The following is a 66,395-nucleotide window of genomic DNA, read 5'->3' as shown; positions in this document are numbered from 1 at the left end:
CAAAAAAAAAAAAAAAAAGATCTTATAATAAACAACAATATATTTATTAGAAAAATTACTTGCATTCACGCTGTGGTTGATACTTCTGGAAAATACATCTTTGTCCATTTCTTAGACCGTCTCTTTAGGTAAGAGAATATTGCTCTTCATACCACTTTCATAACGACTCAGGCTCATTGTGTGACCTTCCACGGCCCATGCTTCTTATAGACAAAGAGATTCTCATGTCGCTTGTGTCCAGGAAGTCTCCCAATGTCCTTTGAGACTCTTCCCACTGACCCATCAACATACATAGCATTTAACCCAATAACTGCCAGACACTCCACCACACTGATACCTGCTCTCTAGTTAGGACAGTGGTTCTCAGCCTGTGGGTCGGGACCCCATTTGGGGTCGAACGACCATTTCACGGGGGTCGCCAAACAACGCAGTCCGCCATTTTTTCCCCCTTTTCCTTAGCTGTGCTACTCCCTTTTATTCTATTGGCTTTTGAAAGCCAATAGAATAGACTCTCTTGAATAGAGTCTAATTCTATTGGCTTTCAAAAGCCAATAGGAATTGTCCAGGCTGTCTCTGCCCTGCTGAGCCCACCAAAAGTCCCAGTCTGCAAATGGTGGTGCACCAGTTGAGTAGTCCTCGACTTACAACTGGCTGAGTAGTCCTCGACTTACGACCGGTTGGGGGTCACGGCATTAAAAAGGTTGAGAACCACTGAATTAGGATTACATAGAGCTATATGGTCCATAGAGCTATATGGTCCATAGAGCTATATGGTTCAGAATACCAACCATGCCCCACCACCACTAAAATGAAGCCCATCCCCTTATTGCTAGTCATCCTCTTCTTCTCTTTTCTTCTTCTTTTCCCATCATTATATCCTTCTCCAGAGAACTTGTGTTCACATAATGAATTTGAAGTAGGGTATTTTGAGCCTGTTCGTGTTGATCAGGGGTCCCCAACCCCATGAGCTGTGGCCCACTTCCAGGCCTTGACCTTTCAGAACCGGCCCCTGGAGGTGGTAGGTGAGCACGTGCGCACATCTCCACTTATGTGTGCAGCTGGCAAGTGATGTGCTGCTCACTACACTTGCCCACTGCTTGCATGGAACCACTGCGAGCATGTGCACACATCCCCACTTATGTCAGAAGTGGGTGAGCATGTACACTCTGAGCAAGCGGTGGGTGCGCATGCCCTCCACTCATGCACAGAGAGCTGTGCATGCACACTTGCCTGCCATTCACGCAGAACCATCCCTTCTCCTCTCCCCCCCCCCCTTGCTGGTCTGCAAAGCTGAAAAGTTTGGCAAACTCTTTTGTAGAAAGTATTGGAAACCTGTATTTGGGTGGGTGGAGGAATTCCTTTAGCTCTGAGTGATGGCTCTGATCACTGACATTTCTCTCTTCCTCCAGTAATGAAAATCTTAAGCATCCTGAAAACTTGTAGTCGGGAAGATGAGTGCAAGCAACTACAGGGACAGAAAGGAAACATTTTACCCGGCCCGTTACCCAATATATCAGATATTATTCCTAATATTCAATTTGGGGCTGTCATTAAAGATGTTGTCTGCAGCAAAGCCCCTCCCTCCTTTGCATGTTTCTTCCCAGCATTCCTTGGGCTCATCTTGACAAAGCTTTTCTTCTAAAGCTTTTCCTTCCACTCAAGAAGTTGTCCCCTTTTCTGGGCCTCTTCTCAAGCTAATCAGGTGGGCTCTTTGATGTTATGCATAGGTCTCCGTACTTGCAAAAACGGAAGCCATTTCAGCAGACAAATATTTAATCAGCCAAATGGAACCCAGTTAAGCAGACAAATATATAATCAGCAGCCTTGAATGTGTGTTTGAAGAAAAAAAAAATGGTGTAATTCAAATAAAGAAAACAATAAATAATTGAATTACAGTCATTGCCTGGGTTTTTTTTTTTTTTAATTTATAGTAGGAAAACAAAATCCACATTCTCTTTTCTACAGGGCTAGTTTGCCAGCCTCTTCATCCAGATTTGATGTGACTTATATTTATATGGATGTCAAAAGTAGAAATGGCCCATCTCACAGAGTTTTGACTTTTCAACTATTATATATTATTTTATTGATCAACTGTTTATTTTATTCTGTTTGTGCGATCTGAATCCCCAAGGCATGCGTTACTTCTTTCCTGTGGAGTCTACACAGCCCTTATGTTTCTCCAGTGGGTCTCTGATACAAGAACGTTTCCTGAAGCCATTTAGTTAAGCTGACACCTGCTAGCTGACTTCAACCAACTCGTCCGGCCGTTCATGTGAGATGAACAAAGCTTCAAGACTGGAAGGCCAGGGAACTTGTATGGGGTCACTGGCGGTTATCCTGGTTGGATTGTCTATGAAACTGAGACATGAAAGCTGACTGAGTGACTTTGGCCCATCACCAAAGAAGCAGTGAATTCTAGTCCCACCTTAGGCAAAAGAGTCAGTTGGATTATGTTGGGGCAGTTGCTCTCTCTCTGTCCAACTGATCACACAGGTCACAGGGGGAAATAGGAGGAAAAAGGAATAGTAAGTATGCTCCCTGCCTTGAGTTATTTATAGAAGTAGCAAAGATGAGAGGTAAACCATAAAAAAGAACACAAATAAATAAATAAATATTGTCTTGAGAGGTGACCTCATTGCCCCTCTGGAAGGTGAATTGCCTTCTCCAGGTAGGTCCTCCACAGTCCATGCAGAAGGTGATACTGCAGTCATAATCAGAGACAACTTTGAATTTTTACAAGTAATAAAGCAGCAGTTTTACCAGTGTTTCATGTCCCTTTTATTGGTCTACGGATGCCTTGCGTGTTGTTTTGCAGAACCTCCCGGCCACACAACTGCGTTCCTTCAAGAAAAGATGAGGTTTTTTTTTTTAAACCTCTGTGTCTCACGACCTTCATGAAGCTTCTTCAGGAGCTCTTCTTCTTCTCCGTCCTCCTAACTCCAGGTATGGTCAAGATTGTCCTCCTGGGGGTCAGTGAAGCTAATAAGGAGCGTCCTCCACACTGACCACTTGTAGAGGGTTGCTTAAGGCTGTGAAAAACCTTGGGAAATGCTGTCCCCAAAGATGGAGTGGCTGGCTGGAAAAAGAAGTGGGTGTAGAGTTGGAATAGATTCAGGTTTATCAAAAGTACTTACATCAAGGGAGAATTTACCGCATTGATGGTCCTTTCTTATGACCAGGTTAGCCTTGGAATAACCATTAAGCAAAATAAGCCTGTGCCTAGGGTCATAAGGAAAAGATGGCACCACAGATCTTCCTCCTAGTTGCATGCCCTTAATTATTTCACTGCCAAACTTCATTTAAGTCAGGTTCCCCCCCCCCATTGTCTTTATTCGCTATGTTCAACTGTAACCTGCATTGTTAAAAAAAAATCACTTCCATTGAGGGCTACCATTGTTGGGGCATCGGTTGGCCTTAATCTGACCCTGGCCCAGATAATTTAAAGAGGGTCCTCAGGTGGGCTTTTTGAGCTCCAAGATAACACAACCTGGCAGAACGTCTCCTCTTTAAGTGAAACCGAACTTCTGCACAGGTAGTCCTCGTCTTACAACAGTTCATTTAGTGACCGCTCAAAGTTATGCCCCTGAAAAACAGTGACTTATGACCGTTTCCCCCACTTACAGCCACTTCAGCATCCCCATGGTCACGTGATCAAAATTCAGACACTTGGCAATGGACTCGTATTTAGGACGGTTGCAGTACCCCTGGGTCACACGGTTAACTTTTGTGACCTTCTGACAGGCAAGCTCCATGGGGAAGGCAGAAGCCAGATTAACAACTGTGTTACTAATATAACAACTGCAGGTATTCCCTGAAAAACTGTGAAAAGAAAGGTTATAAAACGGGGTAAAAATTCCCTTAACAACTGTCTCACTTAGAAACAGAAATTTTGGGTTACCTGAATTGAAAATCTCTTCTGCGTTACTTGCCTCCTCCCAAAATTCCTCTTCAAATTGATGGGGGGGAAAGGCTTAAGATGTTTTATTTCACTTACGAAATTTGGGTACCACCCATCTCACTCTCAGAATGACTCTGAGTAGTTTGCAACTATAGAATTTTTATTAAAGAAACAAATCACAGTTAACATAGGAAAGCAACAGGCTTCCTTCCTTCCTATTTCTAACCTATTTCCTGGGGAACGTAGCCAGTTAGACATTGAACAAATTGCCTTTGCCTTTGTTCAAATGGAACAAAGGCAATTTGTTTTTGATTTCCATCTCACCTGTGCTCCTTTTCTCTTATTCCTACCCCTCCCTGTCAAAAATAAGGATTGTGGACCTCCTCTACCTCATCATGGCTTCTGCTAAACTTTGTCTCTGGAACATATTTTACCTTCGTATGGCTCTGATTGAGTCTCACCGTGTCTCCACTGGCCAGCCTAGCTAAGGCTGCTGAGCATCCGGATTCCCTAATATTGAAAGCATCTCTGATTCCCCATCCCTATCCTATATCCTTAGCTCCTCCCACTTTCTCTCCCTTCTCCAGGTAACTCCTTGACGTGTGAGCATTGTGTATCGCCTACTTCAGAAACATGCTCTGGTTTAAAGAAAAAATGTCCTTTTAAGAATTCTGTCTGCATGACTTTGAAGACTGAAGCTAAAATACGTGAGTAAGACATGCCACTAAATCTCATTGATTTGTGCTATCAGGCTGGTGATGGTCCTTCAGATTTCCCAACAGTGCCCCCATCACCACTGAAGTGAAGTCTGTCTCCTTATTGCTAGTCATCCTCTTCTTCTCTTTTCTTCCTCTTTTCCCACCATTACATCTTCCTCCACAGAACTTGTGTTCACATATTGCATTTAAAGTAGGGTATTTTGAGCCTGGTCGTGTAGATCAGGGGTCCCCAACCTCATTGGCTGCAGCCCACTATTGGGCTTTGACCCTTTCAGAACTGGCCCCTGGAGGTGGTAGATGAGCACCTGCGCACATCCCCACTTATGTGAGTAGCAGGTGAGTGATGTGCTGTGCACTACAGTTGCTCACTGCTTGCATGGAACCATCCCCTCTCCTCCCGCTCCGGCTGGTCCGCAAACCCAGAATGGTTGTCGAATTCTGGGGTAGATAATATTGGAAATCTGAACTCGGTTAGCTCTGAGTGATGGCTTTAATCCCTGACATTTCTCTATTCTTCCAGTGCTGAAAATTATAACCGTCATGAAAACTTGCAATCTGAAAGATAACTGCAAGCAACTACAAGAACAGAAAGGAAACATTTTACCCAGCTCGTTATTCAATATGACGGACAGTATTCCTAGTTTTCAAGCTGGGGCTGTTATGAAAGAAGTTATCTGCAGCAAAGCCCCTCCCTCCTTTCCATCATTCTTCCCAGCATTCCTTGGGCTCCTCCTGATGAAGCTTCTCTTCCAAAGGTCTTCCTTCCACTCAAGAAGTTGTCCTCTTTCTTGGCCTGTACATCTTCTCAGACTGATCAGGTGGGCTCTTTGATGTTATGAATAAGTCTCTATATTTTCCCAAATGGAACCCAGTTAAGCAGACAAATACCTAATCAACTAAATGGAACCCAGTTAAGCAAATATATAATCAGCTAAATGGAACCCAGTTAAGCAGACAAATATATAATCAGCAACCTTGAATGTGTATTTGAAGAACAAAAAACGGCGTAATTCAAATAAAGAAAACAAATAATTGGATTCTGGTCATTGCCTGTTTTTTTTTTTTTTTAAAAAAAAAAATTGGAGTAGAAAGAAAAAAAATGCACGTTCTCCATTCTGCGGGGCTAGTTTGCCACCTTCTTCATCCAGATTTGATGTGATTTATATTTATTTATTTCTATATCAAAAGTAGAAATAGCCCATCTCACAGAGATTTGATTTTTCAACTTTTAAATATTATTTTATTGATCAATTTTATTTTATTTTTTTCTGTTCATGCCGCCTGAATCCTGAAGACATGTGTTACTTTTCTTCTTTCCAGTGTAGTCTACAGCCCTGGAGTTTCTCTTGTGGGTCTCTGATACAAGAACGTTTCCTGAACCCATTTAGTTAAGTTGACACCTGCTAACTGACTTCAGCCAACTACTCCAGCCATTTGTGCGTCATGCAGAAAGCTTCAGGAATGGAAGGCCAGGCTTGTTCGTGAAACTGACACATGAAAGCTGACTGGGTGACTTTGGGCAAATCACCAAAGAGGCAGTGAATTCTAGTCCCGCCTTAGGTAAAAAAGTCAGTTGGTTTATGTTGGGGCGGTTACTCTCTCTCTGTCCAACTGACCTCATAGGTGAGTGGGGAAAATAGGACGAAAAAAGAGTAATAAGTATGCTCACTGCCTTGAGTTATTTATACAAGGTGAGATGTAAGGCATAAAAAAAAAATACACAAATAAATATTGTCTTGAGAGGTGACCTCATTGCCACTCTGGAAGGTGAATTGCCTTCTCCAGGTAGGTCCTCCACAGTCCGTGCAGAAGGTGATACTGCAGTCATAATCAGAGATAACTTTGAATTTTTACAGGTAATAAAGCAGCAGTTTTACAAGTGTTTCATGTTGTTTTCATTTTTGGTCTATGGATGCCTTGCGTGTTGTTTTGCAGAACTTCCTAGCCACACAACTGTGTCCCTTCAAGAAGAGATTCTTTTGGTTTAACCTCTGTGGCTCATCATCATTATGTGTCTCGTCATCATTATGCGGCTTCTGCTGGGCCTCTTCTTCTTCTCCGTCCTCTTGACTACAGGTATGGTCAGGGTTGTCCTCCTGGGGGTCAGTGAAGCTAAGGAGGGTCCTCCACAGCCTAAGGCTGTGAAAAACCTTGAGAACTGCTCAAAGATGGAGTGGTTGACTGGGGGGAAAAAGTGGGTGTAGAGTCGGAATAGATTAAAGTTTATTGAACGTACTTAAGTCAAGGGAGAATTTACTGCATTCAAGGTCCTTTTTTATGACCCGGTTAGCCCTGGAATATATACTTAGCTCCTCCCACTTTCCATCCCTCTCCAGGTAGGTCCTTGAAGTGTGAACATTGTCTGTCACCTACTTCAGAAATATGCTTTGGTTCAAAGAAAAAATGTCCTTATAAGAATTCTGTCTGCATGACTTTGACGACTGAAGCTACAATATGTGAGTAAGACCTGCGACGTAAATCTGATTCATCCTCGGCCTGTCGGACCCTATGAGGCCTAGCCAACCGGACGGGTGGAGTCACTGCCTGCTTACCACTCCACAGTCCGGTGAGGTCCCGTCATCCGTGGGCTACTGGCAAGTGGTCTTGCATGGCTAATGGCGTATTGGCAGCGGAAGAGGAGGCACAAGGGTGCTGTGGTAGGCAGGGGGGGGGACGAGGGACTCAACGGATGCTTCCTTATAACATCACCCTAATCGTGGCTTGTTGAGTGGGGGCTGGGCCAGGTAAGGATGGGGTCTCGTGTGGGTGGGGTGTGCTTGTTGTAGATAAGGCACCGGGAATAAGCCAATCCCAGTGCTAACTTTGTTTCCATATAGCGAATAAAGCTGTTGGTTGTTTAGTGTTCCTGGTTTCTGGCTTTCAATGGAGCTCAAGCAGGACAGCTTAACAGTTCTACAGGGCTGGTGATGTTCCTTCACATTTTTCAACAGTGCCCCCACCACCATTGAATTGAAGCCCGTCCCCTTATTGCTAGTCATCCTCTTATCTTTTCTTCCTCTTTTCCACCATTACATCCTTCTCCAGAGAGTTTGGTCTTAACATAATACATTTGATCTAGGGTAATTTGAGCCTGGTCATGTAGATCTTCTTCTTGTGCCATATCCGTTATCGGATGTTGGCGATCCTGTTTTTATCAGCAGCCGCACGAAAAAGTGCTGCTGAGTTTTGTCCAAACCAGTCCCATGTAGATCAGGGGTCCCCAACCCAATGGGCTGCAGCCCACTAGCAGACCATAAGCCTTTCAGAACCAGGCTATAGAGGTGGCAGGCAAGTATGCACGCACATCCCTGCTTGTGTCAGCAGTGGGCAATCATGTACACTTTAATTGGGTGGTGGGCCTGTGCCTGCCGCTCATGCAAATGGAGCTACGCTTGCCTGCCACTCATGCAGAACCAGCCCCTCCCCCCACTAGTCCGCAAAGCCGGAAAGTTGGGGAACTCTTGTGTAGATAGTATTGGAAACCTGTATTTGGGTGGGTGGAGGAATTCCTTTGGCTCTGAATGATGGCTCTGATCATTGGCATTTCTCTCTTCCTCCAGTGGTGAAAATCGTAAGCATCATGAAAAGTTGTAGTGCAGAAGATGACTGTAGGCAACTACAAAGGCATAAAGGACACAGTTTACCCAGCCCATTACCCAATATATCAGATATTATTCCTAATATTCAAGCTGGGGCTGTCATTAAAGACATTGTCTGCAGCAAAGCCCCTCCCTCCTTTGCATGTTTCTTCCCAGCATTCCTTGGGCTCCTCTTGACAAAGCTTCTTTTCTAAAGTTTTTCCTTCCATTCAAAAAGTTGTCCCCTCTTCCAGGCCTGTATATCTTCTCAAGCTTATCAGGCATGCTCTTTGATGTTATGCATAGGTCTCTATATTTGCCTAAATAGAAACCAGTTCAGCCCTTGAATGTATGCTTGAAAAAAAAAGAGGGTGTAAAGAGAAAACAATAAATAATTGGATTCCAGCCATTGCCTCTTTCGATTTGGGATAGAAAAAAAAAATGCACCTTTTTCTACGGGGATAGATATAGTTTGGCATTGCCTTCCTCCTGATTTGATTTGATATATTGATTTATGTTTACTTTTATTTATTGGTATTTCACTCAGAAATTTGATTTCTGATGCTGTTTGTCCTGTCTCTTTGAGGCCTCTTCCTAGCCAGCTCAGGAACGGATGGTTACAAAAGCTGAGCAAAGAAGCAGAGTAGACTGGTAGGAGATGTTTGTGTATGTAAAGGGAATGGCTGCAATGCTGGGAAGAAAAATTACGATCCCAGCAAAACGGGATGACCGTGAGAGGCTTGGTAGATACTAGGAATAGAGGAACATTGGTAGATCCTCATTTAGTGACAAAGGAAGCATCCATGGGTAAAGAGCCTCTTACAAACGTGTTTGGGCAGACTTAGATGGCCACGTTGGTTAAAGTCAGAATACAAGAGAGCCTTAGCTGGAAATGTAGGCTGTTGGATTGTGGTTGTTCCCACCCAAATAAAGACAGTGCTTTCATGCAGTAACACTACTGCAGTCCGGAAAATGCTTGCCAGCAATTTGAAGGGCAGATAGGAAAGCACTTATCGACAGGTCTATGAAATGTTGGAAATGTCATCAGATACCAGGTTCCTTCTACCATATGTGGTGGACGTGTGTAGAAGCTAAAACTTATTGGAATATAATTAGAACATGGATAGAAAAGATGATACAACAACGTATAGAACTAAGACCAGAAATATTCCTGTTGGGTATTCTACCAGAGAAATACAATAAAGAAAAAACATGTTTAATTATTCATGTAATTACGGCAGCCAGGATTGTGTTTGCACAAAATTGGAAAGCACTGAAAGCCACCCCCCCCCCGAGGGAGAGGTGATTGGGAAAATACTGGAATGTGCAGAAAGGAATAGACTAACAATGACAATTAAAGATAAGACAGAGTCAGGCTACTATGAAATCTGGGGAACTTTTTATGATTGGCTGAAAAGAGAATACGGTTAAAAAATAGTTAACATCAATTTAGATGGAAGAAGAAGGAGCAGATAAGGAGGGAGACCCAGGTGACACAGTATTGAATAACTGGAGGTTGTATAAATGTTTATAGAAGTATATACCGAGAAGGTTAGATAAATAGAAGTATTAATCTTATTGTATATAATACAGATAGGGAAATTTGGAGAGAGGAGTTGCTCAGACATTACCCCTGAATTGTATCTGAAGAGGGTTGAGAGGGAAGAAAGGAGAGGAGAGAGAAAAGAGTAAAGGAGGGGAGAAGGAAGTAGGAAGGTTGGAGGAGAAGAGGAGAAGTGGGGAGAAAGGGGAGGAGAGTGGTGAAGGAGAGGAGAGGAAGAAGAGGGAAGTAGGGAAGAGAAGAAAGGGAAAAAGAAGGTAGAGAAGAAGGAGTGTGGATACGGTGAAAGGGGAAATGGGCGAGCAACACCAAAAGTCATGTGTATGTATTTATTTCATTTTATTAAAAGTATCTTATATATGAATGTAAAAAGAATGTATGTTAACATCTGATAAATATTACGGTATATGTATGGGGGAGAGTTTGGAAAAATAAAAAAAAATATTAAAAAAAAGGAAAGCCCTTATCTGACCAGTTACCCAAACATGTCAGATATTTTCCCCTCATCTTGCAGTTGCACCGTCACGAAAAGATCGACTGCAGCAAAGCCCTTCCTTGTTTTGTGTTGCTCTTGCCAGCAGACTTTGGCTTCCTCTTGATGAAGCTTCTTTCCTAAAGCTCTTCCTTCCATACATAGCCCTGCTCTGTTGTTGTTCAGTTGCTAAATTGTGTCCGACTCTTTGTGACCCAATGGACCAGAGCACGCTGGGCTCCCCTGTCCACCCGTCTCCGGAGTTGCCCAAATTCATGTTCTTTGCGTCGATGACACGAACCATCTTATTCTGTGCCATCCCCTTCTCCTTTTGCCTTCAGTCTTTCCCAACATCAGGGCCTTTTTGAATGAGTCCTCACTTCTCATTAGGTGGCCAAAGTATCTGAGCTTCAGCTTCAGTGTCCGTCCTTCCGAAGAAGAGTCACAGTGGATTTCCTTTAGGATCGACTGATAGGATCTCCTTGCAGTCCAAGGGACTCTCAAGAGACGCCTCCAGCAGCACCATTCAGAAGTAACAATTCTTTGGTGCTCAGCCTTCCTTGCAATCCAACTCCCACTTTACTACCGGGAAAACCACAACTTTAACTATATGGACCTTTGTTGGCAAGGGGATGTTTTTGCTTCTTAATATACTGTCTAGATTTGTCGTAGCTTTCCTCCCAAGGACTAATCATCTTTTGATTTCCTGGCTGCAGTCACCGTCTGCAGTCGTCTTGCAGCCCAAGAAAATAACATCTGCCCTGCTTCCATTTCTTCCCCTTCTATTTGCCAGGAAGTGATGGTCTTGTGGAAAACAGAAGGACTCTTACGAATTCCAGAGGGTTTTAGCAGAGAGATTTATTGCACAGGTTCAGAAGCGATAGCAACAAGCAATTCTGAACCCCGAGGGCGGGTTCAGACTTCAGTTTTATACTTTCCCTTTCTCAGGAAAAAAGGAACACACATTGAAATATACGTTGTAATACATTAGGTTCGTTTCTCACGGGCATACAATGGAGAGTTTGCTACATACATTGTATCCAAGTGTAATGCACATTAGGTTAGTCACATACTACTAACACAGCACTATTCCAGTAATTATACAGACACATCATTATTGTAGTGATTTTATTGTTTATTGTTCCACATTAATGGGATTGGATGCCAAGATCCTAGTTTTTTCAATGTTGAGTTTCAAGCCAAATTCACCCTCATCAAGAAGCTCTTTATTATTAGTTCTTCTTCACTTTCTGCCTGTAGAGCAGTATCGTCTGCAGCAATTTTGATCTTTCTCCCTGCACTACCAGCAGCTTTTTCTGATAAGCCAGTCAACCAGCCTTCCCCGATTGGCTGGTGGCTGGAATCCCGCTGTTGAACTTTAAACAGAAAGACATTGGAATGGGCTTCTGGGAGATGTAGTCCACAGCAGGGACAACTGAATGATAGTGCAGTGAAGCAGAACTACAGAGCCCAACAGCTCAGAGCTGAAGAAGGGAAAGGCAAGCTCAGTGGGAAAAGAAGGAGAGGGAAGCAGGAGGAGAGCAGACTTATAAGGAGTAGAGAAGCAGAAAGGGGGGAGGGAGAGAGAGAGAAACAGTGTTTTTCATAGAGGAAACAGCTGTGGCATCCTGGGCAGTGGTCTGCATTCCTGCTACCATAAAAGAAGTGAAAGTCCTAATCCAGCTGTGGTGCATTCTTCATCTGGCTGCAGGTTCCTGATCCATCACCCCCGGGCTAGAGAGGTGAGCCCCATGGACCTCTTGCCGGGTCTGCGGGGGGGGGGTGTTTCAGAAGGAAATCAGCAGGATCGGTGAGAGTTTATTTGGTTACAAAACAGTTTTTGTGACTTATTTGTGCCTTCTGCCCAAGTGCTCTAATGCAAGTTTGGGCTGCTATAATTGCTGCTACAATTGCCACTTACACACGGCTAGTGGATAGGGTGGGATCGTGCCCCAATTAGGTCCTTTAGCATTGGAGGCATTGGGACACTTGAGGTGAGCAACGTGCCTTTATTTATTTGTTAAATTTATTTGCTGCCTCTCTCGCTGCAGGGCTGTTCTAGGAAGTACATCACCTAGCACAATGATGGCGAACCTTTTAGAGACGGAGTGCCCAAACTGCAACCCAAAATCCACTTATTTATCTCAAAGTGCCAGGGCTGCATCAGTAGTGTGGTGCCCTCAGGGGGGCATGGGGGCATGGCCCACTGGGTGGGCGTGGCTGCAGTGGTCACAGCAGACTGGGTGAGCATGGTCGGGGCTAGAGCAGCAGGGGCCAGTCCCTCGCCATTTCTGGGGCATCCCTGGGGGCCAATGCCACTTGCTCGCTCACTTCCTGCCCTGTCGCTTCCAAACACCACATGCTCGCTACTCTGGTGAACTCTGCTGGGGCAATGGCACGCGTGCCCACATAGAGGGCTTTGAGTGCCACCTCTGGCACGCATGCCATAGGTTCGCCACCACTGACCTAGCACAAAGGGTAATTTCTTACATTACTGTGTTATCCATATCCACTGTATTTTGCTGTGTTGTTGATTGTCTACTCACTGAGGACTCCTTGGTGCTCTCTGAGCTTGCTTGTTTTTTCTTGCAGATGTTTTATTACCCAAATTAGGTAACATCATCCGAGAGCACCAGGGCCCCCTCGTTTCAACCGCAAGCTGCACATACTCTCCTTTATTGTCTTACTCACTGCACTGGTGTCTGCTGTTGTCATCTCTGGTTCTACGGTGTAATCCTATTTTATCCTCAGGGCTATTATCTTAATTAAAGCCCAACAAATCTCACAAGGTGTGTCTGTGTGTTTGGATCAGACAGGCTGGTCATTGGAGAAGAGGGATAGAAGGACCCGGTCATCAGTGGCCACTTTGGGAGTAAGTGCTACATACACAAGAAATACCTCCCCCCCCTTCTTGACCTGTATATGCTCTCAATCTGATAGGGCCGGCTCTTTGATGTTCTCCTTATGTCTCTATATTTTACTGAATGGAAGCCAATTCAGCACCCAGAGACATAATCAGCAGCCTTGAATGCGTGTTTGAAGAAAAAAGATGGAGTAGTTCAAATAAAATAAAAGAATAAATAATAAATAATGGGACTCCAGTCATTGCCTGATTCTCTTGATTTGGGATAGGAAAAAAAATCCATCTTTTTCATTGTACAGGGATAGGCATACTTTATCATTCCCAACTTCAGATTTCATTTATTTACGTTGAGTTATTGGATTTATATTTCAAATTTAGAAACAGCCCATCCTTTCAGCCGCTATATGTTATTTAATTAGTCAACTTTTGTTTGATTTTATTCTGTTCCATCTGTCTTAATGCCATCTTAGTCCTGAAGACAACCCTGTGCGTTATTTTTCTTCTTTCCAGTTTTATAGCTTTGGAGTTTCTCTAGTGGTCTCCTATACAAGAAAGCTTCATGGAAACATTTAAAGGATTGAGCTGGCACAAAGGCGCACATACACACACACACACACACACACACACACACACACACACACAAAACCAGACAAATTTAACAAGACCCCAAACATTGGGAAACATGGTCTGCCTTTTCTATTGTTTGCATTCAGAGAAATTCCCCAGGCATCCATGGGGTTCAGCCCTTTTGAGTTATTCTTTGGGGGACAACCTTGTGGGGTTCTGGATATCATTAAGGAAGGTTGGTCTGAATATCTAGAACAGTGGTTCTCAACCTGTGGGTCGGGACCCCATTTAGGGTGGAATGACCATTTCACGGGGGTCGCCAAACAATGTAGTCCACCATTTTCCCCCCCTTTTCCTTAGCTGTGCTACTCTCTTTTATTCTATTGGCTTTTGAAAGCCAATAGAATAGGCTCTCTTGAATAGAGTCTAATTCTATTGGCTTTCAAAAGCCCATAGGAATTGTCCAGGCTGTCTCTGCCCTGCTGAGCCCACCAAAAGTCCCATTCTGCAAACGGTGCTGCACCAGTTGAGTAGTCCTCGACTTACGACCGGTTGAGTAGTCCTCGACTTATGACCAGTTGGGGGTCGCGGCATTAAAAAGGTTGAGAACCACTGATCTAGAAGGTCCTACAAACCTACCCGAATATATCCTTATGCAGAGGAATAAGATAAAAGTCCGAGGACACATTTCCCAAGAACATTTAGAAGCAGCCAGAGAAAATCAGAAAAGACGTTATGATAAAGGCTTACAGGCAAAGTAATTTAATTTAGAAGGCAGAGTCTTGTTATTATTGCCCCAAACAGAAAGCAGACTACAGGCTAAGTGGCTAGGTCTCTACGTAGTAAAGAGGAGAACAAAACAACAACAACAATAACAAAAACCCCTTATCATGCCAGCCTTCTTGGCACAATTGAGCTGAATTTGAAACAGCTTTGCAGGTATTAAAGCAAAGGACTTTGGAATTGTTGGATCAAGCTCGGGATGCGATACTGCAGCCATTCCATGGAAAAATACGTATCAATACCTAGGGGACAGCAAAAGGAGAAACGTTAGACAACTGCAAACATACGTTTATCATACAAGTGGGTGTAATTACCTCAGCTGAACACAAAATAGAATCTGGTGAAAACTGACCAATTAGTCAAGGTCCCTGTAGGACTGCTGAGCAATTAAAAGGTATGTTTACAAAACGAAGCAGAAAAGGCGCTCCAAATGAACATAATAAAACCATTTGCCAGCAATTGGTGTTCTCCATTGTTTTGGTCCCAAAGCCAGATGGGGACAGGCGGTTTTGCGTAAACTTCAGGCAAATAAATAAGAGGACCAAAGCTTGATGGGGACTCAATGCCCCAAGTGGATGAGCTATCGGGTGGCCTAGGTGGAGCCAAATATTTATCCTCTTTGGATTTAACTGAAGGATATTGACAAAAGCCCTTGGAACATCAAGCCAAAGAAACATGGCCTTTGCTACTCCACAGGAACTCTTTCAGTTTTTTTTTTTTAATGTCCCATTTGGTCTACATGGGGCACTTGCTACATTCATGTGGATAATGAATAAAATCTTACCAGGTCAAGGGGAATGGTGCCTATTTATATGATATCCACATCTACTGCAAGACCTCCCTAACACCTAAGACACTGGTGGCGAACCTATGGCACGGGTGCCAGAGGAGGCACTCAGAGCCCTCTCTGTGGGCACGCGCACCATCGCCCCAGTCCCAGGCCTTCAGCTGGGTTTTATAAAACCTTTTCACTTTAGGCCTCCACCACCGTGTGCAAAAAAAAAAAAAAAAAAGATTCAATCAATCAATTTCAACTTCACGCGGGGAAAAAAAATGATCTTGCAAAGTTGGAATTGATTGATTGAACTTTTTAGTCCCACCCAGTCTGCCGTTACCACCGCAGCCATGCCCACCAAATGGGCCATACCCACCCAATGGGCCACACCCACCCGGCACCCGACGATGCATAAGTGGGTTTTGGGTTACAGTTTGGGCACTCGGTCTCTAAAAGGTTCGCCATCCTCGATCTAAGACAAAGAATAGATTGCCTAGCAAAAGCAAAAGTTAACTATAAAGCCAGAAAAAAAAATGCATCTGGGATATCAGGAATCCAAGTTCTTGGGGCGCATGGCTGGCAAAGGGGAGATAAAGCCTCAGCAGGAAAAAGTGGAAGCACTGAAACAAGAGGAAGACCCCCCCAAACAAAGTCCTTTGTTCTTTTCTGGGTTTGGCAGATATTACCGAGGGTTTATCCCTTATTTTTCCACTATGGCCCAACCTTTACAAGACCTAACAAGAAAAACTGAACCCTCCGAAGTGCAGTGGTCTAAGCCAGTGATGGCGAACCTTTTAGAGACCGAGTGCCCAAACTGCAACCCCAAACCCACTTATGCATCGTTGAGTGCCGGGTGGGTGTGGCCCATTGGGTGGGTGTGGCCCAGTGGGTGGGCGTGGCCCATTGGGTGGGCATGGCCTATTGGCTGGGTGTGCCCCATTGGGTGGGCATGGCCCATTGGGTGGCCGTGGCTGCAGTGGTAACAGCAGACTGGGTGGGATTAAAAAGTTCAATCAATCAATTCTAACTTTTCAAGATCTTTTTTTTCCTGCGAGAAATTGAAATTGACTGATTAAACTTTTTTATTTTTTTGCACACGGCGGCGGAGGCCTAAAGCAAAAAGGTTTTATAAAACCCAGCTGAAGGCCTGGGACTGGGGCGATGGCGTGCGTGCCCACAGAGAGGGCTCTGAGTGCCGCCTCTGGCACCCATGCCATAGGTTCGCCACCACTAGTCTAAGCAATGGCAGGAAGCATTAGATAAGATTAAAGAGCCATTCCATGGGAAGGGAATATGGCAAGGGGTGGATTTTTGCCAACAATTTGTTGCAGTGCTTAGGTGCAGTGCTTATTCAAAACCAAGAAGGGATGGATCACCCTGTTGAAGGATCTTCTCCCAAGGAAAAAAAATATATAGCCCCATCAAAAAGGAAGCATTGAAATTATGCATTGAAATGGGTAATCAGTATTATGTGGTGTGTATCTCTGGGTCAGGAATTCACCGTGACAATCCACCACCAGACACTCAATAGGCCAGGGGTCCCCAACCCCCGGGCCCTGGCCCACTCCTGGCTGTGACCAATTCAGAAGTGGGCCGTCCAAGTGGGTGGCCGGAACTCTCGTGCACGCATGCACAGCTCTATTTGTGCAAGTGGAGGGCTGGCTGGCACTTGCACGCATGTACACGCTGGCCCACCACTCATGTGGCGCAGTTCTCCTCTACCTCCCCCCCCCCCAGCTGTGCTGCCAAGGCACAAAGGTCGGGGACTGCTGCACTAGGCTACAGCAGATGAAGGATACAAATTCCTGCTTAACCACTCACACTGTATATAGCTTCAGTATTACACATTTTGTGGGATGGCAAAACGTCATCACTAAGTTTCTCTCCAGGTATGGGAAGGACCCAGAGATGCCTCGCAAAGAGTAAAGAAAAAGAAATCAAAGAATAAGGATTTCTTTTCTTATTCAAAGGGGTGAGGTATGGGACAGGCTGCCTGCGCGAAGGCCAGCACCTGTGTGGCTGTTGCCCTGCCCCTTTAAGACGTCTCCCTAGCCAGCACAGTTGCTTTGATTATAAAATCTGAGCAGAGAGGTGGTGTGGAGGTGTTGGTGTTGGGTTGCAAAAGCAAAGAAAGACACCTCAAGAAGCCCAAGACAGGCAGAACAAATTTCTACTCTCCAGCAGTAGGAATCAAGAGGAGGAGAAAGAGGAGAATTGGGAAGAAACGCGCAGTGAGTACTTTCCTTTGAGCGTTTGTGTGCATGTTTAGGTTAGCCATATGGTACCCACTGCTTTGGGTCTATGCAAAAGAACCTGTGACACATCTTTTTGAAGAGAAGCTGAAAGATACTGTTCCTTCCTCACAGAAAGAGGTTGGACAAACAGAGCCAGTTGCAGAGGCCAGCTGTCTCTCTGTGGTCCTTGAATTGACCGCCTAGTTCTGAGCAAAGATTTAACTTTTTATGACTTAAAAGGCCACTTCCAATTCTTCAGTTCTCACGCCGGGGATCCCATTTGACCCACTGGCTAGCAGAGGGCAACTACCTGAGCTGTCATCTTACCATCTTTCCTCAATGGAATTCCTAGTTTAAATTTCTTCAAAACTTCTCCAGCCGAATCTGGTATTCTTGGCTCACCGCAGAAAGCGTTTCTGCAAAGGAGAAAGAAAAAAAAGAAAGAAAGAGAGAACTCTTCTGGCTGGAAAACATGCACACAGAAGGCCAAACCGTTATGTATCAAAGCAAAATAAGCATGATTTTGGCCGGCATTGAGCAAAAACTTGCGCAAACAAGAGAGGCATTTGCTAATAATAACGGGGGGGGGGGTGAAGAGGGGAATGACTCCATTTGGACTTAACAGCAGACTCCACATGATCTGCAGTGATGAATTTGTGCCAAAACTGGCAGCGATACCTGTGGAGTCAACTGGGATTCTCTTCCAGATTTTCTAACGAGCCATGGAAAGCAAAATATCAATCCTCGCCTTGTCTTTTCGGAGAAAGACTCGTTATTATAAGTGCGAAAGAATGCAGCCATTCCTTTTGCTCTGCCTTTGGATTTCAGTAACCAGCTTTTTCCCAGTGGTATCTGACTCTTTGTAAAGTGTACCCTGTGTGACATCAGAGCAGTTTAGAGAAATGCATGAGTACCTCACTGGGGGCCCAATTTGCCAAACCGCTATGTTATGTAAGAAGGAAGTGCTTTTGACTCAGCTCTCCCCTTTAGTAAGGATATGTACCCCTCTGGAATTCTAGATAGAAACAGGCAGAGATTTATGCTTGACTGCTATCTTTTGTTTGGGCTGGTGTTTGTCCTACGGAGGAGATGAAGGGAGTGGTTGGCATTTTTAACAGATTGAGACAAAAGAGTCTTAGATGGAAATGTTGGATTGTGGTTGAGGTTGTCCCTTTAACAATTTGCTGTTAAGTCCAAATGGAGCTCTTTCCCCACCACCCCGCCCCCGGCTACCGCTCCCCCATTATTATTATCACTTGGAATACTGCATCCAGTTTTGGTCACCACGATGTAAAAAAGATGTTGAGACTCTAGAAAGAGTACAGAGAAGAGCAACAAAGATGATCAGGGGACTGGAGGCTAAAACATATAAGGAACGGTTGCTGGAATTGGGAATATCTAGTTTAATGAAGAGAAGGACAACGGGGGGACATGATAGCAGTGTTCCAATATCTCAGGGGCTGCCCCAAAGAAGAGGGAGTCAAGCTATTCTCTAAAGCGCCTGAAGGCAGGACAAGAAGCAACAGGTGGAAACTAACTAAAGAGAGAAGCAACCTAGAACTAAGGAGAAACTTCCTGACAGTTAGAACAATTAACCAGTGGAACAACCTGCCTCCAGAAGTGGTAAATGCGCCAATACTGGGAGTTTTTAAGAAGAAACTGAACAGCCATTTGTCCGAAATGATATAGGGTTTTCTGCCTGAGCAGGGGGTTAGACTAGATGACCTCCAATGTCCCTTCCAACTTTTTATTATTATTATTATTATTATTATTATTATTATTATTATTATTATTAGCAAATGCTTCTCCTATTTGCACAAGGTGTTGCTCAATGCCCACCAAAATCATGCTTATTTTGCTTTGAAAAAAATGACCGTTGCAATTCCCCATAATCATGTGATCAAAACTTGGGCACTTCGTGACTAGCATGTATTTAAGAAGATTGTAGGGTCCCCTAATCACCATTCAGGACCTTTCCAGTCAATGAGGGAAGCTGGGCTGTAATGGGCTGTGATGAGTCTTGACTGCAATGAATTTTTGAGCAAAGGCTTCCTTCAGACTAGTCTTTCCAAGGATGAAGTGCCTTGCTTTGGTGAAGGTGTCCACTGCACATGCACAGATGCCACTTGGCATGGAAGGAGAGCCAGATGGCTCCCACCATGGTTTCCCCTCCCCCCAATGGTAGAGCAATTTGCCTTGAGAGACCACCTTACCTGCCACCTCTGCAAGGTGAATGAATACGCAGGTCCTCCACAGCTCATGTAGAAAGTGATTTTATGGTAGTGATGAGAGACAACGTTGAATCCTCACGGGCAATTAAACAGGAGTTTTACGAGTGTTTCAGATTCCCCCCCCCCTTTTTTTTTGTCTATGGATGCCTTCTGTGTTGTTTTGCAGAACTTCCAGGCCACACAAAGAGATTTATTTATTTTTTTTACCTCCGTGCCTAACTCATCAACATGCAGCTTCTGCTGGGGTTCTTCTTGTCCATCCTCCTGACTACAGGTACGTTCACGGTTGTCTTCTTGGGAGGGTGAGGGCAGTGGAGCTAAGGAAAGTCTTCTACCATGGACACTTGGGGGTTGCCTAGGCACTGTGAAAAGCCTCAGTAACTCTTCAACGATGGAGTGGATTGCTGGAAAAAAAAAATAGGTGTAGGGTCATCTTATCGAAAAGAACTTAGCTCAAGAGAGAAGGCCTGGAGGAACGTTGCCCATGGGGTCGCGATGGGTCAGACACGACTTCGCAACTAACAACACAGTTAGAGTAGATCAAAATTTACCGAAAAGCATTTAAGTCAAGACAGAACTTGCCATACTCATGATCCCATATTACGATAAGGTTAGCCATGGAATTGCCATTAAATAAAATAAGCACATGCTTAGGGCTCTAAAGAAAAGGAGGCACAACAGAGATTTCCCCCCTAATTTATTGCCACACTTCACTTTAGACAGTTTTTTCTCTTTATCCGCTAGATTTGATTTTAACTTATATTGTTAAAGGGATGTTTCCTTTCCATTCGGGAGTATCATTCTTGGGACATTGTTTGGCTTTTATCTAGTCCTGGCCCAGGAAATTGAAAGAGGGTTCTGAAATGGGTCTTTGGAACTTCCAGACAACACAAGCTGGCCAGAATATCTCTCCTTAAAGTAAAACTGAAATTTTATCTCCTGCTATGTCTCAACGTTTCTCTTCAAACTGATGGGGGAGAGAGGAATTTGCTCTAGAGTTGAAGGTATCTCGGATTCCTGATTTCTGCCCTATATTCCTAGCTCCTCTCCAATGTTTTCCTTCTCTATAGGAAATTCTCTGAGGTGCGAACATTGTACAGCAATTAATACCCGTTGTTCTGGTCCAAAGGAGGAATGCTCTTATAACAATGCTGTCTGTATGTATTTGAGTTTGAGGGTTGCCAGAACAGGTGAGTAAGACAAGCCACATAAAAGGGATTGATCATCATTATGCCCCCCAAAAAGACTGGTTCAGAGGAGGAGGAGGAAGAGTTGGAGATTGGACCATCCAACAGGGAAGGCACACCAGGGGCTGAGGACAATACTGTCCTGGCCCATCAGACATTGAGGGAGGTGGTCGACCAGACGAAAAGCTGCCTGCCTGCACAGACATAGGGGAGGATCAGCTGCTGACCAGCAGTGGTGCTGATAGGCAGCCATTTCCTCTGACGAGGAACATCTACCTCCTCCACTGATCCAAGGGCATGTAGCGCAGAACAGCTGCCTCCTCCACTGATCCAAGGGCACGTAGAGCAGAACAGCTGCCTCCTCCACTGATCCAAGGGCACTTAGAGCAGAACAGCTACCTCCTCCACTGATCCAAGGGCACGTAGAGCAGAACAGCTGCCTCCTCCACTGATCCAAGGGCACGTAGAGCAGAACAGCTGCCTCCTCCACTGATCCAAGGGCACGTAGAGAAGGGCTGCAAGGCTACTCAGGAGGAGGTCACCCCACCCCTCCTCACAAGGAACACATGGAGGGTAACTTAAGCCGTGGGGAGTTAGTCTTTGCCAGGAACAATTTGTTTGCTTTGGCTTACACTCTCCTGACTTTTACTTGTGCCTGTTGCTGTTTGCCTTGCCTGGCTTGGAAGATTATTCTTCACCTTTTGTTTTGCACCTCGCACTTCTCTGGTGGCCTACTTTGCTTTAGGGCTGCCTCTTTTCTGGGACCTGTTTCTTGTCTTGTGCCTGGACTCTGCCTCGTGTGTTGGACTTGGAACACTGGACCTTTTCTTGTGAGCGTGCTCCTACTCTGTGAGCTTTCTTTGTATTACTGGGGCTGTGTTAGGGAGTCTGAGGGTGGCTGCCTTCAGAGTAGTGTGATAGTGGAGCCTTATCAGTTGTTGAGGGCTGTTGGCTGGAACATTTGTTAAGAGAACTAAAGAACTCTTAACTCTTAACTCTTGCCTTGACCACCTGGGTCATAATAGATCCTATGCCAATGGATGGCGATAATTCTTCAGGTTTTCCAACAGTGGCCCCACCATCATAGTCATAAAGTCTATCCACCTTGATGCTGGTTCTTCTCTTTCCTTCTGATTTTCTCAGCAGCCTTCTCCAGAAAGCCTGGTCTTTACATAATGTATGTGAGGTAGGATAATTTGAGCTTGGTCATGTAGATAGTGTCACGGTAGAAACCTGTATTGGGATGGGTGAAGGAATTCCTTTAGGACTGAGTGATTGATGGCTTTGATTACTGACTTTTCTCTCTTCCTCCAGATGTCATAGTCACCATGAGAAGGTGCAGTCCAAGAGCTGATTGCAAGCGATATGAAGATCATAAAGGGAAGACTTTCTCTGGTGACATAATCAATGTTTCGGATGAATCTGTCATTACTGACGCTTTCTGCAACAAAGCCCCTCCCTCCTTTGCATCATTCTTCCCAGCATTCCTTGGGCTCCTCCTGATGAAGCTTCTCTTCTAAAGCTTTTCCTTCCACCCAAGAAGTTGTCCCCTTTTCTTGGCCTGTACATCCTGTCAAGCTGATCAGACAGGATCTTTGATATTATGCATAGCTCTTTATATTTTCCTAAATGGAAACCAGTTAAGCTGACAGAAATAGAATCAGCAGCCTTGAATGTGTGTTTGAAGAAACAGATGGCATAATGCAAATAAAGAAAACAATAAATAATAGAATTCCAGTCCCTGCCTGATTCTTTTGATTTGATATAGAAAAAAACTCCATGTCTTCCATTCTATAAGAAAGTTTGCTATTCCCTTCTTCCGGATTTAATTTGATATTTAGTTAGTGCAGGGCATCTGCAGAGGTCATGCAATTTAGAGTAGAGAGAGTAGAGTAGAGTAGAGTAGAGTAGAGTAGAGTAGAGTAGAGTAGAGTAGAATAGAAAAGAATAGAACTGGAATGGACCTTGGAGGTCTTCTAATCCAGACCCCTGCTCAAGCAGGAGAACCTATACCATCTCAGACAGGTAATTGTCCAGTTTCTTCTTGAAAATTTCCAGTAATGGAGCGCCCATGATTTCTGGGGATAAGCTGTTCCACTGGTTGATTGTCCTCACTGTCAGGAAGTTTCTCCTCAGTTCCAGGCTTTCTCTCTCTTTGATCAGTTTCCAACCATTGTTTCTCGTCCTTCCATCTGGTGCTTTGGTAAACAACCTGGCCCCCTCTGCCTTGTAGAGGCATAGAATTGCAATGGGATAGGTATTATTGTGTGATATCTAAGGAAGCTGACCATCTAACTGCTTCTGCTGTGGCTGAGGTCATCCCAGATGCTTTGAAATTTCCTGAGGAGACATCCTTGAACTATATGTGTTCCAGTGCACCACAGTCACATTGCAGGCTTTCGGCGAAAATGATTTGATATTGATTTATTTTTATTGATTTACATATCAGTGCTGATGTTGAACCTGCCCATCTCTCAGAGATTTGATTTTTCAAACTATTATATGTTATGTTACTGATTAGCTGTTTATTTGATTTTATTCTCTTCAAGCCATCTGAACGCTGAAGGCAACTCTGTGCATTATTTACCTTTTTTCCAGTTTAGTCTGTAGCCCTGCAGTTTCTCTTTCCTATACAAGAAATCTTCACGAACAGACCTAGGGATCTAAGCTGGTTCAAAGGTGCGTGTGCGCATGAACACACACCAACATAACAAGCTCCATCCAGTCTGCAACCTTATTTTGTGGATCAGTACTCTCCTGACACCTTGTGCTGCTGTTTGAAATTGACACAACCTTAATCAATTCCATGCTACAAGTTTTTCTCTTGGCTAACACATGTATGCCATTGAAAATTCAGTTTCTGTTGTTAGAAAAAATAATTTCATTTAAATGTAGGTACTTTTTTTTTTAATAGATAACTGGTAGGCCTAACCATAGATGAAGTACAGTAGTGGCCCCATTACTTAGAAAACTACAGAGGAATCCTGCTTTGGTTACTGCTTTGTTACTGCTCAGAAGAAAATTGCTTGTGCAACCCTTCATACACATGAAGGATGGGACTTCCAGATCCAGACAGACAGGCAGTTACCAACCAATCAACAAGACATTGGGGTACTAAACAAAGGCCAGAAGATAGAAGTAGTGATAGTCCTAGTGGTGCCAAGTGATAGGGAACTTCTTCTAGTGTTATGTAGAAGAATGTTACATATAGTATGTAAAAGTAAAGTTAAAGATTTCACCTGTCCAGTTGTATCTGACTCTAGGGACGGTACTCATCTCTGTTTCTTACCTGAGGCAGCCACCATTGTCTGAAGACATTTTGATGCTTATGTGGCCAGCATGACTATACACTGAGGTGCACAGAATGCTGTAATCTCCCCACCTAAATGGTACCTATTTATCTACTTGCATTTGCACGCTTTTCAACTGATTAGGGGACTGGAGACCAAAACATATAAAGAACGGTTGAAGGAATTGGGTGTGTCTAGTCTAGTGTAAAGAAGGACTATGGCTGTTCCAATATCTAAGGGGCTGCCACAAAGAAGAGGGAGTCAAGCTATTCTCCAAAGCATCTTAAGGCAGGACAAGAAATTAATCAAGGAAAGAACCAACCTAGAATTAAGGAGAGGTTTTCTGACAGTTAGAACAATTATCCACTGGAATGACTTGTCTCCAGAAACTGTCGCCAACCCTGGGAATTTTAAAGGAGAGATTGGACAACCATTTGTCTGAAATGGTATAGAGATTTCTGCTTGAGCAGGAGGTTGGACTAGAAGACCTCCAAGGTCCCTTCCAATTCAGTTATTCTGTTAAAAAGAAAGGGAGAAGTCTTCTATCTGAGGAGAGTTCAAGAAATGGGAGGAGATCTGGGGTTGGTGCCAAAGTTAGACAATTTCTGTGGATTAAATGAACGCAGGACCTTTTCATCTTTTATTGACAACATGATTTGCACTGTTGGTGAATAAATAACCCAAAGGGACAGAAAATGCATACTAGGAAGTATACGATGTATGCATTTATGAGATGGAAGGGCAAGGTTGGGTATTCAAGCTGTCATTCTATGCAACCGGGCTCTGCCCACCTTGAAAAATGATTGGACAGACATTCCTGGGAGCACACTCAAAATCCTGAGCAGATCACATCCATGCTAGTAATGTTTCCGATCTGTGAACAAACTTTTTAAGAAGAAGAATACATTTTTGCATTGGATATTTTTGACCGGCACTGCTCCGAAAGGTGAATTACCTTCTCAAGGCAGGTCCTCCACAAGTCCATGCAGAAGGTGATTCTCCAGTAATGATCAGAGACAACATTGAAACCTGACGGGTAATTAAAAAGGAGTTTTACAAGTGTTTCAGATTTTTTTTTTGTTTATGGATGCCTTGTGTGTTGTTTTGCAGAACCTCCCGGCCACACAATTGTGTTCCTTGAAGAAGAGATCACTTTTTTTCTAACTTCTGTGTCTAACTCATCATCATGCAGCTTCTCCTGGGGCTTTTCTTCTTCTCTGTCCTCCTGACTACAGGTACGGTCAGCATTGTCCTCCTGGGGGGTGTCAGTGGAACTAAGGGGGGGGGGTCTTCCATCCTGGCCAATTGGGGTTCGTCTAGACACTGTGAAAAGCCTCGAGAACTCCTCGAAGATAGAGTGGTTTGCTGGAAAAAAAATTAGGTGTATTTATCGAAAAGAATTTAACTCAAGAGAGAATTAACTACACTCATGGCCTTTCATATGACCACATTAGCTCCGGAATAACCAGTAAGCAAAATAAGCACATGTTTAGGACACCAAGGAAAAGGAGGCACCACAGAGATTTCCTCCCTAGTTACTCGGATGAAATAGTTAAATTTTCTTAACTATTTCATTGTCAATCTTCACTTTAGTTGGTGTTTTTTTCTCACTTTCTTTCTCTGCTTTGTTTGACTTCAACCTGCATTGTTTTTTTTTTTACTGAAAATTTTTAAGTTTTACAAAACCATTCCCTTCCCCGAACCCTCCCAACCCTCCCCTACCCTCCCCCGACCTTCCCAGAGCTGAATAAAGGCTTAATTAAATTTTTTTAAAAAAAAAAATCTTAAGACACATATAAACCATAAGCAAATCTAAATACATTAATTAAACAAATTATAAAATAGTTAACAACAATATATATATAAGAAAAAATACCAGAAGGAAGGAAAAAAGAAACAGAAAAAGAAGAAATCAAATAAAAAGAAAAATAAAAAGAAAATTAAAAAGAAATATCTATAAAATATCTTAAATTTTAAATATAAGTTATTCAAAAACTAAGTAGTATTTTTTTATATCCAACTTATATTGTATGAAATCTATCCATTTTTTCCATACCAAAAAATACCTCTCTTGTGATTGATCTTTCAAAAAAGCCGAAATCTTTGTCATTTCCGCCAAATAAGAAACTTTAAAAAACCACTCTTGCAAAGTAGGCAAAGATTCCTTCTTCCAATATTGCCCTACTAACAACCTGGCCACTGTAATTAAATTTAACATCAATATAGTCTCTTTACTATCACAATCAGAAACAATACCTAACAAAAACAATTGTGGGGTAAATTTTACCCTTCTTCTAAAAATTCTTTGGATATTCCAACATATCTTAATCCAAAAAGCTTTTATATTTTTACATGACCACCAGATATGATAATAAGTAGCATCCAAACATCCACATCTCCAACATTTAGGCTGTAAGTCAGGATACATATGAGACATTTTTTGTGGATCAAGGTGCCATCTATAAAACATTTTGTAAAAATTTTCCCTTAAATTTTGGGCTTGTGTAAATTTAACATTCCTCACCCAAATAATTTCCCAGGTATCTAATAGAACCGGTTCATCAAAATTTTGTGCCCATTTGACCATACATTCTTTAACTAATTCTACTTCTGAATCCAGTTCTACTAACACCCCATAAATTCTCTTAATATGAGTTTGTCTTTGATCTTTTATTTGTTTTAGCAAATTCTCATCTTCTCTAAGCAAACCCACATTACGATCTATCTTCCACCTCTCCACTATTTGTCTATAATGAAACCATGAGTAAATAATATTTTCTTGTGTTAGATCTTCCAAAGATTTTAATTGCCAATTTTTACCATCCCATCTAAGTAATTGTGCATAAGAAACGCTATCCATCTTGACTCCTCTCCTTATCCCTTCTATCGCATACCACGGTATGGCCCATAATGGAATTTTAAAATCACTTCTATAATATTTCTTCCAAACCCGAAGTAAAGAAGTCCTTATAATATGAGATTTAAAAACCCTATCAACCTTTTTATTAAAAATTAAATAGGCATGCCATCCAAAAAGTAAATCCCAACCCTCCAAGAGGAGTATTTCTACATTTGTTAAATTAACCCAATCACTAAATAATATTATTCTCCACTAAAAGCTCTTTCACTTCCACTCTAATTTGGATACAGCATTTCCCATTATGTCTTGCATATCTTTTACCATTACTGCTGGCAAAGGGGGAGAGGGTGGTGGTGTAGCTTTAGGTTGTTGTGCTGGTAAAATCGCAGGAGAAGAAGCCACCTTAGGTACTGTAGAGGTTACTTGCCACTTTGAAGCCATTTTTAAAAAGAAAAAGTTTTGTTTCTTCTTTCCTCCTTCTTTGAAAAAAAAATAAAAAATACAAAAAAAAGTCCCTTAAAAGAAAAAAAGAAAAGAAAAAAAATAGCAAAGGAGAGTTTAACAAAAAAAGACCTTCCCAAAACACAAATCCATCTTAAGAAAAAGTTTTTTTTAAAAAAGAACAATCTAATCCATTACATTCCATTTCACTCACTTTCTGATCGCCATTTTACTTTCACTCTCACAAAAAGAAAAAAAAAAGAAAAAAGAAGGGAAATAAAAATCAACCTTCCAGACTAAAGTCCAAGTAAAATCCAATAAAAAATCCTTTATCCAGCTCTGCCCGCTTTTAAAAGTAACTCACCCAGTCTCTGGGTGGGAGCGGCGTCTTGCTTTGTTCCCGAGGGACAAAGACAGTTGGGAGGCGGAGGCAACCCGAACTCCGAGGGAGCTCTTTTTTCTCCCCCCAAAGAAGACTTCCTGGGGGGTCCAAGAGGCTCTACCTCTATTCAGGTGATACTCCCCCCCCCTTTGCCAGGGAGGGAGGTTTTGAGCCACGGAACAGCTGGTGCCTGCTGTTCTCTGCAGTTCTCACACTTTCCCAGGAGCCGCCATCACCGACGCTAAACCACCGGAAGTCCAACCTGCATTGTTAAAAGGATGTCTTCCTTTCATTCCAGATGTCCATTCTTGGGACATGAGTGGGTCTTAATCAAATCTTAATCAAGCCCTGGGTCAGGTAACTGAGTGAGGGTCCTGAGCTGGGCCATTCATTTATTTATTAAATTTGTTTTTCCACCTATCTCACCACAAGGTGAGCTTCAAGACCACATAACCTGACCAGAATGTCTCTCTTTAAAAGTGAAATTTTATAACCCTGCTACCTCTCAAATTTTCTCTTCAACTTGATAGGTGAAAAAAAGGCTTCAGATTTTTCATTCATCAAATTTATGTACCACCCAACTCATTCTCACAGTGACTCTAAATGGTTTATAGTGTAATAGTTTTTATGAAAGAAATAACAGTCCATTTAGGAAAAAAACAAACTTTCTATACCTCCTTTCAAAAGCAGCCTCCATTTTATTCCCAGCTTGGAACTGCACCTGATTTTTCTTTGAACATTTCCTTCCTATTTCTAACTTGCTACTTGTGCCAGGAATTTTGATAGAGTCCAGATGGAAGAAAGAAGATTTGTTTTTGCTTTCTGTCTAACCTGTGCTTCTTACTTATTCTTCTCCTCTCTGCCAGGATTTAGTAGTGTACAACTACCTCACGATGGCTTCTGCTAAACTTTCTTTGTAGAAGAATTCTTCCTCTTCAATTTACCTCAGTATGGCTCTGATTGTGTCTCAGCATCATCTCCACTGGCCAGCCCAGCTACGGCTGCTGAAAGTCCTGGTTCAGTAATATCAATAGTGTCTCTGATTCCCTGTCCCTGCCTTACTCTCTTACCTCCTTTCCAATTTTTCTTTTCTTTACAGGTAGTTCCGTACAGTGTTCAAATTGTGTTGCAATTAATGGATATTGCTCTGATGAAAAGCAAGAATGTCCTGCTAGGTTTAATGTCTGTATGACTTTCAGTTTGGAGAGTAAAGAAAACAAAAGTAAGTAAGACAAGCCACATAAAACTGATTGATCCTATGCCGTCTAATCGGTGAGGGTCCTTCAGGTCTTCCAACAGTGCCCCCATCCTCACTGTAATAAAGTCCATCCACCTTGCTGATGGTTGTTCTCCTTTCTTCTGCTTTTCCTGCAATAAGGGGTTCTCCAGCAAGCTGGGTCTTCACATCATTTTCTGAAGAATAATAATTTGAGCCTGGTCATATAAATAGTATCGGAAACTGGTATTTGGGTGGGTGGAGGAATTCCTTTAAGTCTGAATGATGGTTCCGATGACTGACGTTTCCCTCTTCCTTCAGAGATATATGCCAACTTTGAAACTTGCACTACAAAAAAGGATTGTAAGACAATGGAAGATCTGATAGAGAAGCCTCTCCCTGAAGAAATGGTCAGCATAAACGGTTTCCCAGGAGAAGCTATTGTTAAAGAGGTGGTCTGCAGCAAAGCCCCTCCCTCCTTTGCATCGTTCTTCCCAGCATTCCTTGGTCTCCTCCTGATGAAGCTTCTCTTCTAAAGCGCTTCCTTCCACCCAAGAAGTTGTTCCTTTTCCCAAATAGAAACCAGTTAAGCAGACAGAAATATAATCAGCACCTTGGGTTGTGTGTTTGAACTAAAAAAGATGTGTAATTCAAATAAAAAAAACCCCAATAAATAATTGGATTCCAATCCCTGCCTGATTATTTTGATTTGGTGTAGAAAAAAATCCACATTTTCTATTTTGCAGGGATTGTTTGCCTTTGATTTGATATTTCTTTTGATTACTACCCACTTGAAAATTTGCATTGCTGCCTGAAACTGACACAACTCTATCAGTTGAAAGGGCAGGTTATTTTCTTGGCCACCACATGCATGCCTTTGAAAAACCTGTATTTCTGTTGTTAGAAAAAAAGTGTCATATAAATGTTGGCCTAAGCAGTGGTGGGTTTCAAATATGTGAACAACCAGTTCTCTGTGTGGATGCCATTTCCGGAGATCCATTCTGGGTCTGGGCAACAAAAAATTAGCTACCGGTTCTATCAAACCTCTGTGAACCGGCTGAATCCCACCACTGGGCCTAAATAGTAGTTTTTACAGATATCTGGTAAGCATAACCATAGATGAAGTTCAGTAGAAGCCCTGCTGCTTATAAGACTGCAGATGAAGCTTTTTGTGGTTATTGCTTTGAAGGGATCACAAGAAAGTTCCTTGTGGAACCTTTCACACGTATAAAGGATGGGACTTCCAGATCCAGACAGACAGGCAGGTACCAGCCATTCAACTAGACATTATGGTGGTAGACACGGACCAGAAGACAGAAGTGGTGATAGGCTGGTGCCAAGTGACAGCAACATCAGCAGTATGAGAAACTGGAGAAGTCCCAGGTCCTGAAGGAGGAACTAGAGAGGATGGGGAAAGAAAAGGCTAAAGTGCTCCTAGTGGTGGTAGGAACATTTGAGTCTGTGATACCTAAAATGGGAGAAGGGATTCTATGGATCCCAGAAACATAATCAGTGCTCTCTGTGCAGAAGAATTCAGAACTAGGAACAGCCAAGATCCAGAAAGAGCTAACAGTTAAAAATTGACTGCTTTAACTAAAGAAAAGAAAGCAACTTTTCTTCTGCTTGAAAATTGCTTGAGGTGGAAAAAAAGTGATATAGTGACTTTAGGTTTTGCTGATTAGATAGGTTTGTGTTATAGAAATGGCTAGTATATATTATCATGTAAAAACAAAGTGTTGAGGTTCTATGTTATTACTTTATTCTACTCCACTAAAGAGAGTTGAAAGTCAATGCTTTTCTTTTATTTTCCCCCTTTCACCCATATTTTTCCTTTTCCTCCCTTTCTCTTTATTTTCATTTTTCTTTGTGTTTTATATTTTGATCAACTAATGAAGATTTCAATACAAAAAAAGAAAAAGAAATGGGCCATCAATACTCTATATTTGTGTGTATCTCTGGGGTCAGCAATTCACTGTGATAAACCACGATTAGCCACTCCCTAGGCTACAGCAGATGAAGGATACAAATTCCTGGTTAATCAGGTGATATCTGACATCACAACCATACAGCTTCACTATTACACATCCTGTAGGACATCAAAATGTCATCACTGACTTCCCATCAAGGTCTGGGAAGGACACAGAGCTGGGACTAGCCTTATACAAAGTAAAGAAAAACAAATCAAAGTTTAATGATGTTTATTAAAAAGGGTGAGGTATGGGAGAGGACACTGTATCTTTAAGATGGCCAGCACCTGTGTTGTTTTTACCCTGTCTCTTTAAGACCTCAGTGTCATGGTTTCGATAGATGAGACCAGTAGAAATAACAATTCCGAGGCAATTGCTTTCCTCAAAGAACACATTTAATGGCTATATAGTATTGGCACGAACAAAAGTGAAACCAAGACTGAAAGTTCCTCCTCCCCAAGGTTACAAAGTAACCATTTGAACTTTCCACCCCTGCAATTGTCATAAATCACAATCCCCAATTAATTACTTTGGCGGGCTTTCTAATGGAAGCTTCAGCCCATCAAAACTTAGGTGGCTTGACCTTGGTTCCCACAGAACAGTTATTGTTATGTCTAAACTAAAAGAATACATTTCCCGCCCCATTGCTGTGGCAATTGAAAACGAAGTGAAGATGGCTACAGCCAAATTCCTTTGAAATTTCACACTCTCCTTAGCCAGTTCAACTGCTTTGGTTATAAAAACTGAACGGAGAGGCGGTGTGGAGTTGTTGATGTTTTGGAGAAAGGGAAGGAAGTGTGTTTGTTTGCAAAAGCAACCTAAAGAAGCCCAAGGCAGATAGAAAAAGTTACTGCTCTTCAGAAGTAGGACTCACAAGGAGTAGAAATCAGAGTGATAGAAGGAGAAAGTGGTAAGAAGTGGAGGACAATGCAGTGAGTACTAGCGTATGAGTGTTTCTGTGTTTGTGGTCTAAGCCAGAGCTTTTCAATGGTGGTACACACACCACTGGTGGTACTTTAGCACCTGGGTGGTGGTACACGAGGCCTAGCTAAATGTAGTGGGGGAGGGAACCAGTTAATGTGGACCTGCACAGACCTGGAGGAGATCAGCTGGAGCTGCAGAGCTTGGCAGAATCCCCAGGATCTGTGCACGTGGCGACATGGCAATTGGAGCTTCCGGCACATCGGGAGGAGAAAAGGAGGAGGAGAACAGAGAGAAGAGAAGGTATAAGGTATAAGACCAAGAAGAGAAGAGGCTTTTCTTACAGAAGCAGTGAGGAGTGACACAGCGAGAGGCCTGTTTTCAGAGGAACAGCAAGCGAGTGGCTTGGTTTGGGGGGAAGGGCAAGCAAGCGAGCAGCGTGTTTATCAAGCACATGTTTTCAGGCAAAGGTTGAGTTATCAAGTGGCGTGTTTATCAAGCATGTGTTGTCAGGCAATGGTTGAGTTAGTGAGTGAGTGAGCTGGGCAGGAACCCAGGAGAGCAGCCACAGCCGATCCGTGCTTCTGTGGAGCCTCCCAGAAGCATGGATCAGCTATAGCCCGGTGCTGATCCTGGTGCTTCTGTTAAATTAGCAAGCAGCATGTTTTCCAGCGAAGCACAAGCAAGTGAGCTGGGCAGTGCAGCCTCCCAGAAACTTTTAACCATTATTGCAGTGTCAAGCAGAATTCAACATCCCAGTCTCAAAGTTTTTTGTTTTAAATGTGATTGATGAATATGTAATTACTGTATATAGAGCCTGAAAAGTGATTCTGACCAAGGGACATATTTTGTCACTCAGTGTTCTGCTACACTGAAACCCCAAATAGATTAAAAAAATAATATGGCATTTCACTTTATCTTTAATTAATATTCAGTACAGTTAATAATTATTCTCCGTTTACATATTGAGGAGATAGCCCCCCCCCAAATTAACTCTATCATTATATTACATGGTAGTACATTCCATCCCATTCTATTAATTATAAAAACTGAACCAATAGTCATCTCGTAACACTTGATTGTATTTAAACTTCACTGCTTTTTAGAACTACATACCAATGCTATCCAAGGAATAGCCTACTTTACTTGAGAGACACTCAGTAATGGCAGTGCTAGTGCTTCAATATCCTCTGAATTTTCTTGTGCACATTCATAATCATACCCAGGGAAAAAATGCAGGATAGATCTGTCACCTTCTTATGACCCCGCAATCAAGTAAGTGTTAAATGCAGACACCTTCAATAGTGTCTAGTTTTCTTTTCCTTTCCTTTCCTTTTTCTTTTTCTACTTGCTGATCCAGCCTACAGCTTGGAGATCTCCAGGTGGTCCCCCATCCAACCACTAACCAACACTGACCCTGATTAGCTTGCTAAAAAAAGCCAAGATGGGTTAATTGAAATGCCAAGTATTCAGATCAGTAATTTCTTTTATTGAAAATTTTTATTTTTTAAAACATATAATCATTTATAAAAATACAATAAAATTTTAAAATAGAGAACCCCCCCTTACCCTCCCTCCCACCCCCACCCCCCCTCCCTTCACTTCCCAGAGCAGAATACAGGGTTAAGAAAAAAAAGAAAAAGAAAATTATAATAATTTAAAAAAAGAAAAAAAAAGAGAAAGAAAAAAAAATATCATAATTAACCTTTAACTCCATAACTTATAAAACAATTCTCTATAATATTTGATATTCATTCATAAAATAAATAAAACTTTTTAATTCCATATTTTTTCTGAATATAATCTATCCACCTTCCCCATACAGTAATATATCTTTCTTGTGTATGATCCTTTAAATAAGCAGAAATTTTTGCCATTTCTGCAAAACTAGATACTTTAAATATCCATTCTTCTAAAGTAGGCAAAGAATCTTTCTTCCAATATAGACCTACTAGTAACCTTGCTGCAGTTAATAAATTCAACATCAAAGTAGTTTCTTTTTCATTTAAGTCAACAAAAATACCAAGTAAAAATAGTTGAGGAGTAAACTTTATCTTCAGATCAGTAATTTCAAAGAAACTTTTCTTCTTCTTCTTCTTCTTCTTCTTCTTCTTCTTCTTCTTCTTCTTCTTCTTCTTCTTCTTCTTCTTCTTCTTCTTCTTCTTCTTCTTCTTCTTCTTCTTCTTCTTCTTCTTCTTCTTCTTCCTCCTCCTCCCCTGCTCCCTCCCCTATTTGTCCTCTGTTTCTTCCTCCTCTTCTTTCTTCTCCGCTTCCTCTTTCTTCTCCCTCCTCTCCTCCTCCTCTTCTTCTTTCTCCTCCTCCCCTTCCTCCTCCCCTCCTGTTTCTCCTTTTTTCTTCTGCCTTTTCCTCTTTTTTCTCCTCTCCTCTCCTTTCTCTTTTTCTTCTTCTCCCTCATCTCCTCCTTGTCTTCTCCCTTCTCCTCCCCCCTTCTCGTTCCACTCTGATCAGCTGTAAAACCACATTTCTGGAATTCGGGTTAGTTTGGGGTAAATATTCAGGCAGCCAGAGTTTGTTTTCCAAATCTGGATGAAGGAAGTTTAGAAAGCTTCAAATGGGAGGGCTTCCCTTTTCCTAGATATCAGGCTGAGGGATAGGAAAATCTGTTTTTGTTTGGGGGACGGAGGGGCTCCATTGGATGTGGCTTTTGGTGGTCTTTTGTGGGGGGAAGAGTGGAGGGTTAATGGCAGAGAGGCAGGCACATGTTTCCCATTATAAGTGTGGTAAGTGGGTACACCTTTTTCCTGGGTTTTTTTTTTTTTTTTGGTCATTAAGTTTTTCACACCTTGCTAAGCCACTGGTGGTACTCATGTCCTAAAGGTGATACAGTCTGTGAAAAAGTTGAAAAGCCCTGGTCTAAGCCCTGTGTGGTTGTGTTGGATCTTGGATACAGAGCCCGATGGATTAGTAGATGTAAAAGAACTTGTGACATTCTTACATCTTTTTGAAGAGAAGCTGAAAATTGCTGTTCTTTCCTTGCAAGAGTCGTTGGACAAACCAGCTATTTCTTGGGGTTCAATGAACTGACTGCCTAGTTCTGAGCAAAGGCCATAATACTATGACCAAAAAGCTCAGTTTTAATTCTTCAGTTCTCATCCTGGAGACCCCGTTTGACCCACCGAGTCGCGAAGGGCAACTGAGTTGTCATTGTCTTTCCTCAACGGGATTCGTGGTTTAAATTTATCCAAAACATTTTAAATCGAATCTGGCAATCTCATCTCACAGCATAGACTAAAGCAAGAGGAATTGCTTTTACAGAAGAACAAATAATGTTATGTAGAAGAATGTTATATATATAGTATGTACAAGTAAAGATTTCGCCTGTCCAGTTGTATCTGACTCTAGGGGACGGTACTCATCTCTGTTTCTTACTTGTGGCAGTCACCATTGTCTGAAGACATTTTGATGCTTATGTGGACTGAGGTGCACAGAATGCTGTAATCTCCCCACCTAAATGGTACCTATTTATCTGCTTGCATTTGCACGCTTTTCAACTGATTAGGGGACTGGAGACCAAAACATATGAAGAATGGTTGCAAGAATTGGGTGTGTCTAGTCTAGTCGAAAGAAGGACTATGGGTGTTCCAATATCTAAGGGGCTTCCACAAAGAAGAGGGAGTCAAGCTATTCTCCAAAGCATCTGAAGGCAGGACAAGAAATGAATCAAGGAGAGAACCAACCTACAATTAAGGAGAAATTTCCTGACAGTTAGAATTATTATCCACTGGAATGACTTGTCTCCAGAAACTTTGCGTCTGCCAACCCTGGGAATTTTAAAGGAGAGATTGGACAACCATTTGTCTGAAATGGTATAGAAATTTCTGCTTGAGCAGGAGGTTGGACTAGAAAACCTCCAAGGTCCCTTCCAATTCAGTTATTCTGTTAAAAAGAAAGGGAGAAGTCTTCTACCTGAGGACAGTTCAAGAAACGGGAGGAGATCTGGGGTTGGTGCCAAAGTTAGACAATTTCTGTGGATTAAATGAACGCAGGACCTTTTCATCTTTTATTGACAACATGATTTCCACTGTTGGTGAATAAATAACCCAAAGGGACAGAAAATGCATACCAGGAAGTATACGATGTATGCATTTATGAGATGGAAGGGCAAGGTTGGGTATTCAAACTGTCATTCTATGCAGCCGGGCTCTGCCCACCTTGAAAAATGATTGGACAGACATTCCTGGGAGCACACTCAAAAGTCTGAGCAGATCACATCCCTACTAGTAAACTTTTTAAACTTTTAAACTTTTTAAAAAGAGGAATACATTTTTGCATTTGGTATTTTTGCATTTGAGTTTTTGACAGGCACTGCTCCGAATTACCTTCTCAAGGCAGATCCTCCAGAGGGCCACGCAGAAGGTGATTCTCCGGTAATGATCAGAGACAATATTGAAGCCTCATGGGTAATTAAAAAGGAGTTTTACAAGTGTTTCAGAATTTTTTTGTTTATGGATGCCTTCTGTGTTGTTTTGCAGAACCTCCTGGCACACAATTGTGTTCCTTGAAGAAGAGATCACTTTTTTTCTAACTTCTGTGTCTAACTCATCATCATGCAGCTTCTCCTGGGACTTTTCTTCTTCTCCATCCTCCTGACTACAGGTAAGGTCAGCATTGTCCTCCTGGGGGGGGGTGTCAATGGAACTAAGGGGGGGGGGTCTTCCACCCTGGCCAATTGAGCTTCATCTAGACACTGTGAAAAGCCTTGAGAACTCCTCAAAAATGGAGTGGTTTGCTGGAAAAAAAAAGGTGTAGGGTCAGAGTAGACCGAAGTTTATCGAAAAGAATTTAACTCAAGAGAGAATTAACTACACTCATGGTCTTTCATATGACCACGTTAGCCCCAGAATAACCAGTAAGCAAAATAAGCACATGTTTAGGACACCAAGGAAAAGGAGGCACGACAGAGATTTCCTTAATTTTAATTAGTTAATTTTTCTTAAAATATTTCATTGCCACTCTTCACTTTAGTTGGCGTTTTTTTCTCACTTTCTTTCTCTGCTTTGTTCGACTTCAACCTGCATTGTTAAAAGAATGTTTTCCTTTCATTGCAGATGTCCATTCTTGGGACATGAGTTGGCCTTAATCACACCCTGGGTCAGGGTGAGGGTGCTGACGTGGGCCATTCATTTATTTATTAAATTTGTTTTTCCACCTACCTCACTACAAGGTGAGCTTCAAGACCACATAACACGACCAGAATGTCTCTCTTTAAAAGTGAAATTTTAAACCCTGCTACTTCTCAAATTTTCTCTTCAGCTTTATAGGTGAAAAAAAGCTTCAGATTTTTCATTCATCAAATTTATGTACCACCCATCTCACTCTCACAGTGACTCTAAATGGTTTACAGTGTAATAGTTTTTATGAAAGAACCAACGGTCAGTTTAGGAAAACAACAAACTTCCTACACCTTCTTTCAAAAGCAGACTCCATTTTATATATACTGCTCAAAAAAATAAAGGGAACACAAATGTATAGGAGCCTATATGTTTGTGTTTCCTTTATTTTTTTGAGCAGTATATTTACTAACCAAAGAGAGAAGCAACCTAGAACTAAGGAGAAACTTCCTGACAGTTAGAACAATTAACCAGTGGAACAACCTGCCTCCAGAAGCGGTGAAGGCTCCAACATTGGAAGTTTTTAAAAAGAGATTGGACAGCCATTTGTCCGAAATGGTATAGGATTTCCTGCCTGAGCAGGGGGTTGGACTACATGACCTCCAAGGTCCCTTCCAACTTTATTATTATTATTATTATTATTATTATTATTATTATTATTATTATTATTATTATTATTATCATTTCCACACTTGGAACTGGACCTCATTTTTCTTTGAATACTCCCTTCCTATTTCTAACTCGCTACTTGTGCCAGGAATTTTGATAGAGTCCAGATGGAAGAAAGAAGATTTGTTTTTGCTTTCTGTCTAGCCTGTGCTTCTTCTTACTTATTCTTCCCCTCCCTGCCAACTACAACTACCTCATGATGGCTTCTGCTAAACTTTCTTTGCAGAAGAATTCTTCATCTTCAATTTACCTCAATATGGCTCTGATTGTGTCTCAGGATCATCTCCACTGGCCAGCCCAGCTATGGCTGCTGAAAGTCCTGGTTCAGTTATATTGAAGGTGTCTCTTTCCCTATCCCTGCCTTACTCTCTCAGCTCCTTTCCAATTTTTCTTTTCTTTACAGGTAGTTCCATACAGTGTTCATATTGTTTTGTAATTAATGGATATTGCTCTGGTGGAAAGCAAGAATGTCCTGCTGGGAGTGATGTCTGTATGACTTACAGTTTGCAGAGTAAAGGAGACAAACGTAAGTAAGACAAGCCACATAAATCTGATTGATCCTATGCCATCTAATTGGTGAGGGTCCTTCAGGTCTTCCAACAGTGCCCCCATCCTCACTGTAATAAAGTCCATCCTTGCTGCTGGTTGTTCTCCTTTCTTCTGCTTTTCCTGCAATAAGGGGTTCTCCAGACAGCTGGGTCTTCACATCATTTTCTGAAGTATAATAATTTGAGCCTGGTCATGTAAATAGTATTGGAAACCGGTATTTGGGTGGGTGGAGGAATTCCTTTAAGTCTGAATGATGGTTCCGATCATTGACATTTCCCTCTTCCTTCAGAGATACATGCCAACTTTGAAGCTTGCACTACGAAAAAGGATTGTAAGAAAATGGAAGATCTGAAAGGGAAACCTTTCCTTGACATGGCTACCATACCTGATTTCCCAGGAGAAGCTATCATTAAAGAGGTGGTCTGCAGCAAAGCCCCTCCCTCCTTTGCATTCTTCTTCTCAGCATTCCCAGGGCTCCTCCTGATGAAGCTTCTCTTCTAAAGCTCTTCCTTCCACCCAAGAAGTTGTTCCTTTGATATTATGCTTAATCCTTTTCCAAATAGAAACCAGTTAAGCAGACAGAAATATAATCAGCACCTTGGATTGTGTGTTTGAACTAAAAAAGATGGTGTAATTCAAATAAAAAAAAAACCCAATAAATAATCAGATTCCAGTCCCTGCCTGATTATTTTGATTTGGTGCAGAAAAAAAATCCACATTTTCTATTTTGCAGGGATTGTTTGTCATTCCCTTCTTCCAGATTTGATTTGATATTGATTTTTATTAATTAATATATGAAATGTAGAACCTGCCCATCTCACAGGGATTAGACATTTCAACCATTATATGTTACTTTATTGATCAGCTGTTTATTTATTTTATTTTATTTTGTTGGTGCCATCTGAATCCTGAAGGTAACTCTGGGCGTCCCTTGTCTTCTTTCCAATTTAGCCTACAGCCCTGCAGTTTCTCTAGTATTCTGTTATTCGAGAAAGTTTCACAAACACATCTAAGGTGTTGAGCTGTCTCAAAGGTTCAGGGGCGTGCTTGTGCTCTCGCATACACACTCTGACACACAAACATCCAAAAGAGCAAACAACAAGCTCCATTCTATAATCTTAATCAGTGGATTACTACCCACTTGAAAACTTGCATTGCTGCCTGAAACTGACACAACTCTATCAGTTAAAAGGGCAGGTTATTTTCTTGGCCACTACATGCATGCCTTTGAAAACCTGTATTTCTATTGTTAGAAAAAAAGTGTCATATAAACATAGGCCTAAGCAGTGGTGAGATTCAAATAATTGAACAACCGGTTCTCTGTGTGAATGCCACTTCCGGAAGTCCTTTCTGGGCCTTGGCAACAAAAAATTAGTTACCGATTCTGCTGAAGTGGTGTGAACTGGCTAAATCTCACCACTGGGCCTAAGTAGTTTTTACAGATATCTGGTAAGCATAACCATAGATGAAGTTCAGTAGAAGCCCCACTGCTTGCAAGACTGCTGATGAAGCTTTCTTTGGTTATTGCTTTGAAGGGATCACAAGAAAGTTGCTTATGGAACCTTTCACACATATAAAGGATGGGACTTCTAGATCCAGACAGACAAGAAGGTACCAGATATTCAACCAGACATTATGGTCGTAGATACAGACCAGAAGACAGAAGTGGTGATAGGCTTGATGGTGCCAAGTGACAGTATGAGAAACTGGAGAAGTCTCAGGGCCTGAAGGAGGAACTAGAGAGGAGACCAGTAGAAATAAAAATTCCAAGGTAATTGCTTTCCTCAAAGAACACATTTAATGGCTACATAGTATCGGCACGAACAAAGGTGAAGCCAAGACTGGAAGTTCCCCCTCCCCAAGGTTACAAAGTAGCCAGTTGAACTTCCCACCCCTGCAATTGTCAAAAATCACAATCCCCACTTAATTACTTTGGCGGGCTTTCTAATGGAAGCTTCAGCCCACCAAAACTTGACCTTGGTTCCCATAGAACAGTTATTGTTATGTCTAAACTAAAAGAATACATCTCCTCCCTCCCATTGCTGTGGCAACCGAAAACATAGTGAAGATGGCTGCAGACAAGTTCCTTTGAAAGTTGACACTCTCCTTAGGCAGTTCAGCTACTTTGGTTATAAAAGCTGAATGGAAAGGTGGTATGGAGGTGTTGGTGTTTGGGACAAAGGGAAGGAGGTGTGTTTGTTTGCAAAAGCAACCTAAAGAAGCCCAAGGCAGATAGAAACAGTTACTGCTCTTCAGACGTAGGACTCACAAGGAGTAGAAATCAGAGTGATAGAAGGAGAAAGAGGTAAGAAGTGGAGGATAATGCAGTGAGTACTAGTGTATGAGTATTTTTGTGTTTGTGGACTAAGCCCTGTGTGGTTATGTTGGATCTTGGATACGGAGCCCTCTGGCTTAGTAAATGTAAAAAAACTTGTGACATTCGTACATCCTTTTGAAGAGAAGCTGAAAGTTGCTGTTCTTTCCTTGCAAGAGTCGTTGGACAAACAAGCTGTTTCTTGGGGTTCAATGAACTGACTGCCTACTTCTAAGCAAAGGCCACAATACTATGACCTAAAAGGTCAGTTTTAATTCTTCAGTTCTCATCCTGGGGATCCCGTTTGGCCCACCGAGTAGCGGAGGGCAACTGAGTTGTCATTGTCTTTCCTCAACGGGGTTCGTGGTTTAAATTTATCCAAAACATTTTTAACTCAAATCCGGCAATCTCATCTCACAGCATAGACTAAAGCAGGAGGAATTGCTTTTACAGAAGAACAAATATTGTTATGTAGAAGAATGTTATATATAGTATGTAAAAGAAAAGTTAAAGATTTCGCCTGTCCAGCTGTATCTGACTCTAGGGGACGGTACTCATCTCTGTTTCTTACTTGTGGCAGCCACCATTGTCTGAAGACATTTTGATGTTTATGTGGACTGAGGTGCACAGAATGCTGTAATCTCCCCACCTAAATGGTACCTATTTATCTGCCTGTATTTGCACGCTTTCCAACTGATTAGGGGACTGGAGACCAAAACATATGAATAACGGTTGCAGGAATTGGGTGTGTCTAATCTAGTGGAAAGATGGCTGTTCCAATATCTAAGGGGCTGCCACAAAGAAGAGGGAGTCAAGCTATTCTCCAAAGCATCTGAAGGCAGGACAAGAAATGAATTAGGAAAGAGAACGAATTAAGGAAAAATTTCCTGACAGTTAGAAAAATTATCCACTGGAATGACTTGTCTCCAGAAACTGTCGCCAACCCTGGGAATTTTAAAGGAGAGATTGGACAACCATTTGTCTGAAATGGTATAGAGATTTCTGCTTGAGCAGGAGGTTGGACTAGAAGACCTCCAAGGTCCCTTCCAATTCAGTTATTCTGTTAAAAAGAAAGGGAGAAGTCTTCTATCTGAGGAGAGTTCAAGAAATGGGAGGAGATCTGGGGTTGGTGCCAAAGTTAGACAATTTCTGTGGATTAAATGAACGCAGGACCTTTTCATCTTTTATTGACAACATGATTTGCACTGTTGGTGAATAAATAACCCAAAGGGACAGAAAATGCATACTAGGAAGTATACGATGTATGCATTTATGAGATGGAAGGGCAAGGTTGGGTATTCAAGCTGTCATTCTATGCAACCGGGCTCTGCCCACCTTGAAAAATGATTGGACAGACATTCCTGGGAGCACACTCAAAATCCTGAGCAGATCACATCCATGCTAGTAATGTTTCTGATCTGTGAACAAACTTTTTAAAAAGAAGAATACATTTTTGCATTTGAGTTTTTGACTGGCACTGCTCCGAAAGGCAAATTACCTTCTCAAGGCAGGTCCTCCACAACTCCATGCAGAAGGTGATTCTCCAGTAATGATCAGAAACAACATTGAAGCCTCATGGGTAATTAAAAAGGAGTTTTACAAGTGTTTCAGAATTTATGGATGCCTTGTATGTTGTTTTGCAAGACCTCCCGGAAACACAATTGTATTCCTTGAAGAAGAGATCACTTTTCTTCTAACTTTTGTGCCTAACTCATCATTATGCAGCTTCTCCTGGGGCTTTTCTTCTTCTCTGTCCTCCTGACTACAGGTACTGTCAGCATTGTCCTCCTGGGGGGTGTCAATGGAACTAAGGGGGTGGGTGTTCCATCCTGGCCAATTGGGGTTCGTCTAGACACTGTGAAAAGCCTTGAGAACTCCTCAAAGATGGAGTGGTTTGCTGGAAAAAAAATAGGTGTAGGGTCAGAGTAGACCAAAGTTTATCAAAAACAATTTAACTCGAGAGAATTAACTACACTTGTGGCCTTTCATATGACCACGTTAGCCCCAGAATAACCAGTAAGCAAAATAAGCACATGTTTAGGACACCAAGGAAAAGGAGGCACCACAGATTTCCTCCCTGGTTACATGGATGAAATAGTTAATTTTTCTTAAAATATTTCATTGCCACTCTTCACTTTATTTGGTGTTTTTTCTCACTTTCTCTCTCTGCTTTGTTCGACTTTAACCTGCATCGTTAAAAGAATGTTTTCCTTTCATTCCAGATGTCCATTCTTGGGACATGAGTGGGCCTTAATCAAACCTTAATCCAGCAATGGGTAAAGTAACTGAGTGAGGTTCCTGAGGTGGGCCATTCATTTATTTATTAAATTTGTTTTTCCACCTATCTCACCACAAGGTGAGCTTCAAGACCACATAACCTGACCAGAACACCTCTCTTTAAAAGTGAAATTTTATAACCCTGCTACCTCTCAAATTTTCTCTTCAACTTGATACATGAAAAAAGGCTTCAGATTTTTCATTCATCAAATTTATGTACCACCCATCTCACTCTCACAGTGACTCTAAATGGTTTATAGCATAATAGTTTTTATGAAAGAAACAACGGTCAGTTTAGGAAAAAAACAAACTTTCTAGACCTCCTTTCAAAAGCAGCCTCCATTTTATTCCCAGCTTGGAACTGGACCTGATTTTTCTTTGAACACTTCCTTCCTATTTCTAACTCGCTACTTGTGCCAGGAATTTTGATAGAGTCCAGATGGAAGAAAGAAGATTTGTTTTTGCTTTCTGTCTAACCTGTGCGTCTTCTTACTTATTCTTCCCCTCCCTGCCAGGATTAAGTAGCGTACAATTACCTCATGATGGCTTCAGCTAAACTTTCTTTGTAGAAGAATTCTTCATTGTCAATTTACCTCAGTATGGCTCTGTTTGTGTCTCAGCATCATCTCCACTGGCCAGCCCAGCTATGGCTGCTGAAAGTCCTGGTTCAGTAATATTGAAAGTGTCTCTGATTCCCTGTCCCTGCCTTATTCTCTCAGCTCCTTTCCACTTTTTCTTTTCTTTACAGGTAGTTCCCTACAATGTTCATATTGTACTGTAGTTAATGGATATTGCTCTGGTGTAAAGCAAGAGTGTCCTAATGGGACTGATGCCTGTACGACTTACAGTTTGCAGAGTAAAGGAGACAAACGTAAGTAAGACAAGCCACATAAATCTGATGGATCCTATGCCATCTAATCAGTGAGGGTCCTTCAGGTCTTCCAACAATGCCCCCATCCTCCCTGTAATAAAGTCCATCCAACTTGCTGCTGGTTGTTCTCCTTTCTTCTGCTTTTCCTGCAATAAGGGGTTCTCCAGACAGCTGGGTCTTCACATCATTTTCTGAAGAATAATAATTTGAGCCTGGTCATATAAATAGTATTGGAAACTGGTATTTGGGTGGGTGGAGGAATTCCTTTAAGTCTGAATGATGGTTCCGATGACTGACGTTTCCCTCTTCCTTCAGAGATATATGCCAACTTTGAAACTTGCACTACAAAAAAGGATTGTAAGAAAATGGAAGATCTGGTAGGGAAGACTCTCCTTGAAAACGTGGCCCCCATACGTGGTTTCGAAGGATTTATAGTTAAGGAGGTGGTCTGCAGCAAAGCTCCTCCCTTATTTGCATCGTTCTTCCCAGCATTCCTTGGGCTCCTCCTGATGAAGCTTCTCTTCTAAAGCTCTTCCTTCCACCCAAGAAGTTGTCCCCTTTTCTTGGCCTGTACATCCTCTCAAGCTGATCAGGCAGGATCTTTGATATGATGCTTAATCTTTTCCCAAATAGAAACCAGTTAAGCAGACAGAAATATAATCAGCACCTTGGATTGTGTGTTTGAACTAAAAAAGATGGTGAAATTCAAATAATCTCCCCAATAAATAATTGGATTACAGTTGTTGCCTGATTCTTTTGATTGGGTTTAAAAAAAATCCACATTTTCTATTTTGCAGGGATTGTTTGCCATTCCCTTCTTCCAAATTTGATTTGATATTGATTTTTATTAATTAATACATGAAATGTAGAATCTGCCCATCTCACAGGGATTAGATGTTTCAACTATTATATGTTACTTTATTGATCAGCTGTTTATTTATTTTATTTTATTCTGTTGGTGCCATCTGAATCCTGAAGGTAACTCCGGGCATGACTTGTCTTCTTTCCAATTTAGCCTACAGCCCTGCAGTTTCTCTAGTATTCTGTTATTCAAGAAAGTTTCACAAACACATCTAAGGAGTTGAGCTGGCTCAAAGGTCCAGGGGCGTGCTTCTGCTCTCCCATACACACACTGACACACATACATACAACAGAACAAACAACAAGCTCCACTTTATAAGCTTAATCAGTGGATTACTACCCACTTAAAAGCTTGTGTTGCTGCCTGAAACTGACACAACTCTATCAGTTAAAAGGGCAGGTTATTTTCTTGGCCACCATATGCATGCTTTTGAAAACCTGTATTTCTGTTGTTAGAAAAAAAAAGTGTCATATAAACGTAGGCCCAAGTAGTGGTGGGATTCAAATATGTGAACAACCATCCATTCTCTGTGTGGATGCCACTTCCAGAAGTCCATTCTGGGCCTTGGCAACAAAAAATTAGTTACCGATTCTGCCAAAGTGATGCGACACGGCTAAATCCCACCACTGGGCCTAAGTAGTTTTTACAGATATCTGGTAAGCATAAGCACAGATGAAGTTCAGTAGAAGCCCCACTGCTTACAAGACTGCGGATGAAGCTTTCTTTGGTTATTGCTTTCAAGGGATCACAAGAAAGTTGCTTATGGAAACTTTCACATGTATAAAGGATGGGACTTCCAGATCCAGACAGACAGGCAGGTACCAGCCATTCAACCAGACATTATGGTGGTAGACACGGACCCAGAAGACAGAAGTGATGATAGGCTTCATGGTGCCAAGTGACAGCAACATCAGCAGTATGAGTAACTGGAGAAGTCCCAGGTCCTGAGGGAGGAATTAGAGAGGATGGGGAAAGAAAAGGCTAAAGTGCTCCTAGTGGTGGTAGGAACATTTGAGTCTGTGATACCTAAAATGGGAGAAGGGATTCTATGGATCCCAGAAACATAATCAGTGCTCTCTGTGCAGAAGAATTCAGAACTAGGAACAGCTAAGATCCAGACAGAGCTAACAGTTAAAAATTGACTGCTTTAACTAAAGAAAAGAAAGCAACTTTTCTTCTACTTGAAAATTGCTTGAGGTGGAAAAAAGTGATATAGCGACTTTGGGTTTTGCTGATTAGATAGGTTTGTGTTATAGAAATGGCTAGTATATATTATCATGTAAAAACAAAGTGTTGAGGTTCTATGTTATTACTTTATTCTACTCCACTAAAGAGAGTTGGAAGTCAATGCTTTTCTTTTATTTTCCCCCTTTCACCCATATTTTTCCTTTTCCTCCCTTTCTCTTTATTTTCATTTTTCTTTGTGTTTTATATTTTGATCAACTAATGAAGATTTCAATACAAAAAAAGAAAAATAAATTGGCCATCAATACTCTATATTTGTGTGTATCTCTGGGGTTAGGAATTCACTGTGATAAACCACGATTAGCTACTCCCTAGGCTACAGCAGATGAAGGATACAAATTCCAGGTTAATCAGGTGATACCTTACATCACAACCATATCGCTTCACTATTACACATCCTGTAAGACATCAAAATGTCAGCACTGACTTCCCATCAAGGTCTGGGAAGGACACAGAGGTGGCATTGGCCTCATACAATGTAAAGAAAAACAAATCAAAGTTTAATGATGTTTATTAAAAAGGGAAAGATGTGGGAGAGGACGGGCTACCTGCAAGATGGCCAGCACCCGTGTTGTTGTTACCCTGTCCCTTTAAGACCTCAGTGTCATGGTTTTGATAAATGAGACCAATAGAAATAAGAATTCCAAGGCAATTGCTTTCCTCAAAGAACACATTTAATGGCTACATAGTATTGGAACGAACAAAGGTGAAACCAAGACTAAAAGCTCCCCCTCCCCAAGGTTATAAAGTAACCAGTTGAACTTCCCACCCATGCAATTGTCACAAACCACAATCCCCAATTAATTAATTTGGCGGGCTTTCTAATGCAGGGCTTTTCAACCAATGGTATGGGTACCACCTGTAGTACATTGGCACCTGGCAGGTGGTATGTGACCATCCTAGAAAAGTGGTAGTGGGGGAGGGGAATGAGCTGAACTGGTGGCAGCACTGCACAAGCCTGATCGAGAGATGGCTGGAGCTGCAGGGCTGTCAGGGCTCAGCGGAAGCTGGAGCTCGGCGCTGATCCTGGCACTTCTGCTGAGCCCAGAAGAAGCGCCGATCAGCTGGAATATTGCAGCCTCTCCAGGGTCTTGTGATTTACATTCAGATGCTTGGCAACTGATTCATATTTATGACAGTCACAGTGTCCCAGGGTCATGTAAAGTGACCAAAACGTGCTGCCAATCCTCACCAGAAATGCTCATAACAATAAAAACCTCGGACCAGGAGGAAGAGCGCAGCCGGGTGGGTAGGCAGGTGTCTTGCTCGGCTGTTGCTTGGGAGGCACTTTTTTCAATGCCACTGTAATTTTGAACAGTCACTAAGCGAACTGTTGTAAGTCGAGGACTACCTGTACTTTATCACTTTTTTCTTTTTTTTTTTTTTGGTCAAGTTTTTGACATCTTGCTAGGTGACTGATGGTACTTGAATATTGCCATATCCTAAAAGTTATACAATGGGTGAAAAGCTTGAAAAGCCCTGTTCTAATGGAAGCTTCAGCCCAGCAAATCTTAGGTAGCTTGACCTTGGTTCCCACAGAACAGTTATTGTTAAGTCTAAACTAAAAGAATAATCTCCCCCCTCCCATTGCTGTGGCAACTGAAAACAAAGTGAAGATGGCTGCAGCCAAGTTTGTTTGAAAGTTGACACTCTCCGTAGCCAGTTCAGCTGGCTTGGATATAAAAGCTGAATGGAAGCTGGTGTGGAGTTGTTGGTGTTTGGGACAAAGGGAAGGAGGTGTGTTTGTTTGCAAAAGCAACCTAAAGAAGCCCAAGGCAGATAGAAACAGTTACTGCTCTTCAGACGTAGGACTCACAAGGAGTAGAAATCAGAGTGATAGAAGGAGGAAGAGGTAAGAAGTGGAGAACAATACAATGAGTACTAGCTTATGACTGTTTCTGTGTTTGTGATCTAAGCCCTGTGTGGTTGTGTTGGATCTTGGATACGGAGCCCGCTGACTTAGTAGATGTAAAATAACTTGTGACATTCTTACATCTTTTTGAAGAGAAGCTGAAAATTGCTGTTCTTTCCTTGCAAGAGTTGTTGGACAAACCAGTTGTTTCTTGGGGTTCAATGAACTGACTGCCTAGTTCTAAGCAAAGGCCACAATACTATGATCTAAAAGGTCAGTTCTAATTTTTCAGTTCTCATCCTGGGGATCCCGTTTGACCCACCGAGTAGCGGAGGGCAACTGAGTTGTCATTGTCTTTCCTCAACGGGGTTCGTGGTTTAAATTTATCCAAAACATTTTTAACTTGAATCCAGCAATCTTGTCTCACAGCATAGACTAAAGCAGGAGGCATTGCCTTTACAGAAGAAAAAAATAATATTATGTAGAAGAATGTTATATATAGTATGTAAAAGTAAAGTTAAAGATTTCGCCTGTCCAGTTGTATCTGACTCTAGGGGATGGTACTCATCTCTGTTTCTTATCTGAGGCAGCCACCATTGTCCAAAGGCATTTCTATGCTCCTGTGGCCAGCATGACTATACACTGAGGTGCACATAATGCTGTAATCTCCCCACCTAAATGGTACCTATTTATCTGCCTGCATTTGCATGCTTTCCAACCGATTAGGGGACTAGAGACTAAGACATATAAAGAGGGGTTGCAGGAATTGGGTATGTCTAGTCTTGTGGAAAGAAGGACTATGGGTGACTTGATAGCAGAGTTCCAATATCTAAGGGGCTGCCACAAAGAAGAGGGTCAAGCTATTCTCCAAAGCATCTGAAGGCAGGACAAGAAACGAATCAAGGAGAGAACGAACCAGAATTAAGGAGAAATTTCCTGACAGTTAGAACAATTATCCACTGGAATGACTTGTCTCCAGAAACTGTGAGGCCGTCAACCCTGGGAATTTTAAAGGAGAGATTGGACAACAATTTGTCTGAAATTGTATAGAGATTCCTGCTTCAGCAGGAGGTTGGACTAGAAAACCTCCAAGGTCCCTTCCAATTCAGCTGTTCTGTTAAAAAGAAAGGAGAACTCTTCTGAGGAGAGTTCAAGAAAAGGGAGATCTGGGATTGATGCCAATGTTAGAGAATTTCTGTGGATTAAGTGAATGTGGGACCTTTTCATCTTTTATTGACAAAATGATTCTCACTGTTGGGGAGTAAATAACCCAAAGGGACAGGACAGCTTGGAAATGAATACCAGGAAGTGTGTGATGTATGCATTTATGAGATGGAAGGACAAGGTTGGGTATTCAAGCTGTCACTCTGTGCAGCCGGGCTGTGCCCACCTTGAAAAATGATTGGACAGATATTCCTCGGAGCACACTCACAAGCCTGATCAGATCACATCCCTGCTAGTAATGTTTCTGATCTGTGAACAAACTTTTTAAAAAGAAGAATACATTTTTGCATTTGAGTTTTTGACTGGCACTGCTCCGAAAGGCAAATTACCTTCTCAAGGCAGGTCCTCCACAACTCCATGCAGAAGGTGATTCTCCAGTAATGATCAGAGACAACCTTGAAGCCTGACGGGTAATTAAAAAGGAGTTTTACAAGTGTTTCAGATTTTCTTTTGTTTATGGATGCCTTGTGTGTTGTTTTGCAGAACCTTCTGGCCACACAATTGTGTTCCTTGACGAAGAGATCACTTTTCTTCTAACTTCTGTGCCTAACTCATCATCATGCAGCTTCTCCTGGGGCTTTTCTTCTTCTCTGTCCTCCTGACTACAGGTACTGTCAGCGTTGTCCTCCTGGGGTGTGTGTGTCAATGGAACTAAGGGGGGGGGGTCTTCTACCCTGGCCAATTGGGGTTCTCCTAGGCACTGTGAAAAGCCTTGAGAACTCCTCAAAGATGGAGTGGTTTCCTGGAAAAAAAGTAGGTGTAGGGTCAGAGTAGACCAAAGTTTATCGAAAAGAATTTAACTCAAGAGAGAATTAACTACACTCATGGCCTTTCATATGACCACGTTAGCCCCGGAATAACCAGTAAGCAAAATAAGCACATGTTTAGGACACCAAGGAAAAGGAGGCACCACAGAGATTTCCTCCCTAGTTACTTGGATGAAATAGTTAAATTTTCTTAACTATTTCATTGCCAATCTTCACTTTAGTTGGTGTTTTTTTTGCACTTTCTTTCTCTGCTTTGTTCGACTGCATCATTACAGATGTCCATTACAACCTGCATCATTACAGATGTCCATTCTTGGGACATGAGTTGGCCTTAATCAAGCCATGGGTCAGGTAATTGAGTGAGGGTCTTGAGATGGGCCATTCATTTATTTATTAAATTTGTTTTTCCACCTATCTCACCACAAGGTGAGCTTCAAGACCACATAACCTGACCAGAATATTTCTCTTTAAAAGTGAAATTTTATAACCCTGCCACCTCTCAAATTTTCTCTTCAACTTGATACATGAAAAAAGGCTTCAGATTTTTCATTCATCAAATTTATGTACCACCCTTTTCACTTTCACAGTGACTCTGAATGGTTTATAGCATAAAAAAACAATGGTCAATTTAGGAAAACAACAAACTTACTAGACTCTCTTTCAAAAGCAGCCTCCATTTTATTCCCAGCTTGGAACTGGACCTGATTTTTCTTTGAATGCGTCCTTCCTATTTCTAACTCTCTACTTGTGCCAGGAATTTTGATAGAGTCCAGATGGAAGAAAGAAGATTTGTTTTTGCTTTCTGTCTAACTTGTGCTTCTTCTTACTTATTCTTCCCCTCCCTGCCAGGATTTAGTAGTGTACAACTACCTCACGATGGCTTCTGCTAAACTTTCTTTGTAGAAGAATTCTTCATCTTCAATTTATCTCAATATGGCTCTGATTGTGTCTCAGCATCATCTCCACTGGCCAGCCCAGCTACGGCTGCTGAAAGTCCTGGTTCAGTAATATTGAAAGTGTCTCTGATTCTCTATCCCTGCCTTACTCTCTCAGCTCCTTTCCAATTTTTCTTTTCTTTACAGGTAGTTCCATACAGTGTCCATATTGTATTGCAGTTAATGGATATTGCTCCGGTTTAAACGAAAAATGTCCTAATGGGACTGATGCCTGTATGACTTACAGTTTGCAACTTAAAGAAAAGAAAGGTAAGTAAGACAAGCCACATAAATCTGATGGATCCTATGCCATCTAATCGATGAGGGTCCTTCAGGTGTTCCAACAATGCCCCCATCCTCCCTGTAATAAAGTCCATCCACCTTTCTTCTGCTTTTCCTGCAATAAGGGGTTCTCCAGAGAGCTGGGTCTTCACATCATTTTCTGAAGAATAATAATTTGAGCCTGGTCATGTAAATAGTATTGGAAACTGGTATTTGGGTGGGTGGAGGAATTCCTTTAAGTCTGAATGATGGCTCTGATCTTTGACGTTTCCTTCTTCCTTCAGAGATATATGCCAACTTTGAAACTTGCTCTACGAAAAAGTTTTGTAAGACAATGGAAGATCTGATAGAGAAGCCTTCCTCTGCAATCGGTGGCATACCTGGTTTCTCAGGAGAAGCTATCGTTAAAAAGGTGGGCTGCAGCAAAGCCCCTCCCTCCTTTGCATCGTTCTTCCCAGCATTCCTTGGGCTCCTCCTGATGAAGCTTCTCTTCTAAAGCTCTTCCTTCCACCCAAGAAGTTGTCGCTTTCCTTGGCCTGTACATCCTCTCAAGCTGATCAGGCAGGATCTTTGATATGATGCTTAATCTTTTCCCAAATAGAAACCAGTTAAGCAGACAGAAATATAATCAGCACCTTGGATTGTGTGTTTGAACTAAAAAAGATGTTGTAATTCAAATAAAAAAAAACCCCAATAAATTCCAGTCCCTGCCTGATTATTTTGATTTAGTAGTAATAGTAGTAAAGTAAAGTTGGAAGGGACCTTGGAGGTCATCTAGTCCAACCCCCTGCTCGGGCAGGAAACCCTACACCATTTCGGACAAATGGCTGTCCAGTCTCTTCTTAAAAACTTCCAGTGTTGGAGCATTTACTGCTTTTGGAGGCAAGCTGTTCCACTGATTAATTGTTCTCACTGTCAGGAAGTTTCTCCTTAGTTCTAGGTTGCTTCTCTCCTTGATTAGTTTCCACCCGTTGCTTCTTGTCCTGCCTTCAGGTGCTTTGGAAAATAGCTTAATTCCCTCTTCTTTATGGCAGCCCCTGAGATATTGGAATACTGCTATCATGTCCCCCCTTGTCATTCTCTTCGTTAAACTAGACATACCCAATTCTCGCAACCGTTCCTTATATGTTTTAGCCTCCAGTCCCCTAATCATCTTGGTTGCTCTTCTCTGTACTCTTTCTAGAGTCTCAACATCTTTTTTACATCGTGGTGACCAAAACTGGATGCAGTATTCCAAGTGTGGCCTTACCAAGGCATTGAAGAGTGGTATTAATACTTCACGTGATCTTGATTCTATCCCTCTGTTAATGCAGCCTAGCACTGTGTTGGCCTTTTTGGCAGCTGCAGCACACTGCTGGCTCATATTTAGGTGATTGTCTACTAGGACTCAGAGGTCCCTCTCACAGTTATTATTATTGAGTGCCACCTATGCTGTACTTGTGCATTTGGTTTTTCTTGCCTAAATGTAGAACCTTGCTTTTTTCACCATTGAATTTCATTTTGTTAGTTAGTGCCCAGTGTTCAAGTCTGTCCAGATCCTTCTGTATCTGAATCCTGTCTTCTGGAGTGTTGGCTATTCCTGCCAGCTTGGTGTCATCTGCAAATTTGATGAGTTCCCCATCTATCCCTTCATCCAAATCGTTTATGAAGATGTTGAAGAGTACTGGGCCCAGAACAGAGCCCTGGGGCACCCCACTACACACTTCCCTCCATATAGATGCAGTTCCATTGAGGACCACTCGCTGAGTACGGCCGGTCAGCCAGCTACGGATCCATCTGGTGGTGATTTGGTGTAGAAAAAAAATCTACATTTTCTATTTTGCAGGGATTGTTTGCCTTTCCCTTCTTCCAGATTTAATTTGATACTGATTTTTATTAATTAATATATGAAATGTAGAACCTGCCCAGCTCACAGGGATTAGACGTTTCAACCATTATATGTTACTTTATTGATCAGCTGTTTATTTATTTTATTTTATTGTGTTGGTGCCATCTGAATCCTGAAGGTAACTCTGGGCATCACTTATCTTCTTTCCAATTTAGCCTACAGCCCTGCAGTTTCTCTAGTTTTCTATTATTCAAGAAAGTTTCACAAACACATCTAAGGAGTTGAGCTGGCTCAAAGGTCCAGGGGCGTGCTTCTGCTCTCCCATACACACACTGACACACATACATCCAAAAGAACAAACAACAAGCTCCACTTTATAATCTTAATCAGTGGATTACTACCCACTTGAAAGCTTGCGTTGCTGCCTGAAACTGACACAACTCTATCAGTTAAAAGGGCAGGTTATTTTCTTGGCCACCACATGCATGCCTTTGAAAACCTGTATTTCTGTTGTTAGAAAAAAAGTGTTATATAAACGTTCGCCCAAGCAGTGGTGGGATTCAAATATGTGAACAACCGGTCCTCTGTGTGGATGCCACTTCTGGAAGTTCGTTCTGGCCCTGGGCAACAAAAAATTAGTTACCGATTCTGCCGAAGTGGTGCAACATGGCTAAATCCCACCACTGGGTCTAAGTAGTTTTTACAGATATCTGGTAAGCATAACCATAGATGAAGTTCAGTAGAAGCCCCATTGCTTACAAGACTGCAGATGAAGCTTTCTTTGGTTATTGCTTTCAAGGGATCACAAGAAAGTTGCTTGTGGAACGTTTCACACATATAAAGGATGGGACTTCCAGATCCAGCCAGACAGGCAGGTACCAGCCATTCAACTAGACATTATGGTGGTAGACACAGACCAGAAGACAGAAGTGGTGATAGGCTTGATGGTGCCAAGTGAGAGCAACATTAGCAGTATGACAAACTGGAGAAGTCACAAGGCCTGAAGGAGGAAGTAGAGAGAATGGGGAAAAAAAGAAGAAAAAAAAATCAAAGAATAATGAGGGCTGAGGTAAGGGAGAGGATAGGTTACCTGCAAGATGTTGACCTGTCCCTTTAAGACTTCTTAGCCATTTCAGTGGGTTTGGTTGTAAAAGCTAAGCAGAGAGTTGGTATTTGGCAGGAAGGGAAGGAGATGTGTTTGTTTGTAAAAGCAGCTGAAAGAAACCCAAGATTGATAGACAAAGCTACTGCCAGTGGTGGCATTCAAATATGTGAACAATCGGTTCTCTATGGATGCCACTTCTGGAAGTCCGTTCTGGGCCTGGGCAACAAAAAATTAGCTACCGGTTCTGCCGAAGTGGTGCAAATTGGCTAAATCCCACCACTGGTTACTGCTCACCAGAAGTGGGGCTCACAAGGAGTAGAAACTGGAGTGGTAGAAGGAGGAAGTGGAAAAAAGTGGAGGAGTGTGCAGTGTGTACTAGCCTTTGAGTGCTCATGTGTTTGTGGCCTAAGCCCTGTATGGTTGTGTTGATTCTCTTGGATATATATAAAAGTGGGTATATGTAAAAGAACTTGTGACATTCTGATATGTTTTTGAAGAGAAGCCGAAAGCTGCTTTTCTTGTCCTCACAGAAAAGAGCCATGGACAAACAGAGCTAATTGCAAAGGCCAGCTGTCTCTCTGGGGTCACTGAATTTAGCGCCCAAGTTTTGAGCAAAGGTTTAACTTCTACGACCCCAAAAGTCATTTCACTATAGAAACATAGCCAGCCATACCAACAGGCTGAAGAACCATGGGCTATCAGGCTGTTGAATGGAACATAATAATTTTATGCATGACAGACCTGAGAAGCCAGCGTGCTGTGCAATCAGCTCACAGGGTGTAATAAGTTGGGGTTTGTAGTCACTGTGAGTTGTGGGGTGGGGGGCACAGAGGGAGGCTCAGTCAATCTCACTGTATACATGTTATACTTCAATAATAATGGTTCGTTCATTCATTCATTCATTCATTCATTCATTCCAGTTCTTCAGTTCTCATGCTGAGCATCCCGTTTGACCCATTGACCACTGGAGGGCAACTGCCCAAATTGTGATTCATGGCTTAAATTTATCTAAAACATTTTTTTAGAAACCTCTCAAGCTGAATCTTGCATTCTTGGCTCACAGAGGGCTCTGAAACAGGAGGAACTGCTTTGACAGAAGGAGAAGGAAAGGGAGAATTCTTCTACCTGATGCTGTCACCAGAAATGGAAGACTAGATCCTTTATTTGCTGAAACAGAATAAGCATGACATTGGCAGGCGTTGAGCAAAATTTGCGTTTGTGCAAATAACAAAAACAACAACAATAATAATAAAGTTGGAAGGGATCTTGGAGGTCATCTAGTCCAACCCCCTGCTCAGGCAGGAAACCCTATACCATTTCAGACAAATGGCTGTCCAGTCTCTTCTTAAAAACTTCCAGTGTTGAAGCATTCACCACTTCTGGAGGCAGGTTGTTCCACTGGTTAATTGTTCTAACTATCAGGAAGTTTCTCCTTAGTTCTAGGTTGCTTCTCTCCTTGATTAGTTTCCATCCATTGCTTCTTGTCCGGCCTTCAGGCACCTTGGAAAATAGCTTGACTCCCTCTTCTTTGTGACAGCCCCTGAGATACTGGAACACTGCTATCATGTCCCCCCTTATCCTTCTCTTCATTAAACTAGACATACCCAATTCCAGCAGCCTTTCCTTATGTGCTTTAGCCTCCAGTCCCCGAATCATCTTTATTGCTCTTCTCTGTACTCTTTCTAGAGTCTCAACCTCTTTTTTACATCATGGCAACCAAAACTGGATGCAGTAGTCCAAGTATGGCCTTACCAAGGCCTTGTAAAGTGGTATTAACACTTCACGTGATCTTGATTCTATCCCTCTGTTAATGCAGCCCAGCACTGTGTTGGCCTTTTTGGCAGCTGCAGCACATGGCTTGCTCCTATTTAAGGGATTGTCCACTAGGACTCCGAGATCCCTCTTACAGTTACTACTGTTGAGCAAGGTATCCCCTATACTAAATATAGTAAATAGGTAAATAGGAGTTGCATTTGCCAATAATAATGGGGGAGGGGTTGGCAAGAAGGGTATTCACTCCCACTGGACTTTTGTGACCTGCAGTGATGAATTTCTGTCAAAAAAAAGTGGCTGTGTCACCTGTGGACCAAACTGGGATTCTCCTCCAATTCTCTTAAAAAGCCATAAAGCAAAAATGCACCCTCACCTTGGGTCTTCAGTGGAAAGTCCCATCATTATAAATGTATGGAAATGCAGCTTTTCTTTTTACTTCTCCCTTGGATTTCAGCAACCTGGTTTTTTTTTGTATTTTTTTTTCAGGGGCATCCACACCCTGATTTTTTTTGTGTGAAGGGTACCTTGGATTTGTGTGACATCAAAGCAGTTGAGAGAAATGCCTGGAGATCTCACCAGAAGCCAAATTTGCAGAGCTGCTATCTGCTTTAACTGGTCCTCGTGATTTCAGGAGGATGGGAATGTGGGATTATTTTTCACTAAGCACCGCCCTTTCTAAGAATGTTTTCTGAGATTTTTGTGCAGAAACAAGCAGAGACCTGTGCTTGACCATTATCCTTTATGTTTATGTTTGTCCTAGCTGTGGATGGAGGGAGTGGTTGTCACAAAAGGGTCTTAACAGGAAATGAAAGCTGTTGGATTGTGATTGTCCCTACCCAAATAAAGACAGAATTTTTTGTACAGTCACACTGCTGCAGTCTTCGTTGTACCCCTTTGTTCACTGTGTTTGTTTAGAAAATAATTTGCATAGCAAATAATCTGTATGCTCAAGGGGATAAACGGCTCTCACAAGATCTGAGAAAAGAGAAAAGAGATCTCAAGTTGATGGTCAACATTAGAGTTTCTGGATTAATGAATGCAGAACCTTTCCACCTTTTATTGAAAAAAAAATATTTGCACATTTGTTGAGTAAGTAACCCCAAGGGACGTGGCAGATGAGGAACACAACACCAAGGAGCATACAAATGTATGCATTTAAGATGGGAAGTAAGGTAAAGTAAGATAGAGGTAAAGCTAAAACCAGAACTCTCCCTACTAGGCATAACTACGCAGAAATACGACAAAGGGATACTTTACTTGATGCTACATATTCTCCACGGCTGCTAGACTGGCGTATGCACAAAACTGGAGGAATAAAGAAATTCCAACAGAAGAAGAGATTTTATATAAAATCCTATCTGTTATGTCCCGAGCCTTGCAAACGGCTCGGGCGTTTGCAGGCAGTCCCGGGCAGGTGCAAAGCTGCCCGGGACCAGACAGGCTGTCGCCAGCGCCGTGCGCATGCGCGGGTGCTGGCGCGGGAAAAGTAACCCATTTACCCGGGAGTTGCCTATATAAGAGGCTGTGAGGCGTTTGGGCTGAGCTGAAGCCATCTTCCTGTAAGCTGAACGCTGAATAAAAGAACCTGAGAACTCCAGCTGCTTCTCGTGTCTGTTTTCCCGCCAAGGACGCAACACTGGCGACGAAGGTGGGATGCCTTGCACTACCTGGAAAGGAAAAAGTGTAAGCTTACCCAAGGAGTCCTGAGCGGCGGAAGAGGAACGGTGTTGACTCAGCAGCTGCCCGCCAATCCAGTGCGCATTCGGGGGTAGGCTGGCTGATAGACCCGTCTCCTGAAGATCCGAAGATGGCGAAAATCGGAAGGCTTGCGGAATTCGACGTCTCACATCCAGAGCGGTGGGAGTCCTACGTATCCAGAATGGAGAACTACTTCAAGGCAAACCAAGTGAGGGAAGATAGCTTGAAGGCTGCCACCCTGCTTTGCGCTTGCGGCCAAGACGCCTTCGAAATCGCAGAAAACCTTGCAGCACCTGTTCCAGTAGAGTCTGTAAGCTACGCAGACCTGAAGAAGCTGCTGAAGGACCACTTCCACCCCAAGGTGTCCGTTATCTCATGGCGCCACACCTTCGAGCAGAGGGATCAACGGTCCGGGGAGTCAGCCAAGGAGTACATCGCCGCGTTACGGAAGGCCGCCAAGCCCTGCGAGTTCAAGGACCTCGAGGAACGACTGAGGGACCGATTCGTGTGCGGGTTGAGGCATCGAGAGCTACAACAGAGACTTTTCGCTAAGGAAGAATTATCCTTCCAAGACGCTTTAAGGGAAGCCACCGCGGAAGAAGCAGCAAGCGGCGCCGTCAAGAACATGCGGCCGATCAGAAGCAGTGCAGAGGGTGCGTCCGTGCACCAAGAAGACGTCCGACGAAACTCCGAGGAGGATCCGGACGAAGAAGTCGACCGTCTACACCCCGCGAAGGGAGAAAATCAGAAGGAAAGCTCTTCAGCTCCGCTCAAGTGCATCGGCTGTGGAGGTCGCCACAGGAGAACCGACTGCAAGTTCCGCTCCGCTACCTGCCGGGCATGCGGCAAACAAGGGCACATTGCAGCTGTGTGTCTGGGCCGACGAAAGGCACAACCTCAAGAAGAACGCCTGAAGGGTACCAGAGTCCCCAGCCAGAATAGGGTAGGTTTTTGCGCTTCGCGTAGAAACATTTGTAGGACAGGCACACACAAGCCCATGAAGAAAAAGCTGTCACTCAACGTGAAGCTACAAGGGGTTCCATTATCTATGGAACTAGACACAGGGTCTGCCCTTTCCATCATTTCATTGCATACATTTAGGAAGATTTGTTCCAGTAGTGGGACTAAGGCCAAGTTAAGGCCTTCTGATATTGTATTAACTGATTTTCAGAACTCAAGAGTGTGTGTTAAGGGGGAGGCCACCCTTAACGTGCAATACAAGAGTTTTGAAGGTCCACTAGACTTGTTAGTAGTAGGGGGTGAAAGAACGAGTCTCATAGGACTCGATTGGTTTGAGGCCCTGGGGATACACGTCACAGGACTCAACAGCTTACAAACACTCGACCTACAGGAAGTCTGCAAAGAATTTGCAGATGTTTTCAGCCCCCAGCTGGGCACATTCAAAGGACCACCTGTGTCCTTAAAGCTAGACCCCACTGTCACTCCCATTAGGATTAAAGCAAGAAGGGTCCCTTTTGCTTTAAAAAGTAAGATTGACACTGAATTAGACAAACTAATCCAACAAGGAATCCTAGAACCTGTTGATTCCAGCCCATGGGAGACCCCCATTGTCACGCCTCTAAAGGCAAATGGGGACATTCGCATTTGTGCTGATTACAAATGCACACTCAATAAGGCATTGCAGCAACATGCCTATCCTGTTCCTGTGGTCAGTCACATCCTGGCCTCTCTCAAGGGGGGGCGTGTTTTTGCAAAGCTTGACCTAGCTCAAGCATATCAACAGCTGCCTGTTGATAATGATGCTGCCATAGCTCAGACGATTGTGACCCACAGGGGAGCCTTTAAGGTAAAAAGGCTGCAGTTTGGAGTGAATGTCGCTCCTGGGATTTTCCAAAGCGTAATGGAAAACACACTACGAGGTATACCAGGGGTCTGCCCCTACTTTGACGATGTCTTGATTGCAGGAGACTCCACACACATTCTAGCTGAAAGGCTTAGGGCTGTCCTGTTAAGATTCAGGAAATCAGGCCTTAAGCTCAGAAAAGACAAATGCAAGATTGGGGTGCCTTCTACTGAATTTCTGGGATTCAAAATTGATGCTGCTGGGATTCATCCTGCTGAATCCAAACTAACTGCTATTTTAGAAGCACCCAGGCCAAAGTCTAAGGCCGAACTTCAGGCCTTCCTAGGCCTCCTGAATTTCTACAATTCTTTTCTTCCACATAAAGCTAGTGTAGCTGAGCCTCTTCACAGGCTACTAGACAAACAAGCTGTGTGGCTGTGGTCACAAGCACATGAGGCTTGCTTTAAAGAAGTCAAGGCCTTGCTCACTTCTAACAGTGTTCTTGCACATTTCAACGAGTCTCTTCCTGTGTGCATCGCTTGTGATGCATCCCCCTACGGGGTTGGAGCTGTCCTGAGTCACCTCAGGTCTGATGGAACTCAGGTTCCTATTGCATACTACTCCAGAACACTGTCTTCTGCCGAGCGCAACTACGCTCAGATAGACAGGGAGGCTCTGGCTGTTGTTGCTGGAATTAAAAAATTCCACGATTTTCTATATGGCAGGCATTTCACGGTCTTCACTGACCATAAGCCTCTGCTGGGACTGTTTACCACACGTAAGCAGACTCCCCACATCATTTCCCCTAGAATGCTTAGGTGGTCTATTTTTTTGTCTGCATATGATTTTTCATTACTCCACAAGCCTGGGAAAGAAATGGGCCATGCTGATGGCCTCAGTAGGTTGCCTCTGCCAGTAGTAGAAGCTGACCCCGCGCCAGCTGTCAACATTCTATCAATCCAAGCCTTGCCCGAGCTTCCTCTTAGTGCCAGGGATGTTACCGCTGAAACAGGTACAGATCACACACTTTCACGTGTCCGCTCCTGGGTCCTGTCCGGGTGGCCTGAGCACTGCCCTAGTCCTGAGTTTCAGAGTTTCTGGTCCAAAAGGAACGAATTGTCCCTTTCTCAGGGTTGTTTGCTTTGGGGAAACAGAGTTGTCATTCCCACCTCAATGAGGACTAGGGTCTTAGAATCCCTCCACGAGGGTCATCCTGGCATTGTTCGTATGAAGGCTCTTGCACGCAGCCACTTGTGGTGGCCTGCTTTAGATAAAGATATTGAGGCTAAGGTACACGCATGCCACATGTGCCAACGATCTCGCCCAGAGATGCCCCAAGCTCCTGTGCATAAATGGGAGGAAACACAGTCCCCATGGTCTAGGGTGCACATTGACTACGCTGGGCCCTTTCAGGGCCAGTTCTTCTTGGTCCTTGTTGACAGCCATTCAAAATGGCTTGAGGTTGTGCCTGTCTCATCCACCACCACTGCAAAGACTATTCAGGTACTGAGGGGGATTTTTGCTGCACACGGGCTGCCAGATGTCATTGTGTCCGACAACGGCCCTCAATTCACCTCCTCCGAATTCCAAGCTTTCTTACAGGCAAACCTGATTCGTCATGCCACTCTGCGCCTTTTCACCCATCCACCAACGGTATGGCTGAACGCATGGTGCGCATCGCAAAGGACGCCTTGAAGAGACTCACCTACGGGGACTGGCATCACAGGTTGGCTGACTTTCTCCTTTCTTATCGCACCACACCGTCCACTTCTACAGGGAGAAGTCCAGCTGAACTTCGTTGGGGGCGCCAACTTACTACTAGACTTGACCGGTTGCATCCGGACAGACTGCCTTCATCTACCTCACATCCTAGGGCACCTAGACAACTACTTGTGGGTGCCCCGGTTTGGGCTCGCAATTACGGGCCTGGTCATACATGGGTCCCCGCTTCTGTGTCCAGGATCACAGGTCCTCTCTCCTACGAGGTTGCCTTGGACAACGGTCGTGTCCTGCGTCGGCACATCGACCAACTCCGCTCTAGGCGGGACTTTTCTGCTGAAACTCCTGGGTCTTTTCCAGGGGGGGAGGGGGACCCTTTGGAGCAAAGGGAAGGGCAAGAGCTACTGCCCATCGCCACTGAGGGAGCCACAAACGGCTCGTCCCAAGGTTCTGCAATTGCTCCGAAAAGGAAGTCTTGGAGCTTACCCACACAACAGGCACTCACGCCTACTCCAGCCAGGGAGTTACCCCGGGGGCATACTCACTTTCCACACACAGCACACAGCACTCCAGCAACGGAGGATACCCGGGGGCATCCCAACAAATCATTCCCCGCAAGAGAGCTGGCACACAATGCCCAAGGTTGGCCTGACCTTACCCCAAATCCTACAGGGGGTCAAACATACACAGAGCTAGTCGAGGAACCAAGTCCCGACTACAACACCCCTAGCACAAATCAGGGGACACCTGAGTTTTGGGAGAGTACAGAAACCCACACGAGCCCAAACACAGAATGGGGTTCAGGGAATAGACAGCCTCCTGACAGGTCTTTGACTGACCTAGGGGGTTCTACAGAGACGCCCAGCAGTGGCTATCACTTCAAGGGGCCTGAGGGTCTACAGCTAGGTAGGACAACCAGGTCACAAAGCAACAGAAGCCCTGGCCTGACGAGCCCGGTGGGCAAGCAAGCAGGCCAGGCATCGGGGCACAGTCCTTGGAAGACACCAGGGCACAGTAGAGAGAACAGGCTCACGCCTCCCTCCAGTCAGGGGACTTATGCCAGTAACCCAGAGCTAAGAAGGTCACAGAGAGCAAAGAAATCTCCTAAGTACCTAGAAGATTACATAACATTGTTGGCAAGACAAAAGCCAGTAAACAGTGGGAACACTGGGGAGCAAATTGTCGTGTAAAATAAATGTTGTATGTTGATAGTAGTTTTAGCCCGGGGGAAAGGGGTGTTATGTCCCGAGCCTTGCAAACGGCTCGGGCGTTTGCAGGCAGTCCCGGGCAGGTGCAAAGCTGCCCGGGACCAGACAGGCTGTCGCCAGCGCCGTGCGCATGCGCGGGTGCTGGCGCGGGAAAAGTAACCCATTTACCCGGGAGTTGCCTATATAAGAGGCTGTGAGGCGTTTGGGCTGAGCTGAAGCCATCTTCCTGTAAGCTGAACGCTGAATAAAAGAACCTGAGAACTCCAGCTGCTTCTCGTGTCTGTTTTCCCGCCAAGGACGCAACACTATCGTGTGCTGATATGGATAGGCTCACAATGGCAATGAAGGACATCCTTCATTTCATGCTCAATGTTGAAAGACTGAAAATATTCCCACAAATGATATGATTATGTACAAAATCTTAGAATGGGCAGAAATGAATAAACTTATGTTAGAATTAAAAGACAAGGAGGTGACAGAATTTTATGAAATTTGGAATAAATGTTATAATTGGCTAGAACAGAGAAAGGAAAAGACAAAATTATTGATGTATATAAAATGTAAATAAGATGTAAAGAATGCTTAAAATGTATAGTACTGTTCTGTTAAAAGAAAAGATTTATGTTTATATATTTTAAGTTTGTTTGGGTGTATGGTGTATGGTGAAAAATAATTTTAAAAAAAGGAAATGAAGGACAAGACAGAGTCAGATTACTTTGAAATCTGGGACAAATTCTATTGTTGGTGTGAATCAAGGAGAACTGTTCGGGTTTTAAGTTAGTGTTAAGATAGAGATATATAAAACTGTATGTTAGTATATAAAGAAACAAATTAGAAACTGTATTGTATAGAAAAATATAGAGATTAAGAATTATATGTATGATGAGGAACAAATTGTTAGGAATATATACACTGGAATGTTATGTTATGCCCATCTTTGTTTTAACTGTTTTATAAATGAAGATGATATAAATGAAAGATGATTAGGGGACTGGAGGCTAAAACATATAAGGAACAGTTGCTGGAATTGGGTATGTCTAGTTTAACGAAGAGAAGGATGAGGGGGACATGATAGCAGTGTTTCAATATCTCAGGGGCTGCCACAAAGAAGAGGGAGTCGAGCTATTCTCCAAAGCGCCTGAAGGCAGGACAAGAAGCAACGGGTGGGAACTGATCAAGGAGAGAAGCAACCTAGAACTAAGGAGAAACTTCCTGACAGAGCAATTAACCAGTGGAACAACCTGCCTCCAGAAGCGGTGAATGCTCCAACACTGGAAGTTTTTAAGAAGAGACTGGACAGCCATTTGTCCGAAATGGTATAGGGTTTCCTGCCTGAGCAGGGGGTTGGACTAGATGACCTCCAAGGTCTCTTCCAACTTCACTATTATTATTATTATTATTATAAATAAAAAACTTTAAACAAAAAAAAAGAAGATGGGAAATAAGGTACATTCAAGCTGTAGCTCTGTGTGGTAGGCTGTGTTCACCTTGAAAATGATTGGGAAGAAGTTCTTCAGAACACATTCACATCCACCCCGACAGATTATATTTCTGCTAGTTATTAAAGCATTTCCTCATGTTTCTAGTCTATGACAAAGCTTAAGAAAAATAATACATTTCTTTGCAATGGTCTCTCTCTCTCTCTCTCTCTCTCTCTCTCTCTCTCTCTCTCTCTCTCTCTCTTTGAGTTTTTGACAGGCACTCAATAAAATCAGGTGAAATTTACTTAACAGAGCTGTGGTGGCACAATGGTTAGAATGCAATATTAAAGGCTAATTCTGCCTTCCATTCTTCTGAGGTTGGTAAAATGAGGACCCAGATTGTTGGGGGCTATATGCTGTAAAACACTTAGAGAGGGCTGTAAAGCAGTACAGAAGCAGGATACAGGTCTAAGTGCTATTGCTAACAACCACCTTGCTTAGCAACTGAAGTTCTGGTATCAATTGTGCTAAATCGAGGACTACCTGTAATTACCTTTTTTACAATGTAAAAAAGATGTTGAGACTCTAGAAAGAGTGCAGAGAAGAGCAACAATGATGATTAGGGGACTGGAGGCTAAAACATATAAGGAACAGTTGCTGGAATTGGGTATGTCTAGTTTAACGAAGAGAAGGAAGAGGGGTGACATGATAGCAGTGTTCCAATATCTCAGGGGCTGCCCCAAAGAAGAGGGACTCAAGCTATTCTCCAAAGTGCCTGAAGGCAGGACAAGAAGCTACAGATGGAAATTAATCAAGGAGAGAAGCAATCTAGAACTAAGGAGAAACTTCCTGACAGTTAGAACAATTAATCAGTGAAACAATCTGCCTCCAGAAGCGGTGAATGCTCCAACACTGGAAGTTTTTAAGAAGAGACTGGACAGCCATTTGTCCGAAATGGTATAGGGTTTCCTGCCTGAGCAGGGGGTTGGACTAGATGACCTCCAAGATACCTTCCAACTGTATTATTATTATTATTATTATTATTATTATTATTATTATTATTATTATTATCAGTAGTAGTAGTAGTAGTAGTAGTAGTAGTAGTATAGCCTTACAGAGCCCGAATGGGTAGCTAGAGAAGTGGAACTGGAGCAATTGCCCTGCCAGCCAGAGAGATCTTGTGCTGAAGAGTCTTTCTCTCTTTGTTTTGCATGGTATGGGAACAGCTAATCCTGCCTTGATTGACATGAACCCCTGGCTCAGGCATCCCTTTGGGAAGGACAGCCACGTGACTCCCTGTCCTCCTTCTGAAGGATTGCTTAGTGTCTTCCTCACTTCAAATCGTCAGTGGTGACAGTCAGCCAATATGATACGAGACCCCAATATGGATGGCTCTTCCAGATCCAGATGGACAAGTAGGGACTAGCCTGAAGGAAGGACTACAGTAGAGAGGATGGGGAAAGAAAAGAAAAACACATCAAAAAAGAATGATGCTTTTTTTTATTAAAAGGGGTGAGGTATGGGAGATGACAGGCTACCTGCAAGGTGCCAGCACCTGAGCTGCTGTTACAGTGTCCCTTTAAGACCCCCCCCCCTAGCCAGCACAGCTGCTTTGGTTATTCAAGCTGAGCGGAGAGGTGGTGTGGAGGTGTTGGTTGTTTGGGAGAAAGGGAAGGAGGTGTGTTTGTTTGTAAAAGAAACCTAAAGAAGCTCACAGCTTGAAAAGTTACTGCTCACCAGAAGTAGGACTCACAAGGAGTAGAAACTGAAGTAGTAGAAGGAGCAAGTACAGTAGAAATGGAAAGAAGTGGAGGAGTGTGCAGTGAGTATGACTAGCCTTTGAGTGCTCGTGTGTGTTTGTGGCCTAAGCCCTGTATGATTGATCGTGTTGGCTGTCTTGGATATTGGAACCTGCTGACCTGGGTATATGTAAAAGAACTTGTGATATTCTGATATATTTTTGAAGAGAAGCGGAAAGATGCTGTTCTTGTCCTGACCGAAAAAGAATCATTGGGCAAATGGAGCCAATCACAGAGCCCAGTTGTTCTCTCTGGGGTCATTGAATTTAGTGCCCAGGTTTTGAGCAAAGATTTAGAACATAGAATAACACAGTTGGAAGGGACCTTGGAGGTCATCTAGTCCAACCCCCTGCTCAGGCAGGAAACCCTATACCATTTCAGATAAATGGCTGTCCAGTCTCTTCTTAAAAATGTCCAGTGTTGGAGCATTCACGGCTTCTGGAGGCAGGTTGTTCCACTGATTGATTGTTCTCACTGTCAGGAAATTTCTCCTTAGTAATAGTAGTAAAGTTGGAAGGGACCTTGGAGGTCATCTAGTCCAACCCCCTGCTCGGGCAGGAAACCCTACACCATTTCGGACAAATGGCCGTCCAGTCTCTTCTTAAAAACTTCCAGTGTTGGAGCATTTACTGCTTCTGGAGGCAAGCTGTTCCACTGATTAATTTTTCTCACTGTCAGGAAGTTTCTCCTTAGTTCTAGGTTGCTTCTCTCCTTGATTAGTTTCCACCCGTTGCTTCTTGTCCTGCCTTCAGGTGCTTTGGAAATAGCTTAATTCCCTCTTCTTTATGGCAGCCCCTGAGATATTGGAATACTGCTATCATGTCCCCCCGTGTCCTTCTCTTCGTTAAACTAGACATACCCAATTCTCGCAACCGTTCCTTATATGTTTTAGCCTCCAGTCCCCTAATCATCTTTGTTGCTCTTCTCTGTACTCTTTCTAGAGTTCTTAGTTCTAGGTTGCTTCTCTCCTTGGTCAGTTTTCATCTGTTGCTTCTTGACCTGCCTTCAGGTGCTTTGGAGAATAGCTTGGACCCCCCCTTTTTTTTTTCTTTGTGGCAGCCCCTGAGATATTGGAAGACTGCTATCATGTCCCCCCCTCATCCTTCTCTTCATTAA

At 42.8% G+C, this 66,395-nt stretch overlaps 2 protein-coding genes and 1 long non-coding RNA gene across 9 annotated transcripts; all 3 read left to right on the top strand.

The window, feature by feature from the left end:
* The first annotated feature begins 31,907 nt into the window (after nt 1–31,907).
* LOC120296782 (phospholipase A2 inhibitor subunit gamma B-like) lies at nt 31,908–39,100 on the top strand. Of its 4 annotated transcripts, none has more exons than XM_039318756.1 (4): nt 31,908–31,956; nt 36,439–36,562; nt 38,150–38,272; nt 38,585–39,100. In XM_039318756.1, exons 2-4 carry the CDS (start codon nt 36,514–36,516, stop codon nt 38,794–38,796), a joined length of 384 nt encoding a protein of 127 aa, XP_039174690.1. In that variant the 5' UTR covers nt 31,908–31,956; nt 36,439–36,513; the 3' UTR covers nt 38,797–39,100. The 4 variants fall into 4 exon arrangements, with proteins under 4 accessions (XP_039174690.1, XP_039174689.1, XP_039174692.1 ...); XM_039318755.1 differs by lacking the exon at nt 31,908–31,956 and adding an exon at nt 32,176–32,255; XM_039318758.1 differs by lacking the exon at nt 31,908–31,956 and adding an exon at nt 34,382–34,441.
* Nucleotides 39,101–40,538: 1,438 nt separating this feature from the next.
* Nucleotides 40,539–51,622, top strand: LOC120296787. Of its 4 annotated transcripts, none has more exons than XR_005553580.1 (4): nt 40,539–40,600; nt 49,424–49,548; nt 50,790–50,912; nt 51,209–51,622. It is a non-coding gene; the product is annotated as an uncharacterized LOC120296787 (long non-coding RNA). The 4 variants fall into 4 exon arrangements; XR_005553579.1 differs by lacking the exon at nt 40,539–40,600 and adding an exon at nt 47,522–47,716; XR_005553582.1 differs by lacking the exon at nt 40,539–40,600 and adding an exon at nt 47,799–47,989.
* Nucleotides 41,513–44,496, top strand: LOC120296786 (phospholipase A2 inhibitor subunit gamma B-like). Its single transcript, XM_039318762.1, has 3 exons — nt 41,513–42,377; nt 43,635–43,757; nt 44,073–44,496. The coding sequence occupies exons 1-3, from the start codon at nt 42,329–42,331 to the stop codon at nt 44,282–44,284; spliced, it is 384 nt and encodes a 127-aa protein (XP_039174696.1). The 5' UTR covers nt 41,513–42,328; the 3' UTR covers nt 44,285–44,496.
* Nucleotides 51,623–66,395: the final 14,773 nt, after the last annotated feature.

Source organism: Crotalus tigris, unplaced genomic scaffold, assembly GCF_016545835.1.
Source record: "Crotalus tigris isolate CLP2741 ecotype Arizona unplaced genomic scaffold, ASM1654583v1 scf7180000021504.189830, whole genome shotgun sequence".
NCBI classification, from domain to species: Eukaryota; Metazoa; Chordata; class Lepidosauria; order Squamata; family Viperidae; genus Crotalus; species Crotalus tigris.
This window is presented reverse-complemented; position numbering and strand designations above follow the sequence as displayed.

Coding starts and splice junctions, on each gene's coding strand:
- LOC120296782 (XM_039318756.1), top strand. CDS start 36,514: ATGCAGCTTCTCCTGGGACTTTTCTTCTTCTCCATCCTCCTGACTACA. Junction 36,563..38,149: donor CTCCATCCTCCTGACTACAG/GTAAGGTCAGCA, acceptor TTTTCTTTACAG/GTAGTTCCATACAGTGTTCA. Junction 38,273..38,584: donor GCAGAGTAAAGGAGACAAAC/GTAAGTAAGACA, acceptor CTCTTCCTTCAG/AGATACATGCCAACTTTGAA.
- LOC120296786 (XM_039318762.1), top strand. CDS start 42,329: ATGCAGCTTCTCCTGGGGCTTTTCTTCTTCTCTGTCCTCCTGACTACA. Junction 42,378..43,634: donor CTCTGTCCTCCTGACTACAG/GTACTGTCAGCA, acceptor TTTTCTTTACAG/GTAGTTCCCTACAATGTTCA. Junction 43,758..44,072: donor GCAGAGTAAAGGAGACAAAC/GTAAGTAAGACA, acceptor CTCTTCCTTCAG/AGATATATGCCAACTTTGAA.